The sequence below is a fragment of the Acomys russatus genome, chromosome 16, assembly GCF_903995435.1.
Source record: "Acomys russatus chromosome 16, mAcoRus1.1, whole genome shotgun sequence".
Lineage (NCBI taxonomy): Eukaryota > Metazoa > Chordata > Mammalia > Rodentia > Muridae > Acomys > Acomys russatus.
In genome coordinates, this window is record NC_067152.1 from 13,779,526 (window position 1) to 13,846,829 (window position 67,304).

General features: G+C 45.4%; 2 protein-coding genes across 2 annotated transcripts; both read right to left on the reverse strand.

Annotated features, from left to right (window-relative positions):
- Nucleotides 1-12,713: 12,713 nt before the first annotated feature.
- Gdpd1 (glycerophosphodiester phosphodiesterase domain containing 1) lies at nt 12,714-47,564 on the reverse strand. Its single transcript, XM_051158222.1, has 10 exons — nt 47,292-47,564; nt 39,832-39,874; nt 34,795-34,930; nt 31,162-31,207; nt 23,469-23,587; nt 22,697-22,786; nt 19,752-19,885; nt 16,602-16,661; nt 13,347-13,398; nt 12,714-12,973 (listed from the first exon to the last, which is right to left on the reverse strand). Exons 1-10 carry the CDS (start codon nt 47,431-47,433, stop codon nt 12,851-12,853), a joined length of 945 nt encoding a protein of 314 aa, XP_051014179.1. The 5' UTR covers nt 47,434-47,564; the 3' UTR covers nt 12,714-12,850.
- A 2,565-nt stretch (nt 47,565-50,129) lies between these two features.
- Nucleotides 50,130-58,773, reverse strand: Smg8 (SMG8 nonsense mediated mRNA decay factor). The gene is made up of 4 exons (XM_051158223.1): nt 56,984-58,773; nt 55,337-55,482; nt 52,042-52,914; nt 50,130-50,531 (listed from the first exon to the last, which is right to left on the reverse strand). The coding sequence occupies exons 1-4, from the start codon at nt 58,743-58,745 to the stop codon at nt 50,334-50,336; spliced, it is 2,979 nt and encodes a 992-aa protein (XP_051014180.1). The 5' UTR covers nt 58,746-58,773; the 3' UTR covers nt 50,130-50,333.
- Between the last annotated feature and the right edge of the window lie 8,531 nt (nt 58,774-67,304).

Below are 67,304 nucleotides of genomic sequence, written 5' to 3' on the forward strand. Positions count from 1 at the left end.
AAAAAAAAAAAAAAAACAAACAAACAAAAACAAAAAAAAACCCAAAAAAACAAAAATTATTTGTGTGTGTGTGTGTGTGATGGGCCGGCGGGGCGTGGTGGCTCATGCTGCAGCCTATGTGTGGAGGTCAGAGAACAGCTTCGTGGAGTCAGCTCTCTCTGGCCACCTTTCTGTGGGTTCCAGAGCTCAACATGAGCTGTCAGGTCATCTCAATGGTCCTCACATTTTTTTCAGTGTGTGGTGACTCTGGACCATTTTATTCTTGGTCTCTACTTTAGACCAGGCTGGCCTCGAACCCACATATTCCCTTGCTTCTACCTCCTGAGAGCTGGGGTTAAAGGCATGTGCCACCATGCCTGGTGGGCTTCCACTTGAATCTTTTTATTTCTCTCTCTCTCTCTGAAATAGGGTTTCTCTTGTAGTCCTGGCTGCCCTGCATTTGTTTTGTAGACCAGGCTGGCCTTGAACTCATAGAGATCCTCCTGCCTCTGCCTCCCAAATGCTGAGATAAAGGCATGCGCCAAACATACCCAGTGTTCCACTCAAAACCTTTTTTTTTTTTTTTTTCTTTTGAGACTGGGCTTCTCTGTGTAGCCCTGGCTGTCCTGGAACTTTCTTTGTAGACCAGGCTGGCCTTTAACTCACATTAATCTGCCTGCCTCTGCCTCCCCAAGTGCTGGGATTAAAGGTGTGCACCACCATGGCCCGGCTCTATGTGAAATTTGAAGGAGTTTCTATCATGTACTTGATATGAATTTAGTTGAGGGAAGAGAGAAATGGTAAATGGGATAAGACCAGATTCCTCAAAAGATCAGGATAATAAAAGTGTTGTGAATGTATATGTGAATGTGTGTGTGTGTGTAAGCATATGTGTGAGTGTGTGTAAGTGTGTATATGTGTCAGTGTAAGTGCGTGTGTGAGTGTGTGTGTGTGAATTTTTGTCTGACTACAAGACTGGTAGATCCCTAACAGAAGTTCTGATTGAAGGAAACTTTAAAAAATTAAGTTGGCAGCACTCGGGAGGCAGAGGCAGGCAGATAGCTGTGAGTTCAAGGCCAGCCTGGTCTACAAAGCAAGTCTAGGTCAGGCAAGGCTACACAGAGAAACCTTGTCTTGAAAAATGAAGCTGGGCTGGAGAGATGGCTCAGAAGTTAAGAGCCCAGGCTGTTCTTCCAGAGTTCCTGAGTTCAATTCCCAGCAACCACATGGTGGCTCACAACCATCTATAATGAGATCTGGTGCCCTCTTCTGGCCTGCAGGTGTATGTGCAGGCAGAGCACTGTATACATATTATAAATCTTTTTTAAAAAGTCAAATCTATAGTTTAATAACAATTTGTTACAAAAATTTTTTAGACAAAAATTTACTTATTTTCCAGCTTTCAAATGACTGAGTGGGCACAGGCTTCAGGGGTGTTTCTCCCACAGAAGGTAAGACCGTCCCTCAGTCCTTCCCACGTGCTTTGCTCCACACACCTCCCAATCTGTCTCCTTTGCACCGCCACACCCACAAACCACAGACAATAGTATTTCACATCCTCCCTGTGGTGTGTGCACCATGGCTTCCTACACCTTAGACCATGGCCCTTTGTAGTCTTCTGCTTTATGGGAGGTTGGCTATGACAAGCATAGACCTATCTGATATATAGTTTCTTGGCAGAGAAAAAAGAAAACAACTAAAAAGGAGAGATGAAGCCATGCGCAGTCTTTCTGGAAACCCCTGCCCTAAAGGCACCCAGATCACCCCTGTTTATATTTCTTTAAAGGAGCTGGTCAGGCTCTCTGCCAGATCAAAGGTGAAGACAATAGACATGTCCTCTGCAGATACATCAACGCCCACAATCTAGGAGCCTTGGGGTGGCAGATAAAGGTGATTGCTGCCAAACCAGATGACCTGAGTTGACCTCTGAACCCACAGTGGCAGAAGAGAACTGAATCCTAAACGCGGTTGCTTTGGCTGGTGTGGGGGTTAAAACTGTGGTCCCAACAGGACCTCGCAGCGATCAGGCTCTAAGCAAGCTCCAGGGGGCTATCTAGGTTCCTCTTATGGAGGCGGGAAAGTTAACCCCAAACGGGGCGGTCCGTTTTATGAGCCAGTGTCCCGAACTGAGTAAAAAGGCAGAAAGAGAGTAAGCACAAGAATTCCTCACCCTGGGCCCGGCGTGGTGGCGCATGCCTTTAATCCCAGCACTCGGGAGGCAGAGGCAGGGGGATCGCTGAGTTCGAGGCCAGCCTGGTCTACAAAGTGAGTCTAGGACAGCTAAAACTACACAGAGAAATCTTGTCTCGAAAAACCAAAAGCCAACCAATGAACCAACCAACCAAACAAAAAACATAAAAACAAATAAGGGCGCATGCCACCATGCCTGGCGTGTGTATTTCTCTATATAGCTCATGCTGGCCTTGAATTTGCAAGCTTCTTGCACCTGCCTCCCCTCTTAAACACTGGCACTACAAGCATGTGCTCCAGAGTTCTGCTAGGGAGGCAAAGGCGGGAGAATTCCTGGGACTTGCTGCCTTTCAGCATATCCTAGAAAGCATAAAGCTAAATCAATTTCGGGGGCAGGGGCTGCCTCCAAGGAGTGATGGAGAACTCCTTATCCCCTCTTCTGGCCTCTACATGCATGTACAGGCACACATATATGCACACACATGTTCATGAATGGATAAATAACGGTTGTGCCACCTCTCCAGACCCCACCTTGTTTTTTGAGCCATGATCTCGTCATTGGCCTGGAGCTCACCAATTAGACTAGACTGACTGGCCAGCTAGTCATAGGGACCCTCTTGTCTCAACCTCCCGGATACTGGATTTACAAGGGTGAACCAACATTGGTGGCTTTTTCACATGGGTTCCAGGGACTGAACCCAGAGCCTTGTGATTGTGTGCCAAATGCTCTTTTGAGCTATCTCCCGGGCCCCGTGCTGGCTTTTTGACAGAGGCTCTCACGTGGCCTAGTCTGACTTGGCATTAGCTGTACAACTAGAGCTCGCTTTGAATTCCTCATCTTCCTACCTCACTTCTTTCCCAGGATTGGGAAACCCTTGCATTACCAGAATTACAAGGCTTCACTACCGTGTGTGGTTTCTAAATGTTTATTTCAGAATCACATGGCCTAAAACGTGATGACTTATAGTCATGCACCCAACCAAAAGGAGAGTGAGGGCATGGGAAAATGTTTGTAGCACACCCTAGAACATTGTGTGTTTAATACTAAAAACTATAGTTTCATCACTGGTAAACTTTATTATTTTATTTAACACAGACTACGCCTATTTTATTTTATTTTATTTTTTTGAGACAGAATTGTACTATGTAATTCAGACTAACCTGGAACATTGCTATGTTGACCATGCTGGCCTCAAATTCACCATGTAACCCAGGACTGTCACCAAACTCGTAGCAATCCTCCTGCTTCAGACTTCCAGAGTGCCAGGATAACATGTATGGGGCACACTCCCTGCTCCTGCCCTTTTTTTGTTTGTTTTGGTTTGGATTTTTCGAGAGAGTTTCTCTGTGTAGCTCTGGCTAGTCTGGAACTCACTCTGTAGACCGGGCTTTCCTGGAATTCACACAGATCCAACTGCTTCTGTCTCTCAATTGCTGGGACGAAAAGTGTGCGCCACCATGCCTAGCAACTTCTGCCCTTCCTTCATACAGCATTTGCCTGTGTTTGAAAATCAAAAAAGGTTTTTCTGTCGCTCAGGAGGCCAGAAGACTAACTGGTTTTACCTGCTCAGGGATTCATCAAACCTGACACCCGCTTTGTTTGCTTTCTTCTCTTAGATTGTTTGGTAGTCCTGGAGACAGCGCTTGCTTCGACTCCCGTTCTACCACCAAACCACTCTATGCCCCGTGTTGGACTCCCAGCCTCTTACAAACATCAGGGATGGTAGAAAATGTCTGTAATCCTATTTCTTGGGAAACAGAGGCAGAGAGAACCAGGAGTTCAAGGCCAGGCTTGGCTTCACGTTCAAGAAAGACAGAAAGGGGTGGGGGAGGGAGAGAGGAGGGAGAGAAGAGGAAAGGAGAGGGGCAAGAAGGGAGTGGGCAGGAGGGGAGGAGAGGGGAGGGAAAGGAAAGAGCAAAAAAAATGTCCAGAGAAATTTCTTTTGGCCAACTTCCCAGATGAATTGGCCAGAGAACAGCATGAAATAAGGGCATAGGCAAATATAGAACAACTGCGGGTGTTCAACAGGAGGTCACTTACAAGGGTGTGGAGGGACCCCAGGAGCTCAGACTCGAGCAGCGCTCTCACACACAGGGCGGGAAAAGTTGCTCGTTATTAGAACCTAAGAGGACGGCTTCCAGGGACAGACACCTCCAAATAAGCTTGCCTTCCTGCCATGGGGCATTAGCCCCAAGTGAGCCAAAAAGGAGGCCTGAGAGAATAAAAATTAACTCTCTCTCTCTCTGATCTCAAGTATGGTTGCCTCTTTTGCAGGAGGCGTGAATGGTTTAGGGATGGGGATCATAGTCAACTGAGCAATTTCCTCAGTGCAGGAAGGCACAGACATCTTTGCTATCGTACCTTGCTCATGAAGGAAAAATAAGCCTCCTTCTAAAACAAAAAAAACCCTCAAAGTGATATGTCCCTCTCCCCCTACTTCCTGTGCGCCTCTCTATCCATCCTCCTGACTTCCTCCTACTCTCTGAGGTTTTTTTTTCCCCTATATTCACTTCCTGTCACCTGGTTGTTTGGTCCATCTCTTGACCTATGGTTGACTTTATTTAATCCTGTTTAGGATTAAAGGTGTGTGCCAGGGCTGAGCCATACCGCAACTAGAATCAGGTTTTTCCAGTAAGCAACACAATCTCAGGGTTCACACTGAGATTAAACATCCTGCAACAGTTGGCTATGAGAGCTTTCTTTTCTTTTTAATTTTTTGAGACAGGGTCTCTCTATGTTAGCCTTGGCTGTCCTAGAGTTGCTTTATGGACTAGCCTGGCATTGAATTCACAGCAATCCACCTGCCTCTGCCTCCCAAGTGCTGGGATTAAAGGCGTGCGCCACCACATCTGGCATGAGAGCTTTCTTTTCAACTTGCCTAGATCTTGTCAGTTGATTCAGTTTCAGCCTATACCCCATAAGTAGCCAATCTCCAGATTCCCTCACCTTTGACTTCTATGCCCCACTTTCAGAATGTATACCCCCACTTGGGTGTGTATATGAATCTATAAAGCCACTGTATTTGCAGCCATGGCCTAAAAGAGGTATTTAAAGTTAAATGAGGTCACATGGATGGAGTCCTAGTGTGACAGGACTGAAACTCTTTTTCTCTCTTCCGTAAGTGCACGTGTGCAGGCCAGAGGCAACCCACGCATGACCCTCACCCACCTTCTTTGAGACAGGGTCTTTTTTTCATTGCTGCTGTGTATTGCAGATTAGCAGTCCCTCAAGCTTCTGGCAATTCTCCTGCCTCAGCATCTTTCTCTCTCTGGTAGGGTGGCAGTGGATGGCAGATGCTCACACCATTGTGTCCAGGTTGCACGTGGGTGCTAGGGATCCAAACTCAGGTCAGCAGGCTTGCATAGCGGTTTTTTGTTTTGTTTTGTTTTTTTGTTTTTTGTTTTTTAGGGTATCGCTGAATAGTTGAATAGTCCTGGCTGGCCTAGAACTCACTGTGTAGATCAAGCTGGCCTCAAACTTGGGACTATCATTCTGCCTCCACATACCAAGCACTGAGATTACAGGCCTCCACCACCACGCTCTGAGAGCTGAGATCCTTGTGAGAAAGGGGCATCAGAGACCTCTCCCAGCTCCATTTGATCCCGCTACTTAATTCTCTTGTTTGTTTGTACGTCTGTTTATTGAGGCAGTGTCTCGCTGTGCACCCTTGGCTGGGCTGGAACTTAACATAGAGGCTTACAGGAATCCTCCTGCCTCTGCCTGTGCCTCCTTCATCACGCTGGGATAGAGGCTGCTCAGCAACAGAGTGTAATTCTGTGGAGACATTGATACCATGGTTCGGTCCCCAAAGCCCCCACCAAAGCCAACTGCATAGTCTTTCTCCCCTGACTCTGGATTGACCCCTTTCCTAGTCTTTTTTTTTTTTTTTTTTTTTTGGTTTTTCGAGACAGGGTTTCTCTGTGTAGCCTTGGCCATCCTGGACTCACTTTGTAGACCAAGCTGGCCTTGAACTCACAGCGATTGGCCTGCCTCTGCCTCCTGAGTGCTGGGATTAAAGGCGTGCGCCACCATGCCCGGCTTCCTTTCCTAGTCTTAAATCTCAAACTCTGGGACAAATGGCTGAGGTGCCTATTTAACATATCAGAGTGGACCTGGCTGCCAGGTTCTCCCAGCATCCCTCAGTCCTCCTGGCTGCATAGTCCACCCTGAGCTCTCCAGCCCTGAGAGCTAGGCTGCTCTTCCCTATAGAATCTAGCTATTTTGGCTACCTGACCCTTTATGTACCTCTGCCCTCTTTCTCCTCTCCCTCCCTCTCTCTCTTCACACGGCCCAGCTCAGTCTGGTCATGATCACTCTGGGCTCTCCCAGATGTGCCGGCCTCTCACTATGCTCTCCCTTTTATCTATAATAAACTCTCTCCTCCACCATACCCAGGAGCAGTCATGTCTTTCCTTTTTGTTTCGTTTTTTTCATTCACCTAGCCCATAAGCATCAAAAGCATGTTTTTCTCGAGACGGCTCACAGATGTATCCCAGTGGCCTGGTAAGGCAGGCTCTCACCACCAACACTTGAAGACACAATGAATGCCCAGGTGAACTGACACAACCCTGGCTGGGCTCTTTCTCACACACTCACAAGCCTCTGCTTTCAGAACACACCACACTGATGCCCTTTCAAATGCCCTGGTTCTGTTATTTCTTTGAATAAGTTGCCAAGTGTTAACCAGCACCACTGACAGCCACTCAACACACTTTTTCCCCCCTTTGTCACTTGCTATCAGTCTCATCAAGGAAAGACACAAAGGAACCAGTCACAGCCGCCTCCTGGAAACCAAATGCGACCATCCTTTCCCAGCCAACTTGGGGACCTGCTGATAACAGCCTTTGTTCACAGGTTGAGGACAGTGGTCCTCTCTACTTCTGCTTCTCCTACCCCAATTTCTTTGTCTCCTTTGAACAGATCTAAGACTCAAATCTCTGGCCCCTGCCAGCCCCTCCCTCTCTGCCCTTCCCCCACTCTTCCCTCAGAACCTACTTTTTTTTTTTCTGGTTTTTCGAGACAAGGTCTCTCTGTGTAGCCTTGGCTGTCCTGGACTCGCTTTGTAGACCAGACTGGCCTCGAACTCACAGCGATCCGCCTGCCTCTGCCTCCCGAGTGCTGGGATTACAGGCGTGCGCCACCACGCCCGGCTCCAGAACCTATTCTCTTAATTTCAGTGATCAACTCTTTTCTTTTGTTGCTATCAGTCGAGTATATTGATGCTTGTTTTCCTAAAACAATCTTGTTACATAACCCAGGCTGATCTCTGGAACTCATGAGCCCTGTCCTAGCTCCAAAGTGTTGAGATTACAGGCATATACTACGCCAAGCTGAACTGATTTTTAAAATTTGTTTCGCCTCTGAATTATACTATTTTCTTTTGATTTTTAAAGAGGAACTGGAATTTGTTGTTGTTATTTGAGACAAGTTTTTACCATGTTAAATTTGGCTAGCCTGGAACTTGATATGTAGACCAGGCTGGCCTTGAACTTAATTTGCCTGCCTCTGCCTCCCCAGTGCTGAGACTAAAGGTGTTTGTCACCATGTCTGGCTTGTGATTTCTTTTTCTTTTTTCTTTTTAATGTTTGGACACCAAAAAAAGGAAAAGAATTAACACTGCTCCTTGTAAGTAATGTTGTATTTGCATATATTAATTATACATAATAAATTTAATACAGTATAGTGTGTTTTGATCATATTCAGTTATCCTCTATTGTCCCTCTCCCACTCCTGGTAATTTCCTCCCAATTAGCTCCACCCCCTATTTGCATAAGTGCCTGCTTGCATATGTGTGTGTGTGTGTGTGTGTGTGTGTGTGTGTGTCCCAGTGAGATTTATTAGGCCTTGTTTACGAGAAGCGGCAGTCTTGCTGAGTGTGCTGGCATATGCCTTTAATCCCAGCACTTGGGAGGTAGAGGCAGGCAGATCTCTGTGAGTTCGAGGCCAGCCTGGTCTACAAAGCAAGTTTGAAAACAAAAGAGGAAGAGGCACCCTCCTAGTGGCTAAATCACTAGAGAAAATGTCCCCCATCAACCACTGGCTGGTATAAACCCTAAGGGAGTGCTGGGGCCCCCACGAGTCCCTCCCCTTGCGTGACTGGGCGCTGACGGGCCCAGGCTTGTGCAGGTAATCACAGTTTCTGTGAGTTCAAGAGTATAATAGCTGCCTGGGATGAGTCACTCGGAGTAAAGGTGCCTGCCTCTGGCCTGATAACCTGAGTTCAGTGCCTAGGACGGCCAATTCCTAGAGCGTGCCCTCTGACTTCCACATAGACACCAGGGCTCATACTTTAAGGGTGGCCACACATTGAAACAAAGAATTGAGGCGTCTTTGTTTTTTGAAAGAGTCATGTAGCTCTGGGTTGTCTGGGGGGCATTGCATAATCCAGACTGGCCTTGAGCCAATCTCAGAACTGTTTTGTAAGTACTGGAATTACAGGCATGTACTACCTCATAAGGCTGAGAACAAACCCGTCCAGGATTTGGCATTTCACTCCTATCTACGGCAGATTCCCTTTTTATTTATTCTTTCTTTGGTACACTCCTCTGGGGAAAACTCACATTGCAGTTCTAGGCAGGACCGTTCAGTGTGACTGAACTGCTTAGGGTACGTGCCTGTGTGCATGTATACGTGTGTGTGTGGGGTGCACATGTGTGCCACAGCATTTACGTGGAGGTCAGAGAACAACTTTGTAGAGTCAGGTCTCTCCTTCTACCTTAGTGTGGATTTGAGGGCTAGAACTCAAGTCACCAGGCTTTGCCCATAAAAATACCTCTTTCCTCAGTGATCATCATCATCTTGGGCTTCTGTTTGGGTTTTCTTGAGACAGGTCTCTCTATTATGTAGTTCTAGCTGTCCAAGACCTGCTATGTAGACCAAGCCGGCCTCCAGCTTACAGTGATCCACCTGCCTCTGCCCCTCAAGTGCTGGGATTAAAGGTGTGTGCTCTGTGACAGGCCACATTTTTATTTTTGTTTTTTAAGAGAAGTCTCTTGGCTGGGTGTGGTGGTGTACACCTTTAATCCTAGCACTTGGTCTACATAGTGAGTCCAGGACAGCCAGGGCTACATAGAGAAACCCTGTCTTGAAAAACAAAAACCAAGAAAAAAAAAAAAAAAAAAGGCTCTTGTACCTAAGACTGAATGATTTATCTCTGCCTCATACTGGGACTACAAACACGCCATGACGCCCGCCTGCCTTCCCAACGTGCGATTACAACAGGAGAGCACATTCAGCTGCTATCTGGTAATGAGTCAGCTCTTCTGTCATAGATAGTATGCGTGTGTGATGTCCATGCGTATCTACAGGTGCTCCTGTGGGTGGAGGTCAGAGGTTGGCATCCCGTCTCTTCCTCTATCACTCTCTGTTCTATATACTGAAGAGGTGACTCTTGTTTGAAGCCTATGAGCGCCCACTGCGGTTGCTTGTTCTGGAAAGCCCATCTCCGAGGTTGGGATTAAAGGAGGGCCACCATGCCCACCTGGCATGTACAAGGCCACTGGTCATCTCCACTGTGGTCTCTACCCTTGCAGAGCAAGCTTTTACTCACTGAGTCATCTCCTCAGCCCCAAGTCATCAGCTAGCCTAGCATGATTTAAAACAAGAAAATTGTCTTGTTTATTTTCTCTGTGTGTGTATATACCATGCACATGTCTGGTGGCCTGAAAGGCCAGGAGAGAGCGCTGGATCCTCTGGAACTGAAATTATGAATGGCTGTGAGGCAGGTCATATTGTAAAACTAGCACATGTTTTGTGTCAGTCAGTAGAAATTAACCAAAATGGTAACTGTGTTTTAAGAAATGATGTTCAAGCTGGGTGTGGCGGCGCAGGCCTTTAATCCCAGCACTCGGGAGGCAGAGGCAGGCGGATCGCTGTGAGTTCGAGGCCAGCCTGGTCTACAAAGTGAGTCCAGGACGGCCAAGGCTACACAGAGAAACCCTGTCTCGAAAAACCAAACCAAAACCAAATACACATAATAAAGATCAGCTGCTGGACATGGTAGCCTAGGACTGTAACTCTTGTAATCTCAACAATGGGAAGGCTGAGGGAGGAAGACTAAAAGTTCAAAACCTAACCAAGCTGTAGAGTGAGTTCAGGGCAGCCTGAGTAATTTAGTTGCAAAAAGAAAATAAAAACAAAATGAAGAGGGGGTTAGAAATACAACGGTAGCCAAGTCCAGGACAGTCAAGGTTATACGGAGAGACCCTGTCTCAAAAAACCAAAAAAAAAAAGGCCCTGGGTCCAGTGTTCAGTATGGGGTATGTATGGATCAGCCTAGCCTGGAGGTGCAGGCCTGTAGTTGTCACTCAAGAGGCCGAGGCAAGGCCTGTGAGGTGGCTTGGCCAGTACACAGGACATCCTGAATTTGATCCCTGGAACCTGCTTAAAGGTGGAAGGACAAAACCAACTCGACAAAGTTGTCCTTTGACCAGCATGTGTGCTCATACACGTAAATCATGCAAACACACACACACACACACACACACACACACACACACACACACACACGGGGGGGGGGGGGGGGGGGGGGGGGCCGGGTACTCGGGAGGCAGGTGGATCTCTGTGAGTTCGAGGCCAGCCAGCCAGGATTACAAAGTGAGTCCAGCCTGGGCTACAAAAATGAGACATTAAAGATAAAATAAATAAGACTAAAATGATCTCTAAGAACTAGAATTAAAGCCGGGGGCAGGTGACACAAACCTTTATTTTCAGCACTTGAGAGGTAGAAGATAGGCAGATCTCTAAGTCTGAGGCCAGCCTCATCTACAGAGTGAGTTCCAGGACAGCCAGGGCGACACAGAGAAACCCTGTCCTGAAAATAAAAAGAACTAAAATAAAAATTTATAATACAAAAGCTCCTCTGCTCTAGAAGATTGGCTTACACAAGTCGTTTGTCCAAATACCAAGAAGTAACTTCCTTATTATAATTCTGTTTTCCTTTCTTTTTTCTTTTTATTTTTTTATTTTTTTTATTTTTTTGGTTTTTCAAGACAGGGTTTCTCTGTGTAGCGTTGACCATCCTGGACTCACTTTGTAGACCAGGCTGGCCTCGAACTCACAGCGATCCGCCTGCCCCTGCCTCCCAAGTGCTGGGATTAAGGCGTGCGCCACCATGCTCGGCTTGTTTGTTTTTTGAGACAGGGTTTCCCTGTGTAATAACCCTGGCTGTCCTGGAACTCTCTTTGTAGACCAGGCTGGCCTCAACCACCCAGAGATCTGCCTGCCACTGTCTTTTTGGGATTAAAGGCGTGTACCACCACCTCAGCCAGCTTTCCTCTATTTTCTTCATGCTAGTGAGAAATCTCAATTTTACTCACTTATTGATTAATTACCTCATTGATTGAACAAACTGTATGAAACACACTGGAATTACAAGCCTAAAAGAAAATCAAGGCCCTCTTTTTGTTCTTGGAAAACTTTATTACAGTTTAGACAACAAAGCAACAGACGGGACAGACGGCAGAGTAAGGCTGCCCTTCATAGCAGAGCCCACATGAGCGCCGGGATTGAGGCAAGAGGCGTTTGTTAGTCTGTGTTCTACGTATGTCCCAATCTGAGACCATGAAAATCAATCAAAAAGGATAGAGACAGATTTGCATGAAGTCACATCGGAAGGTAGAGGAAGTGGTGTGTAATGCTGGGTAAGTCTGTCCCGATTTGACCCTCAGAGGAGTGAATTCCTCAGGACCAGGAGCAGGCGGCTAGCGCTAAAGACGCCCGCAGCCGTGCTGCACTCCCACCAGCTCCGTCATTACGGGAGTAGCATGTCACTTCCAATCCAGATAAACCTTCACACAGCCTAGTCAAGCCTTAAAGAACTGTGCATTTCTTCAGAGGAAAATATAAGAACACGACTAATTGGATCTTGCCTTATTTTACAATTATAAAGTCTATTTTTAAAGATATTTAAAAAAAAAAAAAATAGACATGATAGCATTGTCACACACCTGAAAAAAGACTCCAGACAGAATGTCCCCATTAACAAGCACAACCCAGAAGTCTGCCTCGGCCCACAGATTTCGTTTCTGAGTAACTAACAAACTTATTTACTTGAATTTGCCTTCTGTCAACAGCGTAGGCCCCGCCAGGTAACTATAAACATCTATTTTCAGGCTCTTCTTCCACTGTATCGTCCCGTTAACTAAAATGCACCTAGAAACAACCAGACAACTCAAAAGGCTGTGATGGCCTACAATAATTTTCTTCTTCTTTTATTTAAAAAAAAAAAAAAAAAATGAAAGACAGGGTTTCACTATGTAGCCCAAGCTGGCCTCCAATTCATGACTCTCTGGCCTCGGGCTGTATCTTAGGCTCGCGTCAGCATGCGCAGCTCGGCCATCTTCTTTTACTATGGTGGGCCTTGTTTCAATTTGGCCTCCAGTCTTTGATTTTAGATTTACAATACGGCATCATGTACAGACGTCTTGATCAATGATCTCACAGCCAGTTATCTTTCTAAACAAGTCGCCAGTGTAAAATATCAATATTGTTGGAAATAAATATATAGTATACAGAAGTTTTTACATTCCCATACAGACTTAGAAATGAGGTAATAAAAACTGGACTAGTTAAACCTTTTACCATTCTGGAACTCTCAAGGAAACCATGGCGACGCACCTTTCTTCCGATCTTTTCATGTCGTGTCTCCTGTGAATGATTTGGAGTACTTTTTTTTTTTTTTTATGCTGAAAAATTATTTAGGAAGTCCTTAAGCTTTGTCGGGTAGTCCGTCATCACTCCAGTGGCTCCCAAGTCAAAAGCCCTTTTGTACTCGTGTTCTTCATTTAAAACCCAAACGTATACCTGGAAGTGGAGGTGTAAGAAGTGCAAACGTCAAACAGAAAATGCCTTTACATCTGCCCACCCTGACTGCAGCGCACTGACAAAGAACCTCGGGAAGGCCTTGGTTTCTCATTACACATGCACGTCCCGCCCTCTCATTACACACGCATGGCCCGCCCCTCTCATTACACATGCACGGCCCGCCCCTCTGACTTCAGCTGCCCTCATTTACATAAAAATCCAGCTAATGATCTGTGCAAGGAAGAGCATACAGTCAGTCCTCATTATAATTGTAGCATCAAAGTCGCAGCTCAGACAGAGTTAACCCCTGTGCTGTGGCCTGTATTAAATGGTGAGCGGGGCTGCGTCAAAATGCATCAGTGCCCAGACTTACTTGGATGCCCCGGGCGGTGAGGTGGTCAAACAAAGCTTTCCGCATTAGTAAGCTAGAGGGACAGAAGACGGTAGATTCAGGCACATCTTCACTGGGACTAGAATTAACTTTTAGTCGTCTTCTCTGTCAGTTACAGAGTTTAGAGGTCACTAATTTAATACCAGTGCTTCAGCAATCCCTGTCAAGCCATATGACTGTAATAAATTAATTACCTTTCCTTCTTTGTTTCTTTTTTTTTTTTAAACAGTCTCACTACGTAGCCCTAGCTGACCTATCTTGTCTCTGAGCAGCAGACACCTGCTTTTCCAGGGGTGAAAGGCCACCGCACCCAGCTGGACGAGTCTTCCTAACGTCTGGCTGCTGGCCATCCAGAGCCTGCTCTCAGACTGCCACTGAATGCTCACAAGACCATTCTCCCGCAGCAGCACCTCAGTCAAGCGGAGGCTTCTCACTTTGCCTGCAGGAGCCAGAATGAGAGTAAGAACGAGCTAGAAGCCCTTGTTCCTGCTCCCAACTCTCCAAATCAAATAAGGCAGGAAATGCAGGCGAAGCTCTGTGCCATCTTAGCTCGTGTACATGTGGGTTTGTATGTCTTTTTTTGTTTGTTTCGAGACAGGGTCTCTCAGTGTAGCCTTTGCTATCCTAGACTCACTGTGTAGGCCAGGCTGGCTTCGAACTCACAGTGATTCACCTGCCTCTGCCTCCTGAGGTTTTGTATGTCTGTATGTAATATTCTGTATCTATGAAAAATCATTTTCCAGTTCTAAACACTTGTATTTACTTCAGCAAGATGGAAACTAGTAAGACTGGAAAATTACATTTTTTTTTTCTGAGACAGGGTCTCTCTGTGTTAGCCTTGGCTGTCCTGGACTTGCTTTGTAGACCAGGCTGGCCTCGAACTCACAGTGATCCGCCTGCCTCTGCCTCCCAAGTGCTGGGATTAAAGGTGTGCACTACCATGACCGGTGAAAATTACAAACTAAAAAATTTTTTTTACTTTAAATTATGTCTATATGTGCGTTGTCTGTGTAGACAGGTATGTGAACACTTGAGTGCAGGTGCACAGAGAGACCAGAAGAGGGTGTCAGAACCCTTGCAGCTGTAGTTACAGGCAGCTTTCAACTGCGTGACATCAAACTCTGTGCCCTCCCAACAGCCCCTACAGATTAAGCTATCCATTCATATGTATTACAGTGATTATATAAGACAATCTAGCAATCATGAACTTTTGGGGTGGGGGTGGGGGGTTCAAAACAGGGTTTCTCTTGTAGTCCTGGCTGTTCTGGACTTGCTTTGTAGACCAGGCTGGCCTCGAACTCACAGAGATCCACTTGCCTCTGCCTCCCCAAGTGCTGGTATCAAAGGCGAACGCCACCACACCCATGGCAACCATGAACTTTAACACCAATTAAAATGTATTCTTGCAAACTAGAAATTAAACCAAGATTAAAATGCAAAAAAAGAATGGACCCCTGTGACATACAGAAAAGAGAAAACTAATTTTCTAAGACTCTTTGAAAGAGACACTAAATAACAAGAGGCTGCCTTTTAGAGTAGTAACATATTTAAGCATTTAGGGCTCCACTTGAAAACAAAAATGCGACACACTTTGTTGTTTTGATCTAAAATGAAACCCAACATTTGCAGAAGGTTTCGGCGTAAATATTTCAGAGAGATGTGCCAGCAGGCAACACCCACTTCTGTGCACCCTGTATTGACAGGGTGTCCACACAGTTCTTTTGAGCATGTTGAGCTGTGGGTCTGTGGAAACAGCAAGGAAGCAGAGGGAAGGGTTAGTTTTTACGCCCTTGCTAGTAACCAGCTACACAGCCCTGAGTCCATCAGATAAGTGACTGGGTAGACGCATGAACATGGTTTACTCAGGAAAGTAGAAGAGGTTCTTTCTCTAGGTTCCCACTAAGGTTTTGTGACTAGTAGGGCCGGCTCAGGTAGGTTACTGGGATCCAGCTGTGCAGTAGGCACATAAGTCCTGGCTACAAATGACATGTGGATGGACTGCATGTTCCAAGTGTAGCATCCAATAAATATAGCTCCAGGGCTAATGAGTTGGCTTAGGAGGTAAAAGGGCTTGCACAAGCCTGCCATAAGTTCCATCCCCTGGCATCCTACTGTGAGAAAAGAGGAGCAACGCCTCAAAGTAGTGCTCTGACTTCCACACTTCACAGCACTAGACACACACTCCCCACTGCACACAAAATAGATTTATTTAAAAAAAAAATTAAAAAAAAAAAAAAAAGCCAGGCATGGAAGGACTAGAGAAATGGCTCAGTGGTTAAGAGTACTGGCCGTTCCGTGAAAGGACCCAGGTTCAATTCCCAGCATCCACCTGGCAGCTCACAACTGTTTGTAACTCCAGTTCCAGGGGAACATGCAGGCAGGCAAAACACTAATGCACATAAAAAAAATAAATGAACTGGGGAGTCCTGGGGGTAGGGAGGGGGAAACTGTAGTCATGATGTAATATATGAGAGAATAAATTAAAAATCAATAGGGCAAGCTGGGCGCACGTCTTTAACCCCAGACCTCAGGGAGGCAGAGGCAGGCGGATCACTGTGAGTTCGAGGCCAGCCTGGTCTACAAAGTGAGTCCAGGACAGCCAAGGATATATAAAGAAACTCAGTCTTGAAAAACAAAAATAAATTAAATAAATAAATACCCTGTCTCGGAATAAACACATATACACACACACACACACGCACAAACACACAAACGCGCGCACACACACACACACACACACACACACACACACACACACACCACACTCTTTGGGAGAGGTAGAAATGGCTTGGTAGTTAAGAGCACTTGCTACTTTTTTTTTCTTTCTTTTTTTGTTTGTTTGTTTGCTTTTTGGAGACAGGGTTTCTCTGTGTAGCCTTGGCTGTCCTGAACTCTGTCTGTGGACCAGGCTGGCGTTGAACTCACAGCGAGTTCTGTAGTCCAGGCTGGCCACAATCTCACAGAGATCTGTGCTAAGATTAAAGGCGTGTGCCACCACGCCCAGCTGAGCATTTGCTACTTTTGCAATCACCCACATCAGGCGGCTGTGACTCCATCAGGTACAAGGGATCCAATGCTCTCTCCTGGCCTCCTCAGGCACAAAGTATGCATGTAGTACACAGACATACATGCAGACATGCACGTCCACACACATTCTCTCTCTCTCTCTCTCTTTTTTCTCATAAAAAAAACTAATCTTAAAATATATAGAGATCGCCACAGTAGTAAAGTACTTACGTATCAGAAAGCCAGATGAGAAACTTGTGACCTTTGGACATAGTGTGTGGTTCTTTTAACCTAGAGAAGTCAAAGGCTGAAGTATGAATTAGGAACACAGGGCTGTATCAGTGTGACAAACAAGGTAAATCCAACTGAAAACAGAGCCTATACATAGGGTGGGAGGCAGAGGCAGGAGGATCTCTGTGAGTTTCAGTCAGTCTGGTCCTCATAGTGAGTTCCACAATAGTGAGAGCTACATAGTGGGACCCTGTCTCTAAATAAATAAATGTATAAGTAAACAAATTAATTAATTTAAAAAGAACAGGAATTTGGTTCTGTCTCTACTGGGCATAAGCTAGCTTTTACTAAAGCCATACAAAGCTAAATAAAACTAAGGAAAAATTAATTTCCCAGAGACCTGGTGTCCTAGGCTTATCATATCATGCTTGCACAGTAGACCTTTTACCAACCGAGCGAGCTGTCTCTTAGCCCTCGTAATCACTCTTTAGAGGTAAGACCAATGCCACAGTGTCTGTGCTTGCTATGTTTGTATTTCAATAGATTCACTTCTCTAAAGAGTGCACAGAGCTATCTAGAGGACATGGTACTCTATTCTAGACAAGAGAAAGCTAAACGCTTCAGTAATAAATGGTTAGAATCATTTAATACAGCAAATGAAAACAGTTTCTTTTTGTAGACAAATGTTTTCTGAGGAAGGTGGGATGGCACATGCCTGAAATCCCAACACTCTAGAGGCCAGGTAATAGGACTGCCCTAAGTGTGAAGTCAAATGGCCACACTAGTGAGGTGTGTGTATGAGTGAGTGTGTGTGTGTGTGTGTGTGTGTGTGTGTGTGTGTGTGTGTGTGTGTGTATACAAAAAGGTATTTCAGTTGTTCTTTCTTTTTTCTTTTTCTTCGAGACAGGGTTTCTCTGTGTAGCCTTGGCTGTCCTGCACTCACTTTGTAGACCAGGCTGGCCTTGAACTCACAGAGATCCGGACTCACAGAGATCTGCCTGCCTCTGCCTCCCAAGTGCTGGGATTAAAGGTGTGGACCACCACCCAGCTCAGTTGTTTCTTTTTCTATGAAATGTCCATGAAGACTTTTAACAAATACAACTGAGAACTGATAAAAAAAATAAAAAGATCACCAAGAAACTCAAACAGTGAAAGTGACCAAGAGCAGGAGCTAAGCACAGGAATCTGAGCATGGGCCACCCAGACAGCTCAGGGGCTTGCTGCCACCTCTGATGACCTGAGTTGGGTCTCCTGGGTCCACATGGCAGGAGAGAACTGACTGCTGCGTGTGTGCGGTGGCACACAAGGGGACACTCATGTATACACACAATAAATAAATGTAAGAAAAACTTGGTTGGAGGGGGTGATGGGGTTGAGGGGTGGCTCAGACAGAACAGTGCTTATCCGAGCCTGATCCCCAGACCCATGCTGAATGAAACTGGGCAGCCTGATGTGCAGGGTGATGGCGGAGACCAGCAGATCCCTGGGGCACGCTCGCCACCCAGCCTAGCCTAATTGGTGAGCCCAGGGTCCCAGCTGAGAAAAGATCCTGTCTCAAAAAATAAGGTGGGGGGCTGGAGAGATGGTTCAGTGGTTGAGAGCACTGGCTGCTCTTCCAGAGGTCCTGAGTTTAATTCCCAGCAACCACATGGTGGCTCACAGCCATCTATAGTAAGTAAATAAAAAAAAAATTTGCTGTAAATAAATATCTTAAAAAACAAACAAACAAACAAAAAAACCTAACAAGGTGGATAGCTCAGGAGGAACAATACCAGAGCTTACTTAGCCTCTGGCCCCGCCCACACATATACAAAGACGATACGATGTAATTAAGAAGTTTATGATATCAGGATTTTTTTTTTTCCGGGTTTTTCGAGGCAAGGTTTCTCTGTGTAGCCTTGGCTACCTTAGACTCCTTTTGTAGACCAGGCTGGCCCCAAACTCACAGCAATCCACCTGCCTCTGCTTCCTGAGTGCTGAGATTAAAGGCATGCGCCACCAACTACGCGGCAAAAAAAGAATCATTAATTATTAAAAAGAATTGTTTTCCTTAAACATGTTATACATGTGTACACTTTGATTGTAGCAAACCCCCACTGCTCTTTTTATCCCACTCCCTCTGAGCCATTTTTTTCTTTCCAATAGGACCCGTCATGTTCATGCCCCCTCTGTCTTTAAACTCAGTTTAGTTAGGGTCCTTACAGGAGCATGGGTGGTTGTGAGGTTACTGACTAGAACAGCAGCAAGGTAGCAGAGGCTTCACCAACTAGGAAAGCTTGCCCTCTCCCTGAGGCTGTCAACCCTCAGCTAGGGGCAGGAAAGTCTATTGTTTCCACTGATATTTGCTTTACTCTGCTTTTCTGTAGTTATAATAAACTATCTGGGAGGCAGTCGTGGTGGGGCATACCTTTAATCCCAGCACTCGGAAGGCAGAGGTAGGTGGGACCTCTGTGAGTTCCAGGCCAGCCTGGTCTACAAAGTAAGTCTAGGACAGCCAAAGCTGTACACAGAGAAACCCTGTTTCAAAAAACCAAAAAACCAACCAAAAAAAAAAAAAAAAAAAAAGACTGAGGCTGGGTTCTGTTGTTTTGTTTTGTTTTTGCTTTTCAAGGTAGGATTTTTCTGTGTAGCCCTGGCTGTCCTGGACTTACTTTGTAGACCAGGCTGGCCTCAAACTCACATTGATCCACCTGCCTCTGCCGCCCGAGTGCCAGGATTAAAGGCATGTGCCACCGAGCCCAGCCAAGGCTGGGTTCTCTACCAAAAAAAAAAAAAAAAAAAAAAGGTCTCAGTTCTAGAAGCACAAAAGCACAGCATTGGTATCTGGTTCGCTTCCTGCACGGGCTTCATGGTGGCAGGCAAACAGTGGGCAGCTGAGAAGGAGGCACTTGGATGCAAGAGGGAGCAGAAGAAAACCATGGGCAAAAACTCATTCACCTCGCTGAGTCACCAGATCACCTCGGCGAGGAAGCCCAGCCTGGAGTTTAGGCTAGCCACAGGCAAGGCCGGGCAGGAGCTGGGGGTGGCCACGGCTGGCATGTGAGAGGCCTGCAGTCCGTCCCCAGCACCAAACAGTTAACCCAGGGCGGCAGGGGTGGCCGGTCACAAGCCATTCTGTAGTGGGCAATGGCAGAGAGCATAGGGACTTACTTCAGGATGATAGAAGGCATTGGGATTTCAAAGAACTGTTCTCGAATGGGCACGAAGGGCAGGAGGCCGGTGAAGAAAAAGCCGAGGATGAGGAGGACGCGCTGCAGGCTGAAGAGTATAGGGATAGCTGAGTTCTGAAACACAAACAGCGCCAAATGTTACTCTAAGAAGCAGGATCGTTTAATACACCTCAGATTATGCTTCCCAGACTATAAATTGACAAGCGTCCCCCGAATATGAATATTCATTACAATAACAGCTCAGAATTCTAGCCCCTGACCTTCTGATCCTCCTGTCTCAGCCTTCAGAGTAGTTGGGATTATAGGCTTGGACCTCAAGCCTGGTTTGTTTCTTTTTGTTGTTACTGGTATTGGTTTTTGTTTTCTTTTGTTTTTGCTTTTTGAGACAGGGCTTCTCTGTGTAGCCTTGGCTGTCCTGGACTCACTTTGTAGACTCAGAGATCTGTCTGCCTCTGCCTCCTGGAGTGCTGGGATTAAAGCTGTATGCCATTGCACCAAAGTAAGCCTGGTTTCTTAGAGTATTTTTTTGGTTTTTTGTTTGTTTTTTGATACATGGTCTCTCTTATGTACACCAGGCTGGTCTTGAACTCATATCCGCCTGGATCTGTCTCTTGAGCACTGGAATTAAGGGCATATGTTACCACAGCCAGCATGACTTTGAATTTATTTTTGTGTATGTGCATGCTGTGCATGTGGGGTGTTCACACCACGGTGCTCAAGTGGCAATCAGAGGACAACTTTGGGGAGTCAGTTTCCTCCTTTCACCTTTGTATGGGTCCTGAAATAAGTGACTAAAATGAAATTGCTGGTTCATATGGTAACTGTGTTTAGTTTTATTTAAAATAACCCCTCTTCAAGTGCTGAAGAAAGTGGTTGTGCATTCCCAGCAGCCCAGGGCCGATCCGGCGCCCTGGCATTTGTATTGTTGTTATCTTTAGGAAAGTTGTGTGATGGTGTAAAAATGCCAGCAGCTTAAGAGGCCTCTCTGGTGTGTTCTCTCCCTGTGGTAACATCTGAAAATAGCGTTAGACAATGGTCAGCCGAGGGAAAACCATTCCAGTTCCAAGTTCTTAAGACCCGAAGCTGCACAGCCAGCTGCATGCTCTGTGGTTTCCTTTTGTTCACAAGCTGCCTTGGCCCCTCACAGCAAACAGTGCGTAAACAGCGCTTACTGGGTTTAGTGGGGCCTCAGCTGTAGTCTGAGTCATGGCATGGGGGACCCTAACTGTTTTTGCTTTTTTTCTGCTGAGAAGGAAGGGACGGTCTTAAAAAGAGTTCTTTGTATCTGAAAACTTGTGTCACGATATTTTTTCCTTACACTTTGATATCATTTGTGTCCTAAAAAAGGACATTGGGTTGAGGATGCAAGTTGGTTGGTGAGGAGTTACGAACTAGCAATTTGTCAGCCTATGTTGAATCCCCAGTACCACAAGAGTAAATGAATGAATTGTACACATAAAAAGGAATCTTCAATTCTTAAGATTTTTTTTGAACTTATGAGCTTATGAAAGTTGCTGGAGGAAACGTAGAAAAACATTTCAAAAATAAAGCAAAGTTTTACAGACATATTCCCAACAATTAGAGAAACTTCAAGGGCTGAATGTCCTACTATTCGCACCGTGCGACGCTCATCACTTTCGCTTGTGTGTGGCGGGGGAGAGCAAAGACAACTTGAAAAAGGAAATGGCTTGTTTGGAAATTACGCACAGATTTAATGTGCCAATAAAATAGACATTACAACACAGAGATTACCTTCATCTGTAATGCATACAACCAATCAACCATCTTACCTGTACTCCAACTGACCGACCCTAACATAAGGGACTGACTCCTGAGAGGCTTTAAAGCTCCCAAGGCTTGAGAAGAAACCAAGCGATTCCCCCCCCCTCCCGTCTGCCCTCCGCTTTGCAGAGGGTCTTTTTCTCTGCTGTGTATGTTTCCTTGTCCCCGCCCCCCCCCCCCAATAAACACTTTCCTTCAACTGGTCATTCCGCCCCCGTGCTTGGGATTCTTCTGCTGCTACATGAGGCACTTCAGATTTTGCCTGTCTTTTAATTCTTTAACTGTGGGAGGAAGTGGACCCAATCAAAACGCCCAGACGATATCACAACAGACATAAGCTGCTAGATGCAGCCCCTCGTCTCCATTCGCAACCGCTGGGCAGTTTCTTCCATTCGTACACGAGCTTTGAAATGACTTTCCTGGGCAGAGGTCTAAGGCGGCTCCTCTCAGGAGAAGCCAGCTTTACCTGTGCGCAGATAAGGGAAGCACTCCCTCCTGTCTCCAGAAAGAAACCATAAAGTCTCATTTGGCAAAAAGGTGTGACTGGCCTGGTTCCATTTGGACACTTCAAAGCAACCTCTGTTTGTTTTTGGTTTTTTTTCGAGACAAGGTTTCTCTGTGTAGCCTTGGCTGTCCTAGGCTCACTTTGTAGGCCAGGCTGGCCTCGAACTCACAGAGATCCGCCTGCCTCTGCCTCCCGAGTGCTGGGATTAAAGGCGTGCGCCATCACACCCCGGTCTGTCCCTTTTATCTTTAAGCTTAGTTTGGACTCTTGTTTTTAGACTGTTTTAGAATGCATGGAAAATATTTCGTGAATTAAAACCTAGTTCTTGTTTCTCGGCTACCTAGCCCTCTTTTAAGTCTGCGGCTCCCTTCTGACTCTGGAAGTGGAGGGCTCACTCCCGCAGAGGAGACCGGGAGCCTAGGCTCCCTCTGCCTCAGAATGTGTTTCCTTTCTCTTTCACCAGGGGAACAATCGGCCCGATGCCCCGTCACTGCATGAAGGCGCGCCCACGCCCTCCTCCTTCCGATTTTTCCGGTCCTCCACGCAGAGCGGTTCATCCGCGGGACTGCTGAACCGGAGAGGCGGGCGGGAAGAGTCAGCACTCAGAGCCGGCATTCTGTGTCGCTTCGGAAGCTTACCTCTTTGTAACACTTGTCTACAATTTCAGAGCTGGCATTGCCCCACACGGTCAGGTGCTCTCGCTTATACTGTTTCACCAGTTCCGAGACCTGCGAGGGAAAATCCAAGGCTTTATGCATGGGCCTGTATATAAACCCACCTGAACCGTTTTGCTTTAAAAATGGGTTACAAGAAGTTACCTGGCAAAAGATAGTATACAATTGTGGGGAAACCGGTAATCAAACTGAGATTATAAGATACAAAATTGTTTACATTTACCAGTCTGAGACAGATTTACTAGATAGAATATGGCTACTTAGTAAGGTGACATACATCAACCAAAATGAAACAACCTAAAGCTGGTCAATTAGGGGCTGGAGAGATGGTTTAGCCGTTAAGAGCACCGTCTGCTCTTCAAGAGGTCCTGAGTTCAATTCCCAGCAACCACATGGTGGCTCACAGCCATCTATCATGAGATCTGGTTCCCTCTTCTGGTGTGCAGGTGTACATGCAAACAGAACACGGTATATGTAATAAATAAATAAATCTTTAAAAACAAAACACAATTATAGAAATGTCCAGCTGAACGGAGCCTATGAGAGCTTACGTTTTTATCCATGACTAGGCTAGGCTGACTCACTCTGAGAACAGGCCCCAGGACTGTGACCTTCACAGGCATTACTTTAAACTAGTTTCCTTGATCGCTATCAGTCTCTTACGCTCCAACCTTTAGTTTTTGAAACCAAGCAAGGCTGATGCCCAGACTATCACATTTGCTCGCACACTGCGTACCTTCTTAATCAGCACATTGTTGTTGACTTTGATGTCGATGTTAATGGGAGTGTCAGGAAAAGCCTCAAACACTTCCTGCAGCAATGGGATTCGGTTATCTTTTCCCTCAGTCTTGCATGCTGAGAAAGCAAAAAATTTAAAAGGTGACTTCCATTCTAAAAGGGTGACTCTTACTTTGTTAATGGTTGGAACTACAGGGTCAGGTTAGGACAATGACAAGATGAGGCAAAGGGTAAAGGAAAGAGAAATCACGTGACATGCAGCAACACGGACAAGCCACCACCAGCACCTGACGGCTTCCTTTTTCCCTGTGCATATTCGACACAGTTACAGTACAATGTGCCTACAGTTTTTACCCTGATATTTTCAGATACACAAGAATATTTTCATGTAGCTGGGTGTGGTGGCGCACGCCCGTAATCCCAGCACTCAGGGAGGCAGAGGCAGGCAGATCTCTTTGAGTTTGAGGCCAGCCTGGTCTATAGAGAGTACAGGACAGCCAAGGCTACACAGAGAAACCCTGTTACAGGGGAAAAACAAAAACAAAAAACCCAAGCAAGCAACAAATTTCATCGGGCTGGAGAGATGGCTCAGAGGTTAAGGGCACTGACTGCTCCTCCGGGGGTCCTGAGTTCAATTCCCAGCAACCACATGGTGGCTCACAACCATCTATAATGTGATATGATGCCCTCTTCTGGCCGCAGGTGTACGTGCATCCAGAGCACTGTATACATAATAATAAATAAATAAATCTTTTTTAAAAAAAAAAATCATGTTATACATTTATAATTATGATTTCAATTTTTTTATTTGTTAATTTATTTATTTTTGAGACAGAGTTTCTCCGTGTAGCCCTGGCTATCCTAGAACTCACTCTGTAGACCAGGCTGACCTTGAACTCAAGAGATCCGCTTGCCTCTGTGATTTCAATGTGTAAAGTTTTCAAGATAACTAGAGTCGCATGAAGACTGTGATAACCAATACGCAGATCTATGCACTGTCTGTCCAGCTGTCCCAGTGGTAATGCACTGCAAAAGCATACACGTATCACACTCTAATACTGACATCCAGACAACTCATTATTTTCTCACTGGCTTATTTCTTGACTTTTTGTTCGTGTTTTGTTTTGTGTTTTTTTTTTTTTTTTGGTTTTTCGAGACAGGGTTTCTCTGTGTAGCCTTGGCCATCCTGGACTCACTTTGTAGACCAGGCTGGCCTCAAACTCACAGCGATCCACCTGCCTCTGCCTCCCGAGTGCTGGGATTAAAGGCGTGCGCCACCACGCCCAGCTTTGTTTTGTGTTTTGAGACAGGGTTGCTTTGTGTAGACTTGGTTGTCCTAGACTCACTTTGTAGACTAGGCTGGCCTAAAATTCACAGAGATCTGCCTGTCTCTGCCTCCTGGAGTGCTGGGATTACAGGTGTGTGCCACCACGCCCAGCTATTTCTTGCCTTTTGTTTTTATGCTGCCTGGGATAAACCCAGGGCCTCACTCACATGTTATAGGCTGCACTCCACCACTGAGCTACATGCACCCACTGATGTTTTAAATGGTCTTGGTTTTTGAGACAGTATCTCCTGTAGCACACCATCACCTTGAACTCACTACACAGAGAGAGTTCACCTTAAATGACTGATTCTCCTGCCCCACCTCCCAAATGTTGGGACTACACACATGTGACCTCACTCAGCCTGCCTCTGCCTCCCGAGTGCTGGGATTAGAGGTGTGCGTCACCACTGCCCGGCCTCATATATGAGGATTTTTAAATGTTGAGTAGCTACACAATAATTTAATTAATTTATTTGATATAAGGTCTCATTCTGTATAGTCCTGGCTGTCTGGGAACTCTCTTTGTAGGCCAAGCTGGCCTCAAACTCAATAAATCTGCCTGCTTCTGGATCCTTATTGCTGGGATTAAAGGTATGTATCACTATCCCCAGCTATTTATTTTAATTAACCATTCGTTAGTTGAGACTGCTTTGCTATGAGATTATCATTTAAGTGTTCAGAGATTTGAGAATAATTTTCAGGTAAAACAATTACACTATCCCAGCACTCGGGAGGCAGAGGCAGCCAGACTGCTGTGAGTTCGAGGCCAGCCTGATCTACAGAGTGAGTCCAGGACAGCCAAGGAAAGGATACACAGAGAAACCCTGTCTCGGAAAACTAAAAACCAAACAAAAACAAAAATAAATATTTGTAAAAGATGTATTCATTTTATTTTAAGTGTATGAGTGTTTGGCCTGCATGTCTGTATGTGCACCAAGTGTGTGGCTGGCTGGTGCCCACAGAGGCTCGATGAGGTTGTGTGATGCCCTAACGGGAGTTATGGACGGTTGCTAGTCACCATGTGGTGCCTGGGAACTGAACCCAGGTCCTCTTAAAGAGCAGCAAGTACTTTTAATCACTGAGCCATCTTTTCAGCCCTAATCTGTTAAGTTATTATCATCAATATTGTTATTCAGAGAAAGGAGTGATAAAAATTATGTATAAGGCTGGTTGTGCTAATGTACACCTTTAAATACTCAGGAGGCAGAGACAGGCAGATCTCGGTGGTTGGAGACCAGCCTGGCCTGCACAGTGAGTTCCAGGGCAGCCAGTACTATGTAGAGAGACCCTGTCTCAGACAGACAGACAGGCAAAAGGTAACAAAAGATAGAGCTGGGTGTATAAAGGTGCTGCTGTCAAGCCTGATGCCCTGAGCTATTTCCTAGGACACACATGGGGAAGCAAAGGACTGACTCCCACATGATCTCCACACACAGAGACATGACTACCTATCTGTAGCCCCACTATATATAAACTTTAAAAAAAAAATTTAAGTCCTTGAGAACAAAGCTAATAGATAAAACACAAATCCAAGAGATCAAGTAGAAAGAAAACAATTGTTGCATGAATATCTGGGGCCAGCCATGAATGAAGGTATATAAGCCCTGGGCTTTTCAGTCATGCAGTTAAACTCATCAGTTAAATTCATTTTGTATTTAGTGTCTTAGAAAAATCTTGAGATGTGCAAGGCAGTGGTGGTGCATGCCTAATCTCAGCACTAAGAGACAGAAGCAGGCAGAGCTCTGAGTTCGAGGCTAGTCTGGTCTACAAACCGAGTTTCTGGACTACACAGAGAAACTGTCTCAAAGCAACAACAACAAAAACAACAACAACAAACAAAAACAAAAAAACACAACAATCATGGGAATGGGTATCTAGTACTTACAACTGAGTTTAAATTTATCACAGACTATAAAAATCAATACAAAAAAACAAAAAACAAAAAAAAACAAAAAAAAAAACCAGGCTGGAGAGATGGCTCAGAGGTTAAGAGCACTGCCTACTCTTCCAGAGGTCCTGAGTTCAATTCCTAGCAAGCACATGGTGGCTCGCAACCATCTATAATGTTATCTGATGCCCTCTTCTGCAGATAAAGCACTCATATACAATAAATAAAATAAATAAACCTTATAAAAACCTACATTTAAAAATTGAAAGCTTGGCCTAGAGAGATGGTTAGAAGAATTTGTTGCTCTTTCAGAGGACATAAGTTCGGTTCCCAGCACCCATTTCCAGGCGTCTAATGCCTTCATCTGGCCTCTAAAAGTACCAGGCACATATACACATGCAGAGAAAACATTCTCACACGTAAAATAAATAGCTATAAATATCATTCTTTAATGTGGAAAACTTCGGCTAAGAATACAGATAAGCTGGTAGTGTTTGCCCAGCACTAGGCTGTGGGTTAGAACCCCAGCACTACCTAAACAGGTCAAGGTGGTGTATGCCTGTGATCCCATCACTTGGGAGATGGAGGCAAGATGACCAAGAAACTCAAAGCCATCCTTGGCTACATAGCAAGTTCAAGGCTAGCCTGGGCTACATGAGACCTTGATTTGAGAAAAAGAAAAATAAATAAAAGAAAAACCTTTTCTGTTTTTGAGACAGTTTCTTTATGTAGTCCTGGCTGCCCTAGAATTCATTACATAGACCAAGCTGGTCTTCAGATCCACCTCCACCTGCCTAAGGATTGTTGTGGCTTATGGCTGGTAGGAGAGGGACTGGAGAAGCAGAAAAAGGCTTAGGCAGAGGAGGAACCTGCAGCTTTGTGTCTACGGACCTTTGCCTGTCTAGCTGTAGCCAGTCCCCACCGCTTGCGTGGTATTCATGCATCCCAACACCGAGGGCATCCTCTCTGCCCTCAGTCTGCAGCGGGTGGGTCCCTTTTGTGCTTCCTCCTCTTCAAGTACCCTCCCCCTTCGTCCCCAGCACTCTTGGGGTTTACCTCTTCCCAATGTTTTTTTATTTCTTTGGGGCACACCCCAAAGTAGCTTTGTAATTAAAAACAAACAGGGTTTCTTTGTGCAGTATTAGTTGTCCTGGAATCACTTTGTAGACCAGGTTGGCTTCGAACTCACATTGATCTGCCTGCCTCTGCCTCCCAAGTGCTGGGATTGTAAAGGTGCGTGCCACCATGCCAAGCTGAGCCATCTCTTCAAAAAAAAAAAAATTTTTTTTTTAAAAGTTCAATTTCTCTGTTGTGCTAGACTTACCTCAAACTCAACAAACACATGTGGCTCTTGGCTGTCTCATATCAGGACACAGAAATACAGAATGCTCCCATCACTGCAGAAGGTTCTAGCTGGACAGCGATAGTCTAGTTAAGTAAAATAACTGTTGTCTTCTAAGTATGGAAAACTGACATTCAAATGACTTGCCATGAGCCAATAGCTATCCATAGCCAAGTAAGATGACAAGGGACACAGAAAAAGGTCAAACAGACACAACTAACTTTAGACAAACAAATTATATAGAGCTGCCATCACATACATTCCAGCATCCGGAGGTTGAGGCAGGAGAATCTCAGTAAAGCAACCTGGGCTATCTATGCAGAGACAAGGAGCCAGCAAGATGGCTCAGCAGGGTCTACGAACCTTGGCTCGTTGGAACTTGCTATGTAGATCAGGGACAGAGACCTACCTCCCTCTGCCTGGCCCAAACATTGAGTAGTCTAAAATCAATGAGTCAACGACAATATAACTAAAAGGGACTTTTTTTTTTTTTTTGGCTTCACTTTTGTTTTTATCCTTGAACTTGGTGGCCTAGAGCCTAGGAGACAGAGGCAAGTGGATCTGAGTTTGAAGCTAATTTAGCCTACACAGTAAGACTTTGTCTCAGAAAGCTTTAAAAAAAATCTTTAGTTGTCTGAAATCTGAGCACCTGTCAGCAGGCAGGCAAGCGCTGCTGAGTTTGAGCGCTGGCCAGGTAAGGTGGAAACAGTGTCAAGTTCTAGCTCAGTCATTTGCTCGATATATGACTTTCATCACGTTAATCTCCTCTGTGACTTCAGTTCCCTTCTCTGTAAGGGAAGATGGGCTAGCTGGCTTCAGAGGGCTCTCCATATTCATAAGTTTAAGATTTTACGAGGAGACATAAAAAGTGGGGGGGGGGGGTTGTTTTGTTTGAAACAGAATCTCACGTAACTCAGGCTGGCCAAGAATAAGCCTGACTTTGTAGTCTTCCTGGCTGGGTCACAGAGATCTGCCCGCTTCTGCCTCCCAGAGTGCTGGAATTACAAGCATGCACCACCAGACCTGGCTTCCTTTTTCTTTTCCTTTGAGGTTGTTTTCTAGCCAGGGCAGAGCCTGTCCCTCACATCTTCCTGCTGAGACCACTGTGTTGCAGATGTAGCTAAAAACTTCACATCTTAACCTTCATAAATCCAATCTATCTAAAACTGATAGAGGCTCAGAAAGTTTAACATAAATTACAAGAGTGAAAAGAACATTTCCACAAACCAACATAGATTAAAGGTACTTAGGTGAAGACAAATCAAACATATGCCAGATTGAAATATACCTTACAAAAGCCGGGCGTGGTGGCGCACACCTTTAATCCCAGCACTCGGGAGGTAGAGGCAGGCGGATCTCTGTGAGTTTGAGGCCAGCATGGTCTACAAAGCAAGTCTAGGACAGCCAAGGCTACACAGAGAAACCCTATCTCAAAAAAAAAAAAAAAAGGAAAAGAAAAGAAAAAGAAAATGCCTTGGGGCCTGTGAGATGGCTCAGAAGGCAAGAGATGCCTGCCACCAAGCCTGACAACCCGAGTTCAATACTACGCAATGAAAGACAGAATCGACTCTCCTAGGTTATTTTTTATCTCCACGTGTGCACTGTGACAAGCTTGTATATAAACACATACACAACAACAACTAAAAACAACCAACCAGTCAACAGGATTACTGACATCTATAGATGGCAGAAATATTTTCAAATCATATAATTGACAAGCGGTTAATACAGTATAAAGGGACTCGGGTGACTGACAGCCTGTAGATGGCAGAAAGTACCGTATCTTTCAGACCATAAGGCTCACTTTTTTCCCTCAAAAAGTGGTGTGTGTGTGGAGGGGGGGGGGGGATTAGGGTGTGCCTTATGGGCTGATTGCTGTTTCAGTTTTACTGCTCTAAAAACTGGGTGCGTCTTATGGTCAGGTGTGTCTTATGTTATCTTCAAATTACATAACTGACAAACACAGTATCTCCAGATTATATAACTGACAAAGTTAATTTCACAGTAAAAGGTACTCAGAAGCTGGGCCAGGCAGAGCACAGAGGAAACGAAGCTCTTCGGTTTGAGGCCAGCTTTGGCTACATGGTGAATCCCAGGTTAGCCTGGGCTACAAAGCAAGGCTGTGTCGGTGGGCTGGTGAGGTGGCTCAGTGGGTAAAGGCCATTACCACGAGGTCTGATGACCTGAGTTTGAACCCCAGAACCCACAAGGTGCAAGGAGAGCTGCAAACAACTTCTTCAACTATCCTGTCAGGTCTACAAGCTCAGCATGGCCCAGGTAGATGACCGTGTACACTCACACTCTCTCTCTCTCTCTCTCTCTCTCTCTCTCTCTCTCTCTCTCTCTCACACACACACACACACAAATATAAATAAATAAATGCTACTTAAAAAACTTAAATAGAGCCAGGTGTGATGGCACACACCTGTAATCCCAGCACTTGGGAGGCAGAGGCCAGCAGATTGATGCAAATTCGAGGCTAGCCTGTTCTACAAAGGGAGTCCAGGACAGCCAAGGCTACACAGAGAAACCCTGTCTTGAAAAACCAACAAGAAAAAGAAAAACAAAAATGGATCAGCTGGTGACAGAATCAAATATTCCAGAACCAGAAAGGATCTACGAGAGGCTGGCTCTGTCTGGGTGTCTGTCCTTCATTCTGTTTATAATGGGCAACTACTACTAGGCAATGCTATAAAACTTGAGGCTTTAGAAGTACAAAAAAGAAAAAGAAAAGACAGAAAGAAGCACAAAGCCATCAGGCATGGTGGCTTGTTTCTACAACTCCTACCACACTGAAGGCTGAGGCAGGAGGACTACTGTGAGCTTGAGGCCAGCCTAGGATATACACTGAATTCAAGGCCAGCTGGGACATAGACTGAGACAATCTCAAAACACATACCCTTGCTCCCCCACAAACCCATATAATTATTATGGTATTAGGCTTCAATTAGTTATCAACTGAATTTAAATCTTTGGGCCAAATAGTCTTAGATTTAGCTAGTCATCAAGGTTTTAGATTTGTAGGTCAGAGGTCAGGTTAGAGGGCAATACTATTAGCAAAAAATTACTCTTATTCTCGACATAAATTAATATACTTTCATGTCAGTGTTTAAATCATAAAAAAGAAATGTTACCTCTCTGAAATGGGACATCCAGTTTGCAAAGGTAAGGTGGGAGCTCCTTTAAAAGATATGATTAAAAAAAAAAAAAAAGGTTAGCTCTCAAAATCAAAAAGCGCTTTAGTGTCTCACATTATGACATAAAAATTGTTTTCTTTAAAAAAGAGAAACTCACAGAATACATTTAAACCTAGCATCCTTTAGCATTTCCAGAGGCAAATTCATGATATAATTACTTATACACCACCCACAAGAAACCTGTACTATTTAAATTTATATACATTTTAAAAGGTTTTGCCTCTTTAGTTTTACTTTATTTTTTTTTTCTGGTTTTTCGAGACAGAGTTTCTCCTTGTAGCCTTGGCTGTCTTGGACTCACTCTGTAGACCAGACTGGCCTCAAACTCACAGCGATCCACCTGCCTCTGCCTCCCGAGTGCTGGGATTACAGGCGTGCGCCACCATGCCCGGCTTGTTTTAATTATCTTTAATTATGTGTAGGTAGGTAGGTAGGGGTGTGTGTGTGTGTGTGTGTGTGTGTGTGTGTGTGTGTGTGTGTGTGTGTGTGTGTGTGTGTGTGTGTGTGTGTGTGTGTGTGTGTGTGTGTGTGTGTGTGTGTGTGTGTGTGTGTGGTGTGTGTTGGTGTGTGTGTGTGTGTGTGTGGTGTGTGTGTGTGTGTGTGTGTGTGTGTGTGTGTGTGTGTGTGTGTGCGCGCGCGCTTATGTGTGAGCACAGATGGGGTTGAGATGTCAGACGCCCCAGAACTGGCTAACATTGAAGTTGGGAACTGAACTCAGACCCTCTGCAAGAACAGTCGTACATGCTGAGCCATTTCTCCAGGCCCTAAATTTGTATTCTTATTGTTTTGTTTTGTTTGTTTTTGAGATAGGGTTTCTCTGTATTGCCCTGGCTGTCCTATAATTCACTCTGTAGACCAGGCTGGCCTCAAACTCAGAGACCTGCCTGCCTCTGCCTCCTGAGTGCTAGGATTAAAGATGTGCACCACCAGGACAAGTACTGGCAAAATGTTTGAGTGCTGTAATTATAGGAATATGCCATCACCTCCATTATATTAAAGTACTTGAAACACAATATACACAAAATCTCTGTTGAGTATAAAACTGTATAAAACCAACACATTGTAGCATATTGTTAGTTTTCTTCAGGTAACAAAAGTGGACACTTTCTTTCTTCCTTTTTTTTTTTTTTTTTTTTTTTTTTCAAGACAGGGTTTCTCTGTGTAATCTTGGGTCTTGGACTCTCTTTGTAGACCAGGCTGGCCTCAAACTCATGAGGATCCACCTGCTCCTGCCTCCCAAGTGCTGGGATTACAGGTGTGCACCACATGCCTGGCTTTTATCTGTCAGGATTTACTACTATGTACATATATAGATTGTATGGTTTACATTTTTTTTTCCTGGATGGGGAGAAATTATTTATTTTCCTGGTGGGTGAAGCCAGGTCGGGGTTTGTTTAGGAGGCCATAGGTCCCCTTAGGGACGCCCATCCCAACCGCTCCTCCCTCCGCCCTGCTCCATCCAAGAGGTGTGGGACCCGTTTGGAGCTAAGGCCGCGGTGCCCCGCAGGCGAAGGCTGAGGGTTAACGCCAATCCTCGCCTCTCAGGAAGCCAGGTGGCCACTCTCGTGAGGTCGCAGGCTCGCCTGCCAGCTCTCCAAGCACAGGAAGCCCAGGACGGGGGGGGGGGGGGGGGGGGGGGGGGGGGGGGGGGGGCGTAGCTTACGCATAGGTTTCCCCACGGAGGGCGGGGCTTGCGCAGAAGCGCGCAGATGGGAGGGGCTGTTCCCCATGATTTACATTTTTAAAAATTACATCTATTTAGCATGTGTGTGAGAGTACGAATGTACCACAGGACATTCAGAGGACACAATGCAGGAGTCAGTTCTTTCCTTCCACCAAACAGATCCCAGGGACACAACTTAAGACTGCCAGGCTTGGCCTCAAATGCCTTTATCCACTGAGCTATCTTGTTAGCCCAGATTTTTTTTCCCTCTATGACCAGCTTATAAAATTGTGGATGTGCATGTGTGTGCGTGTGTAGGCATGGGCACCATGTGTGCCACAGTGGACATGGAGGTGAGAACGTCTGGGAATCAAGTTTTTCCTTGTTTAAAGTAGGTATTTCTGTTGCCCCGTGTACTCCAAGCTAGCTGGCCCCCAAGTTTCCTTTTTCCTTTCTCCACTTCTCATCTTGTGGATAGGATCATCCCCCCCCCCCCCTTTCCTTTCGTCTGGTTTCTTTATTTATTAAATGTATTTGTTTACTTTTATTTTATGTGCATTGGTGGTTTGCCTGCATATATGTCTGTGTGAGGGTGCCAGATCCCCTGGAACCAGAGTTACAGCCAGTTTTGGGCTGCATGTGGGTGCTGGGAATTGAACTCGGGTTCTCTAGAAGATCAGCCAGTGCTAAACTCCTGAGCCATCTCTCCAGCCCCTCGTCTGGCTTCTTAACCTGGACCAGGGAGCTCAAACTGAGGGTGTCAGCCTCTCCTGGCGATCACTTCCATCTGCTAAGCCATCTTGCTGGCTCCTGGATATATTTAAATGATGTTTTCCTACACTGGAAGGCTGAAGCTAATTCCTACATTAAACATGATTCAAATAGGCGGTTTGAATTGTAATGTGATTTCATACTTGATGATGTTGGGGCTGGGGATGGCACACGGCTGGTAAAGTAACTGCCTAGTAGGCATACGGTCCTGGGCTCCGTCTTCAGCACCTGTGTAAACTGGCACAGTGGTTGTACCCACAATCCCAGCACTTGGGAAGTGAAAGCAGGGTTATCAGGAAGTTCAAGATGATCCTCAGTTACATAGGGAGCCAGCCTGGGATATGTGGGATTCCGTCTAAACAAAAGGATAATGCAGGTCCCCACAGACACATTTGAATTATATATATTCTTCATTGCATGCCAAGGCAACTTAACATTTTTTCCTTTTCCATTTGTTTTTTTAAAAGGATTTATTTATTACATATACAGTGTTCTGTCTACATGTATGCCTGCACACCAGAAGACAGCACCAGATCTCATCATAAATGGTCCTGAGCCACCATGTGGGTGCTGGGAACCGAACTCAGGACCTCTGGAAGAGCGGTCAGTGCTCTTAACCACTGAGCCATCTCTCCAGTCCCCCTTTTCCATTTATTTTTATCACTGTTATTCTTTAAGGGCTTTGCTCACTTTTCTTTTTTCTATTTTGTTAAGTATTTTGCCTGCAGCATGTATGCTGTGCACCACTTGCGTGCCTGGTACCGACAGAGGCCAGAAGAGTGCACTGGAGCCCCTGGAACTGGAGTTACAGACAGTTGTGAGCCACCATGTGGGTGCTGGGAACCGAACTCAGGACCTCTGGAAGAGCAGGCAGCCCTTTCAACCACAGAGCCATCAATCTGCTCCCTGTTTGTTTGTTTGTGACAGAAGCCCAGACCTGAAGACTGGCTCAGACTGGCATCAAGCCTTTGGCGGTCCCTCCGCTTCCCAGGTGCTGGCGTTTTTATCTGCGAGCCACTACACCAGCGTAGTCCTCTTCGTTTTCAAAAGTTATTTGTGGAGGTGACACCTGGCTCTTTCTTGCCTTAAAAACATTACCCTCGAGCATAACAACATATTGGTTTATTTTTACTTACACAGTATTTGAGATCAGAGACGTTTACGTTGATCCCGGTTGCCCTCTTCAGATTTGCGTCATGTGACACGACAACCTGCTCATCTTTTGTGATATGGCAGTCCAGTTCTAACATATCGGTTCCAATGTTAACTGCGCTGAGGACGTGAGAGAGAGGAAAGACCGGCACTTTGAAACCCAGTAAGCATCTACCTTACATGTATCACACATGCAAATTCTCGTTTTAAAATCCAAGGCGCCCAACAACACTCAAACATCTCAACCACATTTGTCTTTTCATCAATGTGATGCTGTGATCTTATAATAAGTTATTAAAATGCTGTGACTTGTGATAAGTGAACCATGTTGTCTCTTCCATAAGCAGCGATGGGTAATTCTCACATTTCAATACAGTGGGGAAAATATTTGACCAGAAATGAAGAGATTTGGGTGGCAGTTCCTAATACCTTAGTATAACTTAGAGCAATCTGACTTTCCTTTTGTGGTCTGTATTTCAATACCTATAAAATGAAGGTGTCAAAAACTAAGATAAAGATGGCTGCATTTAACATCTTGATTGGACATACTATTAAGGGGGTCTTGTGGTATATGCTGTAATCCCAGCACCTGGGAGGAGGAGGAGGCAGAAAGAGTACAGAATGAAAATTAAAACATAAAACTTCAACAATGGATTCCAAAGAAAAGGTGACCTAGGAAGGGAAGGGAATAACCAGGTGAGCCGGTGCATTGTCTGTAATCCCAGCACTCAGGAGTTATAGCAGGAAAAGAGGTTCAAGGTCATCCTCGGCTACACACAGGGTGAAGCTCAAGGCCAGCTTAGGATACATAGCATCCTATCTAAAAGCAAAAGAAAACAAAAATAAAGCCAGAAAATGAAGCCAGGCGTGGTTGGCGCACGCCTTTAATCCCAGCACTCAGGAGGCAGAGGCAGGTGGATCGCTGTGAGTTCGAGGCCAGCCTGGTCTACAAAGTGAGTCCAGGATGGCCAAGTCTACACAGAGAAACCCTGTCTCAAAAAACCAAAAAAAAAAAAAAAAAAAAAGAAAGGAAGAAAATGAATGGATGAATGAATGGGTGAATTTGGAATATAATACATGAACAAAAGAAGTTTGTCAGAGACATAGAAATGATAACAATGAAAATAAGTAAAACTCTGGGAGATGAAAGCCATCACTGAGCTCAAGAGTGAAACAGAGAGCTTCAGAGCCGCATCAAAGAGAAGCTCTTAGCCTCTGCAGAGGGTAGGGCATTTCACTACTGAGGATTTACAAATGGCTGCTAAGTGTATAAACAGATGCAAACTCACTAAGCAAAGGCTGGATACAGTAGCTCACACCTGAGCTCACCTGAGAAGCTGAGGCAGGAGTGCCTCTAGTTTTGAGTCCAACCTAGGATATATAGTGAGTTCTAGAGCAGCCTGGGGACACTATGAGGCCTACTGAGGCATGCTCACATGGGGTACAGCTCAGTAAACAGACTGTGCTTGGGTTGAGTGACACACAGCACACCCAACTCTTCTAGCTCCTTTGCCTGAAAATACTACACACACACACACACACACACACACACACACACACACACACACACAGACCTGGATAACACACCTAGCATCCTCCAGTGCCTATCCACATTGGGCTCCATGTATGTGACCTTTGAATAAGTTTCTCTTCCCCTCAGTGACCGTAAAACTTGAGAAAGTTTCTACTCAAATGTGCTCCTGACAGTGCACAACAAGGAAACACTGACCTTGACTTCACAGAGATGCTCCTGCCTCTGCTTCCTAAGTGGACTGCTGAGATTAATGGTGTGTGCTACCATGTCTAACTAATGCGTCTGATTTTAATCATATGCACACCCAATTATGCATAGGTGATAGAGGATTCTCCCTAAAAACTCACTTGAGAACCCAGTGTTTCCTTATTGTGCACTCAAAACAGAGTCAGGCAGAATCTCCCGTGTGTGTGTGTGTGTGTGTGTGTGTGGTGTGTGTGTGTGTGTGTGTGTGTGTAAACAAAAATTTATCATGAGATGGTGGGTATGGTGGCAGATTCCCTGTACATCTTGGGAGGCTGAGAAGGTGTAGAGTTCAAGGCTAGCCTGGGCTACTGAATGGAATCCAGTTTCAAAAAAGAAGAAAGCGGGCCTGGAGAGATGGCTCAGAGGTTAAGAGCACAGACTGCTCTTCCAGAGGTCCTGAGTTCAATTCCCAGCAACCACATGGTGGCTCACAACTATCTACAATGTGATCTGATGCCCTCTTCTGTCCTGCAGTTGTACATGCAGGCAGAGCACTGTGTACATAACAAATAAATACATGAAGAAGAAGAAGAAGAAGAAGAAGAAGAAAGAAGAAAGAAGAAGAAGAAGAAGAAAGAAGAAGAAGAAGAAGAAGAAGAAGAAGAAGAAGAAGAAGAAGAAGAAGAAGAAGAAGAAGAAAGCAACTGGGCATGGTGGTGCAGGCCTTTAATCCCAGCCCTTGGGAGGAAGAGTCGGGTGGCTCTCTGAGTTTGAGCTAGTCTGGTCTACAGAGAGAATTCCAGGAGAGGCTGGGGTGCACAGAGAAACCTGGTATCCAAAAACCAAATAAATAAGTAAATAAATGAGTGAGTGAGTGAGTTAGGCAGCCACATGATGAAAGGATAGAATTGACTTCTGCAATCTTCACACAGGAGATACACATACACACACACTTAAAAACTGTGAGCTGGAGAGATGGCTCAGCGGTTAAGAGCGCAACCTACTCTTCCAGACATCATGAGTTCAATTCCCAGCAACCACATGGTGGCTCATAACCATCTATAATGTAATCTGATACCCTCTTCTGCAGATAAAGCACTCATATACAATAAATAAAAAAATAAAATAAAATTTAAAAACAAAACAAAACAAAGCCATGAGAGCTAGGGCATTGACTTAATTATTTTGACTATATGCTAAATCAGCCTTCCAGGTATTGCTAATATAACTTTCTTCCTCCTCCTACCATTCACTTAAGTATTTCAGGGACTACATTGTCCTCTGAGTCTTCACCTGTGTGGCCTAGTTTAATAACCTGCTTTATTAGCTTTAGGAATCAGGTTTTGCAAGGTGTGGTACTACATGCCTGTAACCATAGCACTGGGGAGGTGGAGGTAGGACAATCAGTGTAGAGCTATTCTTGGACACATATTCCATTCAAGGGCAGCCTGGTCTATGAGAACGAGTTCGCAAACCAACCCAGCAGGTGTTATACACCCAAGGGCTTCATCAGCTCAGCATGTGCACACACGCAAAGGCTTCGTCAGCTCCACATGTGCATGTGCACGCACGCAGTACACGTCTTTAGCTTTAGGTTCCACGCTCACTACAAATGAATGCCGTCCCTTTACCAGCCTTTTGCTAACATACTGCTTTGCTCTTGGGGCGTGCTGCTCCAAATCTATTCCAGTGACCAACTAGTGAGACTGAGGAGCGTCAGAGCCTAAGCGAGGGATGTCAGAGAATGGGAGACAGAAAGACAAAAACCCTGCTCTGCCTTACTCAGCCTACAGGAGATGGGATTTGTGAATGGATTTTCTGAGCCACATGGAAGGATGCTTCATGAATTATGGTGTGGGTGTGTGTGGGGGGCAGGCTCTATTTTATTTATTTATTTATTTATTTTTGGTTTTCTGAGACAGGGTTTCTCTGTGTAACAGCCCTGGCGGTCCCGGGACTTGCTCTGTAGACCAGGCTGGCCTCGAACTCAGAGATCCGCCTGCCTTTGCCTCTGAGTGCTGGGATTAAAGGTGTGCGCCACCACGCCCAGCTGTGCAGGCTTTATTTTAAATATTTGTTGAGACGCCATTTCTATTCCTTAGGGTTAGGGCAAAGATCCCCCTCTGGATTTAGGAGCTGTGCACAGAGCAAAAGAGGCAGTACTTGGCTGAAGCTGACCACTGGACCGGGGAAATGGAGTTCAGGCAGAGAGAGGCAAAACGCTGGCAAACTTATTGGAACGGTTGGATACAGAGGAGTTCCATTTATTTGGCTACACTCCTGGCTGCGATGCTGTCACTCAAGGTCCTGGTCCCCCAAGCTCGGGCAGCAGGGTCCCAGTCTGAGGATCAGGTTCTTCTTGAAGTCACTCTTGTCAGTCTCACCATATAACTCTGGCTGTCTGAGAGTCACAGAACTACCCGCCTCTGCCTCCCCAGTGCTGGGAAGAAAGGCGTGAGCCACCTCTCTCAGAAGAAAAATAATCTTTAAGATATCATCGAATGGTGAAAAGCAGAAACTTAGACCAAATTCTGCTGGGATGTGGGACTACCTCAGCATGGAGTGCACACTTAGCACACAGGAAACCCTGGCTTCAACCTCCAGCATTACATATAAGATGTTTCCAAATTGCCTAGGAGTGGAAGACTACCTGGTCAACAGAGAGATATGCCCACTCGACCTTAAAATTGGCTTAAAATCATATTCATTTTTTTTTCTGACTAAATATGAATGGGTAATGTTTTCCTTTCATGGACCTTGCTTCATATCCTGTTTGGTTATTCAAGAGAGGAAAACAGGCTGGTGGTGATCATCGGCTCTGAGACAAAGAACAAGGGCGCCAACCAGTGCCCTCCCGTAGCTTCCACTGCTACCACAAAGCCTTGAAAAGGCATCTGCATGAAACATGAATCCCTTAAAGATAGAAACAATTTAACTCATCTTATTAAAAGATAACAACTGTATACAAGACGATTGCAGGTTCCCGCGCTCAGTGACACACAACCCTACTCATGACCAGCAGCCAAAGTAGCTCTTTCTGCGCTGGACCCATTAGCATCACTCACAGTCTGTCCCTTGTCACGGACGTCAGCTTCCACATCTGGAAGCTGAGTCTTTCTGGACTGCTCTGCAATTATTGAGAAGCCAAGCACGCTTTGTAAAACTTCAAACTATTAAAAAGGCACTTTATAGAAACCACCCTCGCAGGTGAGCGGCACATACACACGCTGTCCCTCCGGAGTCCCCGCCGCTCACTCCACTGCTGGGCTGTGAATGAGGAGGGGCCTTCCTGCGTACTTACTGCTGGAAGGCAGCCATTGTGTTCTCCAGGTTTTCTCCAGCACCTGTGAAAACACGGGGTTTATGTTTCACTTACTTGTCATTTTGAACATTTTATTTCTCTAGGAATTAGGATGAAATCCTCCTCCCCTCCCCTTTTTTAAAAGTGAGATGTGTGTGTGTGATGGGTGAGGTGGGTAGAATCCTTTTTTTTTTTTCCCCTCAGGGTTTTCTTTTTTTAAATCAACAAATTATGTATTTGACTTAAGGGATTTGAGATGATGGTTCCTTCACTGTCCATGGCAGTCACTGATACTCTTCTAGAGCACTTCCTTTTTTAAAAAAAAGATTTATTTATTATGTATACAGTATTGTGCCTGCATGAGTGCCTGCCCACCAGAAGAGAGCCCCAGATCTCATTATAGATGGTTGTGAGCCACCACGTGGTTGCTGGGAATTGAACTCAGGACCTCTTGAGGAGGAGCCAGTGCTCTTAACCTCTGAGCCATCTCCCCAGCCCCGTTTTTGTTTTTTGAGACAGGGTTTCTCTGTGTAGCCCTAGCTGTCCTCGAACTCACAGAGATCCACCTGCCTCTGCCTCCCGAGTGATGGGAGTTAAAGGCGTGTGCCACCACCACTTGGCCTAGAGCTTGTTTTTGAGGCTGGAGCTATAGCTGTTAGTGGAGTCCCTAATTTGTACAAAGTCCTAGACTTGAGCCCCAAGACTTTGTGGTTCTGTAAACCAGGCATGAAAGCCCAAGTCTATAATCCCAGCACTTGCAAGGTAAAGGCAGAAAGCCCAGGAGTTTGGAGGCCAGCCTAGGATGACAGTCTTTAAAAAAAAAAAAAGAGAGAGGGAGAGAGAACCCACTTTAAAAAAAAAAAAAATAAATAACTGCTGCTTAATTCATCTGTCCTTTCAGTCCACAATTCTTTTATCTGAACTTCTTTTATCTCCATCTGAATTATGGGCATACTTATAACAACTTCAAAGCTCCCCTTTTGAGATCTTTGATGTGTAATTTTTAAAGCAGTTTATTTCAGGATCTGTTTTAGGATAAATGGTTTTCAATTGCTGGCATGCTAGCAATGCCTATTAGGTTGACAATATGAGAAACTATCAAGACCACACAGGATCGAGACGCAGGTTGAGAGGCACTGCGTCTATCAGAGCCATGTACGCAGCCACTGCATGATAGTCATCACAGCGACTGCACGGAGGTCAGACTCTATATATCCAGAGGTCACAAGAACCTTAAAAAGCACCATCTCCTCAAGGTCAAGCACCTACCACAGGACAGCTCCTGAGAGCTTACAGTGCACAGTGCCCTTGAAAAACCCAGCAAGAGGCGGGGCAGCAGCGGTGCACACCTTTAATCCCGGCACTTGGGAGGCAGAGGCAGGCGGATCTCTGTGAGTCCGAGCCCAGCCTGGTCTACAAAGCGAGCCCAGGACAGCCAGGGCTACACAGAGAAACCCTGTCTAAAAAAATAAAAAATAAAAAATAAAAAAAGATAGACTCTTATTATACATTCCTGGATGGCCTCTAATTCACAGATATCTTCCTGCCCCTACCTTCCAGGTGTTAAAATTCTGTAATCCCAGTACTCAGGGAGGCAGAGGCAGGCAGATCTTTGTGAGTCGGAGGCCAGCCTGGTCTACAAAGTGAGTCCAGGACAGCCAGGGCTACACAGAGAAACCCTGTCTCCAAAAACAAAAGGTTAAAAGCATATTAACTGATTAAATTACTGAATAGGTGGTGAAGAGGCCTGAAGATGTGGGTCAGGGGTAGAGAGCTTGCCTGGTATGCAGGAGGCCCTGTGCAGACAGGACACCTAGCCCTTCTCATATTCCACTAAAGTCTTTACAGCCACCCTGTGAGGGAGTTAAGTTTCTCTAAGGATGTTAGTGATGGGGGGGGGGGGGGAGTTGGGGGGGGGGGGGGTGGTTTGTGACTGTTATCCCAGCTTCATTAAGCCAAAGGGGAACAAACTGTGAGTTTGAGGCCAGCCCAGACTACTTACACAGTGAGATACCATCTCCAACACAAAACAACAAACCACCACCCAAAACAAAACATTAGCTAAGAGCCACATAAACAGCATATCTGAGCCCGGCTTTCCAACACGGACTATGCTGCAGATTTTTATGTTGCGATGCTGCTATTCAGATAGCCTTGGCTCAGTTCTATAAGGAAACGACTTCCCTATTCTTCTGTTTGCTGTAGAGCTAGGAGGCAAATTGCAGAAGGGCTCTACCTGAAGAGTACTGAGACTCATCTGGTGGAGCCTGCAGGATGTAGCTGTGGGACTAATTAAGAAACACAGTGTTCCTCTCCAAGGAATTATTTAGGGGTAAGGCCTTCCCTCATGAACTTGCTAGAATTCACTTTCTCTCAGATAATTATCATGTGACTCACAGGAACAGCCTAATTAAATTTTTTTTCCTGTTTCTCTTAAAAACTAACTACAGTTTACAGATCTACAATTAAACAATTGTACATACAAACAAAATAATCCTTTCTGTGTTTTCGAAGACAGGGTCTGGTGCATTCCAGGCTAGCCCCAACCTCACTATGTAACTGAGGATGACTTTGAACTTCTGATCCTCCTGTCTCCGAGCTTCCGTGCTGGAATTACAGCATGTGCCATCGTTATCTGGCTTATATGTGTAGGAGGAAGGAACTCGGGGCTTCATGCATGTTAGGCAAGCGTCATTTCCTCAGCTCCTCAAAAATTTTACTACAGATTATTTATTTCACGCAGGTGGGACGGGAGTACACACGCCATGGTGTGTGCACGTGCAGGTCAGGTCAAAAGCAACGTGAGGAGGAAAAGGTTTCTTTCAGCTTACACCTCTACCTCAGAGTCCATTACTGAAGGAGGCCAGGATAGGAACTCAAGCAGGGCAGGAACCTGGAGGCAGGAACTGAGGCAAAGCCATGAGGGAACACTGCTTACCGCCTGGCTCCTCACAGCTTGCCTCAGCCTGGTTTCTTATACCCTCTAGGACCACTTGCCCACGGGTGGCACCACCCACAATGGACTGCGCCCGCCCATATCAGTCATTAGTCAAGAAAATGCCCTACAGACTTGCCTACAGACAATCTGGTGGTGGGGCACACCTTTAATCCCAGAACTTGAGAGGCTGAGCCAGGCAGATCTCTATAAGTTCGAGGCCAGCCTGGTCTACAGAGTGAGTCCAGGACAGCCAGGGCTACACAGAGAAACCCTGTCTCAAAAAAAACAAAACAAAACAAACAAGCAAACAAACAAAAATCCCTCTTCTCAGCTATATGCCTAGCTTTGTGTCAGTGTGACAAAAAAACAAGCTCTCATCTGTTATGAGAGTCCCAAGCAAGCCGGACGTAGTGGCGCACGCCTTTAATCCCAGCACTAGGGAGGCAGAGGCAGGCGGATCTCTGTGAGTTTGAGGCCAGCCTGGTCTACAAAGCTAGTCCAGGACAGCCAAGGCTACACAGAGAAACCCTGTCTCCAAAAACCAAAAAAAAAAAAAAAAAAAAAAAAAAGAGAGTCCCAAGGATCAAATTCAGACTATCAGGCTTGGCAGTTAACATCTTTACCGACTGAGCCATCTAGCCAGCCCTAGTACTGGTTTATTGAGACAGAGTCTTATGTATGATACCACAAAGCAACTTCCAACTCATCATGCAGTCAAGGATGACCTTGAATTGCTCATATTCCTGCCTACACCTCTCTTGTGTGTGTGTTTTGTTCGTCTGTTTGTTTTTTTAGCCATTTCACTATATAGACCAGGTTGGATTCAATCTTCCTATCTCAGTCTCCACAGTTCTGGGACTACCACACTGTTAATTTTATTTACTGTTTCACTGTATACTTTTATTGTATGTGTATGTGTGGGAGTTTATATGTGGAGGAAAATCCTGGTGTCATTTTTTTTTTTAAGATTTATTTATTATTTATACAGCATTATGTATGCCTCATGTGTGTCTGCACACCAGAAGAGGGCACCAGATCACATTATAGATGGTTATGAGCCACCATGTGGTTGCTGGGAATTGAACCTTTGGAAGACCAGCCAGTGCTCCTAACCTCTGAGCGAGCCATCTCTCCAGCCCCTTGGTGTCGTTTTTAAATTTCTAACACTTTTTAAAAAAATATTTATTTATTTGTATATAGTGCTCTGTTCACTTGTATGTCTTCATGACAGAAGAGGGCATCAGACAGAAGAGGGCATCAGATCCTATTATAGATGGTTGTGAGCCACCATGTGGTGCTGGGAATTGAACTCAGGACCTTTAGAAGGGCAGCCAGTGCCCTTAACCGCTGAGCCATCTCTCCAGCCCTAAAGTGCTAACACTTTTATTTTATTATTGTTGTTGTTTTCTTTGGAGACAGAATTATCTCACTGGCCTTAAACTCACCATACAGACTATGCTAGCTGGCCAGAGCCCCAGAGACCAGTCTGGCTCCATCGCTCCGGGTCTACATGTGCATGCCACTGGACCCAGCGTCAGTCACACAGGTCTGGGAACCAAGCTCAGGCCCTTACCAACTTGCCAGCAGCACCATATGTTTTCATTTTAATTAATTCCCCTCCCCCCCCTTTACGTACTGCTTCCTAGCTACTTTGGATCAGTGAATCTTTGATAGAATTAGAAAAGGAAACATTGCACTCAGCATATCCTTATATGGAAGACCTTTTTAAACATTTACTTATGTTACGCATGTGCACACACATGCATGGAAGTCCAGGTTGTGGGAGTCAGATCTCCTCTCCCACCACGTGGCGTCTCTCAGATTGTACGCAGCTATCTGCCTCTGCTCATCTCCCAGGCCGTGATCTAGATTTAAGTGCTACGAAGGAAAGCAATATTGGTCCAGCTCCTTCTATAATCTTTCAGATGTTCTGTATACGAATCAATGCTGATGTTTCCTGCAGTTGTCATCTGGCCACCATTATACTCTCATTAACATCCGCATTTATACGATGACATTCAATGTGCTAGAGTGCTGTTTATAAGATCAATGAAAAGCCGGGCGTGGTGGCGCACGCCTTTAATGCCAGCACTCGGGAGGCAGAGGCAGGCGGATCGCTGTGAGTTTGAGGCCAGCCTGGTCTACAAAGTGAGTCCAGGATGGCCAAGGCTACACAGAGAAACCCTGTCTCAAAAAAAAAAAAAAAAAAAAAAAAATCTATGAAAAAAATATAACAACATGCTTCAGCCATAAAACAATCATCTTCAAAAGGAAGGTTGGTGATGACAAATACCTGTGATGCCAGCACTCAGGAAGCATGAGGCTGGAGTATCTCAAATCAAGGCTAAGGCTATTCCGCTCAAGGCCAGCCTGAGCTACACAGGAAGGCCATTTAGAAAACAACAACAAAGATGGCAAGGGCTGGACTGGATAGGTCCAGACAGTAGGTAAGTCATTTGCTTCAGATTCCTAGAATCCATGCACAAGCCATAAGTTGTGGGAAAGACTGTAAGCTTTGTCACAGGTGAAAGCACTCTTGGCGTGCTTTACCCTTGGACACACCATGGATACTTTGAGATAGACTGGGTGGAGCCATCCTGGGCCTGGAATTCAGGAATCAGACCTGGGGACTCCACCTGGACTATTGTTTTTCTAATCAACCCTCAATGGGATAAGGAGACCGCCCTTTGCACGTGACACAGACAGGCGGAGAGGAGAGAGCAGCAGCAGGTTGAGACCGGGCTTGAGCGCGTGTGGATCAGCGAACAGGCCGGGCGAGCACGCAGGCCAGAGACACCTAGGGACCCGTCCCGTGGAACGGATACCAGAAGGTTCACTGTTTTTCTTTTAACCTTTTTTCCCTCTTGTGTAAGCTAGTTGGGTTGTATAATAAAGTTTAATTGTTAAGAAACAGTGACTACAATAAGTAGTAGAACCAGCAGCTGGTGTGTAACCCCAGTGCCCCTGGTGGAAGATAGGAGGCCAGACAGGAGAATCCCCATCCCCCAAGTCAAGCTTACTGCTGAATTCAGCCCCGAACAACAAAAGGCCTCATTTCAAACTAGGGGACCAATCTCTGATAATGTCCTTTGACCTCCACACATAGCATGCCAACACACCATCTACCTAGGCATAGACACGTTAAAAAAAAAAAAGCCCACCACCAGCAGCTAGGAGTAGTAGTGCCTGCCTTTAATCCCAGCACCTGAGAGGCAGAGGCAGGTGAATCTCTGAGTTTGAGGCCAGCCTGGTCTACAGAGTGAGTTCCAGAACACTCAGGGCTACAGAGGAGAAAAAAAAAAAAATCTCAGAAAAACAAACGGTGGGAAATTGTTTACTAGGTGTTTAACTGATGAAACCGTGGGAGAATAATGTGCTTCTATGACTTATTTGTCACAATATAAGTCATGGTCCCACCATAGTGCCCCACACCTTTACTCCCAGCACTGGGAAGCCAGAAGCAGAATTCCAGACTAGGCTGGTCTACATAGCGACAGGTCTACAGGGCAGACAGCATTCCATAGCAAAAAACCCCATCTTTGACAAATCTAAAAAGAAAAGCCATTATGGTACTACATCAAATTTTAGACTGTAGAATTTACCATTGAAACTGTAAAATTGCAAGCAACTTAAACTTGGTGTCATATTCACCTCAAAGAAAAGTTTAAGGTGTCCGAAACAATTTCGTATTTTATACATTATGACTGGGATTTAACAGTAACTAAGAGGCAAAGGTGTGGCCTGTTGTAGGAAATATACTTTTGCAAGAGAAAAAAATTATCTTAAAAAAAAAATAATGATCATACGGGAAACCATGTTTTAGTCTCTTAGATACCCACGAGCCATTGCTTAGGTAAACGATGCTGTTAAAATTAAAAAACAAAACAAAAAACACCAGGTACTGTAGAGGTTTGGAGTACTCCGAACCAGAACACTCCAAGTTCCCTGTCCCACTTCAGTCCCAGCTCTGTGACCTTGGAAAACGTCCCTGGTTTGGAGACATTCCTCTCCAGAGCTCAATTACAAATGCGTGGAGGGTGGGCCAGGTCACCAGGCATCACAGACTCCTCAGCTCGCTTCAGGTACTCGCAGATCCTCAGCGTTGCCTGAGCCTAAGCTCTTCCCCTACGGACTCAGCCACCAGCTTATTCCAAGCAGTCTGTTCCTGGTTCCCCCTGCGGGTGTCTCCAGGATCCGCACTGGCTTTGTGCCTGGCAGTCAAGAAGGGACCTTCCGACCACCCTCCCATCGGCTGAGAAACGCCCCACCTTTCTTCTCACCGTGCGCTTCCCCTCCTCACAGAAGCTCTGCCATCCTTGCTTCCCAGAGACGCCCACCAGGACTGGAACATGAGACCCCTTTCCTTCCCTCCCCTCGGGACCACTCATCTAAGGAAGCCCTCCAGTCCCAGGAGTCCACTCTTCCTCAGTCCCTCCGGTACCCTCCCCCTCCACGCTCTATCTCCAGCTTGGAAGCCTCCCCCCCCCCCCCCCCGACATCGGATTCTGGGGAGCCCTCTCACCTCCGCGGTGAGAGATGTGCCTACAGCGGAATCGCTGTTTCTTTTTCTGGTGCAGCAACGTCGGATATTTAAGCAACAACAACGAGGTGACCAGATACCCTCCCAGGGTAGAGAGGAGGCAAAAAGCCGCGGTGGACGACATCCTCGGTCACCACCTTCTGGGCCTCTGAACCCCACTGCGCTGCGGAGACAGCAACGGCTGCGGCGCCGGCGGCTGCTCGAGGTCTGCTCGCCCCCAGCCGGCGCCCTCGGCGCAGCGCACTTGTTCGTGCGAGCTCTACACGCAGGCGCAGCCCGACCCCAGCGCCGGAGCAACAAAGGGGCTCCGATACGCAGGCGCGCTGCGTCAGGGAGCATTTGGCGTTCATCCATCCCGCTGTGGTCCCACGCGCAGGTGCTTCTAAGAAGAAAGACCCTGAGGCTAGAGGTTGGAAACTGCCAGTGTTTTTTGTTTGGTTGGTTTTGCTTCGGCAGGAGAGGCTCTCAAGCCAGGATAGCTTTCAGGAAAATCTGACGTAATTGGGAAATGTACATCAAAGGTGGATTGATTCCAAGGCAGGACCAAGTCCCTTCCATGGGAGATCCAAAGAATGTTTCCGATGTCTCGAATTCCTTACGTACTGAGGAAATGCTGTTAACTTAACAGCTAGTGTAAGAAACTTAGGGCTGGAAGGCGTAGCCCAGTTGGTAGAACGTACCGGACTCAAGCTCCAGCACAAAATAAATATAAATAAGGAAAGTGGCAACTAAATCGTTTCCTACAAAGACTGGCTACTACATTTTCCTTTTTTTTTTTTTTTTTTTTTTCCTTTTTCACTGTACACATTACAAACTACGAAAACACTAGGAACCACGTTTTAAGAGGGCAGGGTGTTGGTCTTGTGCGATAGGGTTTTAGCCCAATCTGGGCTTGAGTTTACTACATAGCAGATAGAGCCTTGAACTCCTGATTTTCCTACCCCAGCCTCCTGAGTTCTGGGATCCTAAGTATGTCCAGCTGAGGATTGTAGTTCATGCAAAGGAACTAACCACAAGGGCTGTGGTTGTGGCTCAGTGGTAAAGCACTTTCCTAACATGTTCAAGGCTTGGGGTTTTGGGGGTTTTGTTTATTGAGATGGTCTTACGGTGTAGACCATGCTAGCCTCAAATTCACAGAGATCTGTTTCTCTGCCTTCCAAGTTTTGGGCTTTCTCGCTCTTTTTGCGGGGGGGGGGGGGCTTTTCGAGACAGGGTTTCTATGTGTCACTCTGGCTTTCCTAGACTCACTTTGTAGATCAGGCTGGCCTCGAACTCAGAGATCCATCCGCTTGCCTCTGCCTATCAAGTGCCGGGATTAAAGGCATGCACCACCATGCTTTTCTTCTTCTTTTTTTTTTTTGAGGAGGGGCGGGGGGGCCGTTTTGAGACAGGGTCTCTCTGTGTTAGCTTAGGCTCACTTTGTAGACCAGGCTGGCCTCGAACTCACAGAGATCCGGCTGCCTCTGCCTCCCGAGAGCTGGGATTAAAGGCATGCACCACCACCTGCCTCTGCCTTCCAAAAACAAATCCCTTAAAGCCAGGGGTTTGATTCCCAGTACAAAACAATCAGCTACAACAAACTGACTCCCAGTATTTAGCTCAGGCTGGCTTCAAGCTCCTAGTGTCAAGGACTCTTCTCGGTCCATCCTCCTGATTGGCTGGAAGTGCAGGGAGGGGCCGCTGCACCTGATCTGTTTATTTTTATGCTTTTGTGTGTATGTGGGTGCACACGTAAAGGCAGAGGACAGCCCACATACACACAAAATAAAAGCATAAACATAAACAGTACACCACAACCACCCAGCACCTCATGGTAGCTCACAACTCTTAACTCCTATTCCAGGGGACCCAACACCCTCAGACATGCAGGCCAAACACCAATATACATAGAATAATTTAAAAAACAATAATAGGGGCTGGGGAGATGGCTGAGAGGTTAAGAGCACTGTCTGCTCTTGCAAAGGTCCTGAGTTCAATTCCCAGCAACCACATGGTGGCTCACAGCCATCTCTTATGACATCTGGTGCCCTCTTTTGGCATGCAGGTGTTTGTTACATGCAGGCTGAACACTGTATATATAATAAATCAAAACATTTCTACTCCTTGGGCATGGTGGTACACACCTTTAATCCCAGTACTTGGGAGGCAGAGGCAGGTGGATCTCTGAATTCAAGGCCAGCCTGATCTACAAAGTGAGTCCAGGACAGCCAAGGCTACACAAAGAAACCTGTCTCAAAAAACAAATAATAATAATATTTTTCTACTCAGAATAATAAAGCACTAGATTTTTGCCATTAAGTCAGTCCTTGAGGCAGTAGATAATCTAGGTCACCTTGTTCTTGTGTTCTGTTTTGTTGAGTCTTCTATTTCAGACTGGTTTCCAGCTAGCTAATATCATCAAGGGTGGTTTTGAACTTCTAGTCTTCCTATCTCAGCCTCCTGAATGCTAGGATTACAAGCAAGTGCTACTACATTCAGTCCATTTTTCTACTCGAGGCAGGTTTTGCTTTGTAGTTAATACAGGTTCACCTTAAACTCAAGAGTACAGGGTTACTTTGCTTGGAAGACAATTCAAAAAGCACCATCTTGCCAGGTTCTGGTGGTGCACACCTTTGATCCCAGCACTCAGGAAGCAGAGGCACGTAGATCTCTGAGTTCTAAGCCAGCCTGGTCTACAAAGTGAATTCCAGGACAACCAGGGCTATATAGACAAACTGTTATCAGAGAGAGAGAACACTTCATTATGATAAAAATGTCTTATTATCAACAATGAAATAGAAATAAGAAAAGACAGATACCAAGTATACATTTTACATCCTCTTTTATAGAACAACAAACTTTTATTGATTTTAAAATAAATATCAATAGAAATAATGGAACAATTATTGTCCAAATGCTGAATACTTGTAACCAAAACACATTTTGGTTTTGGGAAAACACAGTATATACACGCACAAAAAAATCATGTACATCAAAAAACAAGACAAACAGTAGCTCCAGGCTGGGTCCCAGCGGCTGGGAAGCTCACTGTGTCACTGCTTTAAGCACTCCTCGAAGCAGCTTGTAGCTCATGAGCTGCACATTCTCCTTAGGAGGGAAACAAGCCCCTCTCTCAGTCACATACGCATAAGGAAATCTCAAGACCCAAAGGCCATCAGGCGGGAGAGTGATTTCTTGTTTTTCTGGGTAAAATACCGGACATGGTGGTGGGCCTGGTTGAACCTGAAAAACACAGGTAACAATTACTTTTTGACTTCTCAATAAGAGACACCTGAAAGATAAGTGTCTAAACAGACAATGATTCAAAGACCACCGAAGACTCAGCAGTTACACCGGACAGGAGTCAGCAGCTGCCCATACTTTCCTGGTCCTCACCTTGCCCATGAGGTGTCTTTTCCCCTCAGCTCTTTTTTCCATTTCTGTTGACCAGATTCTGGGTTTTGTTTTGATACTGGAGCTCTCTCTCTCTCTCTCGGTAGCCCTGGCTGTCCTGGAACTCACTCTGTACACCAGGCCGACCTCAAACTCAGAGATCTGCCTGCCTCTACCTCTGGAGTGCTGGGATTAAAGGCCTCTATCATCACTCCTAGCTTTTTGCTTTTTGTCTTTGACTGCACATCTAAATCATCAGGTGTTTGGAAAACTAGAGTTAAATTAAATTCTAATGGTTGTCATAGTTGTCAATAAAGATCTTGGATTTAAAAATAAGTTAGGTACTGGGGATGTAGTTTAGTGGGGAGAAGGCTGGCCTAGCATACCAGTGTGCACATAAACACCAAACAAATAAGTAGACAGATAGATAATCCTAAACAAAATATTTAAGAAGATATGCGGCTGGCCGGGCGTGGTGGCGCACGCCTTTAATCCCAGCACTCGGGAGGCAGAGGCGGGCGGATCGCTGTGAGTTCGAGGCCAGCCTGGTCTACAAAGTGAGTCCAGGATGGCCAAGGCTACACAGAGAAACCCTGTCTCGAAAAACCAAAAAAAAAAAAAAGAAGATATGCGGCTGGAAGGCAATTCAGTGGTAGAGCACATCTGGTGGCAGAACTCTGTGAGTTCTTGTTTTTAAAAATGTAGAGATATGGGCCAGGCGTGGTGGCGCACACCTTTAATCCCAGCACTTGGGAGGCAAAGGCAGGCATTTCGCTGTGAGTTCGAGGCCAGCCTGGTCTACAAAGGGAGCCCAGGACAGTCAAGCCTACACAGAGAAATCCTGTCTCGAAAAACCAAAATAAATAATATAATATAAAATAAAAGCAAGGGCAGGGAGCGCAGCTCAGTTGGTACAGTGCTTGCTTAGCAAACATGAAACCTGGGTTCAATCTCGAACGCTGCCTAACCTAGCTATGGGTTGTAACCCTGCTATCCTAGCATCCGAGGACGTAGACACAGGAGGGTCCAAGTTCAAGCTTATCTTTACCTTCACAGTGACTTCCAGGCTGGCCTGGACCACATGAGACTGTCTCAAACAAACAAAAATCAAATAAGCATCATGGGCTAGGGATACAGCTCAGCCAGTAAAGAAGTGGGGCACACACCTATAATCCCAGCCCGTGGGATGTAGAGACAAGATGATCTGAAACTACACACCCAGTTACAAGTCAGCACGGGCTACATGATCTGCCCCATAAGGACTACCACCAAAAGAAAACACACAAAAAATGGTTTTGTGTGTGTGTGTGTGTGTGTGTGTGTGTGTGTGTGTGTCGAGGGGAAGGGCTGCACCTCTTACCTGAGGCATGAGGACGATCTGCAAAGGAGCATCAGGAACCACAACAAAAAGCCTCATAAGTTGAGCGTAATGTGGTTTTAGTCCTCGGCCCTGAGAGGAGGACAGGATGTAGAGGGGCATGTCGCTGTTGAGGGCCTTTAGCGCGGACTCCTTTGGTCCACTTCCCATCACTTTCATTACTTTGTCAGGCCCCGAGCACATGAATCTCCGACCTCGAGAGTCTTCATACTCAAAGCCAACAAAAGCTCGAGCTATGTCATCCCGCCGCCTTCCTCTTCCCATGACAACTGCGCTTCTTTTCCCAGGAATAGCTTTATTTGGAGCAGGCCAAGAGTTTGTGTCTAAGTCTCCTTCATCTTCGGCTCTGGTCCTGATGACAATGTCCCAAGGCATGAGATAGTTTGTTCCTGGAACGAAGCCCTGTTGGTCCAAACCTGTATGAAAGTTGTAAGACTTGGCTGGGCCTAATTTAACCAAAGACCAACTGGAGAATTTGGGCAAGAGACCTTTTGGGCAATTTGAATGTAGCATCCCTGGGAGGTATTCAACTGTGGATGCCTGCCGATCAACCAAGTTTGGTCTCTTCTCAGCTTTTACTTCTCCTTGACCGTGGACTTCTGGGTTGTCTCCTCCTGCCTGTGGATCAGCTGGGTAGGTGCCTAGGCTGTCTGTGGACTGGCCCAGACTCAAAGCTAAGCTCAGGCTTGTGCTCTCCCCTTGAGTTTGAGGCTCCTTCTCTTTCAGTTTCTCAGCGTCCGAGTCTGGTGGGGCAGGAGAGGGTTCATTTTTGGCAGGAGCAGGATCTGGAGTACTTGGCTCAAATACGGGGAAATTGATATGATCCAACTTTCCACAACATTTTTCTTCCAGAAGCTATAAAGATAAAAAAGAAGTGAAAACTTTTTATTTTAAATACCTGTGCTCCTTTGCATGCTCATTTAAGAAAACAAGTGAACATTAATGAGCAGAGGGTGGGCGCTTCATGCCTGTAACACAGGATTTGGGCCGGCAGGCTGAGTGCTGCAGAACTAGTTCACAGCTAACCTGGGCCACAGAACAAGTCCCTGTGCTAGTCTGTCCCCAAACAAGTAAAGCAACACACACTTCCCTCTAACTAGCAGGGCTGCCAGTCAATACACGAGCAAAGAACATGAAGGGTTTTCCCCTTCGAGGTGGATATGTGAATTCAGTTTTTCGGGGTATTGAAGTAGCAAAAACTATTTTTGTATTCCAAAATAATCTAGTATAAGCTATTCCTTTGAGGCAGTGAGTGACTTAAGGCAAGGCTCTCTTTTTAATCCCAGTGACCATCAGTGTGATAAGAATTAGACACAAAGAACCATTGAAACACATTTGCTGCACTGACCCACTTAGAAAAAGTGACTTAGGCTGGGCGTGGTGGCGCACGCCTTTAATCCCAGCACTTGGGAGGCAGAGGCAGGTGGATCTTTGTGAGTTCGAGGCCAGCTTGGTCTACAAGTGAGTCCAGGACAGCCAAGGCTACACAGAGAAACCCTGTCTTCGAAAAACCAAAAATTAATTAATTAAAAAAAATATCAATGGAAAACTAGAGTGATGGCTCAGCGAGTAAGAGCACTTGTTGCTTTTTCAGAGGACACAGGTTTGATTGCCAGTACGCACATTGTGGCTCACAATAATAACTCCAGGCCCAAGGGATCCTATACCTTCTGATTTTAGTGGGTGTTAGCAATCAGGCATTCCCACTGGCCTGCCCTCAGGTACCTAGAGGTGGCTTATGTTATCACCCTCTTCTACCAGGTGTGGTGGTCAAAGGGCCCCCAACCCACCACGCAACGTCTCTCTTGTCTCTCTCGTCCCTTACCTGTCTTGTTCTCTCTGTCTGCCTCTCTCTTGGTCTCATGTCCCCGTTCTGAGACATCCTTTTAATCTCTTCTCCCCCAATAAATTTCTGAGGCATAGGCCTGCCGTAAATACACCCACTCCTCCACGCTTTATCCTAAGTGGGCATCTGGTACACACACAGTACCATCCAGGCAAAACACTCAGACAAGTAACTCCAGTTCACATGGGTCCAGCACCCCCTTTTGGCCTCCACAGGCATGTACATGGTAACGTTCACATACATACAACTTAGATAAAAACATCATTGATGAGCTATTTTAGTAACACATACAATTGTGATAATGAATACGTTTGAGCCAGACAATAAAGGCCTCCTTTCAAGGCACTCATTGTGGCTCATGCCTTTAATCTCAGTGCTTGGAAGGCAGAAGCAGGCAGCTCTCTGTGAATTCTGAGGCCTGCCTGATCTACATAGTAAGCTCCAGGACAGCCAGGACTACACAGAAACCCTGCTACACACACAAAAAGAAAGAATAAATGTTTTAAAAGAGAGATCTTTCCAAATAAGTAAGTAAAAACAACAACAAAGCAAAACAATACAAAAGGACCTAGGGCTGGAGAGATGGCTGAGCAGTTAAGAACACTGTTCTTCCAGAGGTCCACAGTTCAATTCCCAGCAACCGCATGGTGGCTCACAACCATCTATAATGTGATCTAATGCCTTCTTCTGGCATGCAGGCAGAGCACTATATACATACGAAATAAAAACAAACAAACAAAGGACCTAATAGGGCTGGAGAGATGGCTCAGCAGTTAAGAGCACTGACTGCTCTTCTAGAGGCCCCAGGCTCAATTCCTAGTACCCAAAGGGCAGCTCAAAACTGTCTGTAACGCTAAGATCTGATACCTCAAACAGACATACTTGCAGGCAAAACACCAATGAACAGAAAATAAATATATTTAATTGGGTTTTTTAGGTTTGTTTTTTTTGTTTTGTTTTGTTTTTGGTTTTTGGTTTTTGGAGACAGGGTCTCTCTGTGTAGCCTTGGCTGTCCTAGACTCACTTTGTAGACCAGGCTGGCCTCGAACTCACAGTGATCCGCCTGCTCTCTGGAGGCAGAGGAAGGTGGATCTCTGTGAGTTCGAGGACAGCCAGGACTACAAGAGAAACCCTGTCTTGAAAATCAAAACAAACAAACAAAAAGTGCATGTGAAGAATTTGCCCTTGCTGGGTGTGGTGGAGCATGGGAGGCAGAGGCAGGCAGATCCTGTGAGTTCCAGGCTAGCCTGGTCTTCAGAGTAGGACAACCAGGACTACACAGAGAAACCCTGTCTTGAAAAGTCAAAAAAGAATTTGCCTTTATTTTTATATCACTGCAGTTGCATTGGCTTTTCTAGGTACCCCATTTCTGAATGTGTATTTTTACTTGGATAATCCCCAGTAACAGAGAAGAAGAGCTTCGGAGTCTACCTGGTAAAAGTCATAGTTAGCGGCCTTGATATCGAAGGGGTCGTCTCGAGGTGCCTGCTTCCTTCCACAGTTGCAGGCTCCAGTGGAGCGGGCTCGACTGTTGTGGTAGAGCACAGGTGGGTTCCTATCCGCCTCTGGTTTTTCTCCTGAAAGATGTATCCGTCATCATTAATCTCACAAAGACAATGTAGAGCCAAGTTTAGTTTGTGTTCTACAACAACCAACTCCCCAAACTCTCCAGATAGTTCTCTGGCAACTAAGAAACACATACACCGCCGGGCGTGGTGGCACATGAGTTTAATCCCAGCAGAGGCAGGCGGATCTCTGTGAGTTCGAAGCCAGCCTGGTCTATAAAGTGAGTCCAGGACATCCAAGGCTACACAGAGAAACCCTGTCTCGAAAAACCAAAACAAACAAACAAAAAAGAAACACATACACACACAAACAAAAATCTTGATTAAAGACTTTTCCTTTTTTGGGCCGGGCGTGGTGGTGCACGCCTTTAATCCCAGCACTCGGGAGGCAGAGGCAGGCGGATCGCTGTGAGTTCGAGGCCAGCCTGGTCTACAAAGCGAGTCCAGGACAGCCAAGGCTACACAGAGAAACCCTGTCTCGAAAACTAAAAAAAAAAAAAAAAAAAAAAAAAAAAAAAAAAAAGACTTTTCCTTTTTCAGCATGGTGTGATGCATGCCTTTAATCCCAGCACACTCAAGAGGATGGGATCTCTGAGTTGAGGCCAGCTTGGCCTACAAAGTGAGTTCCAGGACAGCCAGGGATACACAGAGAAACCATTTCGAAACAAACAAAAAAAATGTTTTCCCTTTTTTCAGCACTGAGGGCCCAACTTGGGGCCTCATTCATATATGCAATGTGAGTGCTCTGCCCCCTAGTTACACCCTCTGTCTTACTCTTTTTTCCTTCTGTATCATTTTATGGTGACCTTTCATCTCATTATATTCCTATTAATTCAACAAATACTCTAAGATAAAAGGTAAGCACACACTTTCTGAAACTTCATGATACTTAACTATCATCTATCAGTTCACTAGAGTTCATTGTTTAAATAAAAAAAATATTAGTCATGGGTGATATTTTCCTTTTAGAGACAGAAGAAAAAATTTAAGGCTGGAGTTGGCAAGATGGCTCATATGGTACCTGTGTTCCTACAAGTTGTCCTGACTTCCACATGAAAAACACGGCAGTCACATATCTATCTATACACAAACACACTATATCTCTCACATACATATGCATGCATGTATATATTATAATTACACATATATATGTACACATATAATTTAATTTTTAAAATAACCCACTCCATAGGCAGGAGGATCTCTGATTTTGAGGCCACCTTGGTCTGCAGAGTGAGTTCCAGGTCAGCCAGGACTAAATAGAGACCTTGTCCAAACCAAAAACAAACAAACAAAAATCCAATAAAACAACAACAAAAACACCCCACAAACAGACAGACAAAAGGCTGAGCAGTGGTGGAGCATGCCTGTAAATCCCAGCAGTCAGGGAGGCAGAGGCAGGAAGTTCTCTTGTGAATTCAAGGCCAGCCTGGTCTACACAAAGGAGTCCAGGACAGCCAAGGCTACAGAGAAACCCCGTCTTGACAAACCAAAAAGGAAATGTTGCAGCTACCTGATTTAGGTAAGGAGTGAAATTTGTGTACACAGTGCTGGTCAGTCAAACTCCTCTCTTCACAGAGCTGATGGCCATTGCTCCAAAATTTGTAGCAGTCCTCATGCAGTTGCATGGCGTATTTGTGGAAGGCTGGCCCTCTGGCGTGTTGACTGTATACTCGAAGAGCCTGAGCAAGCTGATTCTTATGGACTGTCATGGTGTAATTATGAGGCAGGTTTGACTGGTAGGCACTATGAGCCATGGGTAAAGCTTTTTGGCACCGGTTTTCTGAGAATTTGGTGTCTATATCCAAAAACCCTTCTAAGACTTTAATACTGCTTAAAATCTTAGACGTTAGCTCCCCGGTGGGTGAGCCCAAATCCTCCTCCTGCCCATCAATGGCCACCTCATACAGCTTTGCAGCTGCCGAGATCCACTTCTGATAGGTGGGAAGTTCAAAATGGGAAGGCTGTGGGTTTCTGCCCACACTGTCATCAAAGCCTTTCTTGCTTAGGACCAGCTCCACATGCTGCCATAGGAATTCTCGAAGAGTGAAGTCCACTAGCTGGCCTGAAGAGCTACAAGTGCTGCTATCAACGTGGAAGGAGAGCTGCTGCCGGCTGTGCTGTCTCATCACTTGGTATCGCCTAGGTCCAGAGAGGGGTGCAGGTACCAACAAAGATTCATGGTCCTTCATAGTACAGTGATTCCTAAGTTGGTCCAGCAACATGCCGACTGGGTCCTCTTCCTGGCTTCCTGGGACTATGTACACAAAAGCTTGGTTGGCAGGTACTGTAAAGAGGCAGTTGATACTCTGATTAGTTAAGACTCGACTCTTGCGGAAGATTCTATAGATCTGATCCTCCAGGGCATGCTGTAGCCTTCTTTTAGGAGAATGCTTCTTGGGCTTATCTGGATGAGCTGTATCTTGGCTGCGAGGAGGTTCCACTTTAAGGGCCCCGTTGAGTTGAAAGAGGAAAAGGAGTCGAGGTGGGCAAGGTCGGCAGTTTAACTTCCAGTCTTTGCCAACTGGACAATCCTTAATGGCTGTTTTGAGGAGGGGTAGCACTTTTTGCCGCAGACCATCCAGGGCTCTAAATACTCGATCATAGGTGATGTCAAAGGAACAGGTAGGATGGACCAGGAGCAAGATATGACAGACAGAGAAGAGGTAAAGGAGACTGAGACATTGCAACTTCTCCTGATGCTTCCAAAATTCGTGTGTTTCTGCATGAGGTAAAGAGAGGCCTCCACCAGCTTCACCACTCTGGAGAGCCCGACAAGCACGCAGAAGCTGTGAATTGTCACAGATGGAAGTAAGAATAAGATACAGAACTTTGCTTTCCTGATTGTAATAGGCCTGCAGAAGACTAAAGTCCTGGGGCACTGGCTCCGCTCGGTTACCTTCCGCCGCCGTAGCCACACCTCCGCGAAGTGAATCCCCAGCGGCAGCCCCCGGGTCCCCAGCTCCTCCAGCCTCTCCGGCAGGGACAGGTTCGGTCTTGATTCTAGGCCCTGGATCCCCAGGACCCTGATGGTGAAAGAGAGGGAAAACCTGTCGGTCGCACACTGTGTTCACCAGAGAGAACTTCTCCGAGTTTAGGCGCAGAGCCGTCTTGCCGAAGATTCCCACTACGCAGATCTCATCTTCCCTCCACGGAGGCTCGGGCGCGGCAGCCACGTTCCCCTCACCTTCAGCTGGGGTTCCTCCGGGACTCTCAGAGCCCGGCCAGGCCGACGCTCCCATAAGAAGCTCTCGCAAGCTCACCGGCCCCGCCATGGCGGAGAAAGAGCTTCCTCCAACGTCCTTCCGGTCCCTCACTAATACCAGCCCACCCCGTCCTGCTGAGAAATCCCTCCTCCCTGCTTTTCTCTTTCTTTGGTTCCGAGAGTGTGTGTGGGGGTGGGGGGCGGTGTGCCCCGTCCCGTCCCCACCCCCACCCTGCCCCACCTCCGCGCGCCTTTTCTAGTGTTCTGTCAAGGTCTTACTTAGTCTTATTTGCTCAATTCAAGACTACAGGGGTTGAGCCGGGCGTGATGGCGCACACCTTTAATCCCAGCACTCGGGAGGCAGAGGCAGATGGATGGCTGTGAGTTCGAGGCCAGCCTGGTCTACAAACGGGGTCCAGAACAGTCAAGGCTACACGATTATAGGGGCCGAGATGCCAAAAACTAGATTGTATGCAGTTTTAATTTTAAAGAATACGTCTAAAACCCACAAAAGTCCCAACTGATTCTTCTAAAAGGTCATCATGTGTGGTTGCTTTCTCACCTTCTTTGGAGGCTGAGACAGGAGGATTTCTTTTTCTTTGTTTGTTTGTTTTTTGGTTCCCTCTTTTAAAAAAAAAAACAACAACTATGAAAGAATCAGGAAAACCACATGTAAGAATTACCTTCATTCACAGTGATTGTCCCGTCCATTTATATTTGGCAATCTTTGGAGAAAGAACTCTCCTATCCATTTTATCTTGGTAAGTTCAGGATTTTGTATCTAACTAGATTTTCTATTCTAACTTGCATTACCAACCTAAAACATTTTTAGACTTAAGAACAGTTTTCTAAATCCTAAATAACCTAAGCCAGATTGTGAGACTATAACTATCTAGTCTTCAACCCCATCAGAGATTTGAGAAAAAAATAATGTTATGTGAGTATATAGGAAGTGCAGGCAAACAGCTTCTAAAATAGAATTAACAAGCTGCCTGGACAGCTACCCAAAATCCTCTATAATGTTGAAACATCAGTCTGATTCTGTATATATTAATTAATCCATTTTACACATAATTCTATGACTACTTTAAAACCAAAAGTATTGTAAGAAATGAAAAGTGTGGGTGGTGCACAGCTATAATCCCAGTGTTGCAGGATATTTAATCTCATTGTGATCTCTGAGATTGTGACCTGTAAAAACCAACTTTGCTGTGGCTGAGACCAAACATACCTTTAATCCAAGAGCTTTCTGTATACAGGATTTAATAAAGTTAACCTTAGGTCAGGAGGCTGAGCAAGAAACCAGCTGACAGGGATTAAAGAATTAGGGGGACGTTGAGTCAAGGGGTATTTAAGACAGAGTGTGAAAGCAGAAGGGGCTTTTAGCTTTAGCTCTTTAGGTCTTGAGCTCCTCAGTTCTGTTTTTGTTTTGCTTTGATTTTGTTTTTTGAGACAAGGTTCTCTGTCCTGGCTGTCCTGGACTCGCATTGTAGATCAAGCTGGCCTCGAACTCACAGGGATCCACCTGCCTCTGCCTCCCAAGTGCTGGGATTAAAGGTGTACACCCGCCGGCGCACATCCCAGCCCTTGGGAGATGAAGGTAGGCCAATCAGGAAGAACAGAAGTTTCAGGCTACTTGGGCCTGCAGTGGGTGAGGAAAGGAGAGGGAGAGATAAAGAACCCATTAAAATGCAGTCAGTGGTGGGGCACTTGCCTAGCATTCACAGACCTGAGCTGGGTGCCCAGCAACACACACTAGTTGTTTACATTTCCACTCTGATTCAGTTTTTCTACAATTTTGTTTCTTTTTTTTTTTTTTTTTTTTTTTTTGAGGCAGGGTTTCTCTGTGTGGCCCTGGATGTCCTGGAACTCACTCTGTAGACCAGGCCTGGCCTCCAACTCAGAGATCCATCTGCCTCTGCCTCCTGAAATTTTTCTATAATGCTTTTATTGTTGTTTATTTGTTTTTAAAAAACATTTATTTATTATTTATACAGTGTTCTGCCTGTATGTTAGCTGTTGCGCCAGTAGAGGGCACCAGATCACATTATAGATGGTTGTGAGCCACCATGTGGTTGCTGGGAATTGAACTCAGGACCTTTGGAAGAGCAGACAGGGCTCTTAACCACTGAGCCATCTCTCCAACCCTGTTTGTTTGTTTTGAGACATTTCTCTTAAAGCCCAGTCTGGAACTGAGCTTGAGATATAGTCCAGGATGACCTTGAACTGCTGATCGTTCCTCCTCCATTTCCCAAGTGTTAGGGTTACAGCACTAGCTACTGCTATACCCTGCTTATATACTGATGTTGAGTATAGAACCCAGGGCTTCCTGTATACTTCCTGTATACTAGGCAAGTAGCTCTCTACTTCCACCTGACACTCCTATTTCTTCAAGATTTATTTTTGTGTGTGCGCACGCCTGCGTGTGCATGTATGTGCGCACACAGGTGTACACGTGCTGCTCCTGACTGTGGGTACTGTTCCTTAGTACAGATGTTCTTGGACGCCAGAGGCAACACAGGCCAGGAAGGCTGCAAGACAGGAGCTCTTTTTCTCACCAGGCGATGGTGGCGCGTGCCTTTAGTCCCAGCACTTGGGAGGCAAAAGCAGGTGGGTCACTGTGAGTTCGAGGCCAGCCTGGTCTACAGAGTGATTCCAGGACAGCCAAGAAAAAAAGGGGGGGGCTTCTTTTCTCAGCAAAAGCAGTATGTGATCTCAATCACTGATCCATCCCCAACCCTTCTCCCCCTATTTTGGAGCTAGTACCTAACTCTGTAGTCAAGTCTGGTCTTAATCTCAAGACAGTCCTCCTGCCTTGCCATCCATAGGGGGTGACAATATGCTTGCCTGTCTTCCTTCCTTCCTTCTTTCTGTCCCTCTTTCTCTTTTTCTTAATTGAGACAGGATCTTGGCTTGTTACCAGGCTAACAGGGAACTGCTGGACTCAAGAATCCTCCTGCCTAGCCATAGGGTGATGACGCACACCTTTAATCCCAGCACTCTGGGAGGCAGGGAACAGCGGATTTCTGAGAGTTCCAGGCCAGCCTGGTCTACAAATCAAGTTAAGGACAGCAAAGGGTGCATAGAGAAACCCTGACTTGAAAAACCAAAAAATAAATAATAAAAATATGATATATGTGTGTGTATATATATTTATACACACACATACATATGTATACATGTGTGTGAGTGCTTTTTCTTCACACAACCAGAAGAGGGGATCAAATCACTTTACAGATGATTGTGAGCTACCATATGGTTGCTGGTAATTGAAATCAGGACCTCTGGAAGAGTAGGCTGCTGAGCCATCTCTCCAGCCCCTTCATAATTGTTCTTTTTTTTTTTTTTTTTTTTTTTTTTTTTTTTTGAGACAGGGTTTCTCTGTGTAGATTTGACTGTCCTGGATTTGCTTTGTAGACCAGGCTGGTCTTGAACTCACAGCGATCTGTCTGCCTCTGCCTCCCAAGTGGTGGAATTAAAAGTGTGCGCCACCACGCCTGGCTTCATTTTTTATAATATTAAACTACATAGAATAAGAACATTTGCCAGGTCCAGGAAAGCCAAGGCTACCCAGAGAAACCATGTCTCGAAAAAATAGAACACACGAAAAGTCTTTCATTGGACTAAAAAGGGGAGATGTTGGAGGAGAACATTGTACACTGTGCACAGATGGTGATTTCAGTGCCCTGAGATACGCTTACCACCGTGCCACAGGCATTGTCATGTATGTAACCATGTGATATAAGGAATGCTCCCCAAGTATCCCTGATAATTAATAATTAGTTAATAAATTGCTGAAAGCCTGGTTGGGCAGAAAAAGGTAGGCAAAGGGAAGAAGGTTCTGGGGTTTGGAGTCTCAAGAGGACAGAGACAAAGAAGAGACAGGAAGTCGCCATGGGGTAACCAGGAGCATATGGCCAAGAGCAGCTTGCTCTAAGAACTGGCCTGATAGAGCAGAAGCAGCCTAATTGGAACATGTGCAAGTATTTGGGATTTTGGATGGGAAGCAAACAAGTTACCTTAGAGGGTTGATATCTGCCCAGCTCTAGTACTTTAAGGCTTATTATAAATCTAACAAGTTTCTGTGTCTTTTGTTTGGAAGAATAGCTGGTTTATGAATAGATGCTGCCATAATAATTTCTTTCTTTCTTTCTTTTTTTTTGGTTTTTCCAGACAGGGTTTCTCTGTGTAGTCTTGGCTGTCCTGGACTCACTTTGTAGACCAGGCTGGCCTTGAACTCACAGTGATCCACCTGCCTCTGCCTCCCGGAATGCTGGGATTAAAGGCGTGCACCACCAAGCCCGGCCATAATAATTTCTTGTATTAATTAATATATATAAAGGGCCCCCACTGAGTGGAATGGGACGTCTGCCTAGTGCCCTTTGCCCTAGATTCCTGCTGCCCTCTGTCTTTAGATTCTCCCTAATTGCAGGAAAGGGCAAATGGCCTTCGGCAGGCAATAAAAAAAGAGAGCCCTATTGCTTTGAGCTATGTAAACATCCCACTATCTCAAAACTATCCTTCCCAGGAACATGCCCTTTAAAGGAAGAGGCCTGTCACTTGAAAGAGCGACTGAATGCTTACTTAATCCTCTTAACCTCCCTGAATACTTGGTTGTGGCTTTTTGTTTCAAAAGAAACTTATTTTGTCCTCTCCTGGCTATAGCAGCTCAGGAGCCTGTTGCAGCCCTAGCTTGCTAGAAGTCATCTCCCATGTGGTAAATAAAGTCACTTTTTGGTATACCTAGACTTCAGTGGTTCTTTCCTTTTTATTTTCTCATCCCTCAGACGAAAAATATACAAAATAATTAATTCCTTTTACAATTAGGTCACTTATATTGATGGAACTCTTACTTAGAAAGTCAAATAACAGCAATAAAACAATGTAAACACAGTGTGCATGGTGCTGTAACTAAGTTTTTGTTAAGAGTTCTTTGGGGATGGAGGCGTATCCCTGCGCTAGAGCACTTGTTAAGAAGCCCTGGGTTGCATCTCTAGCACCATGAAACAAAACAAAACAAGAAGATGATGAAGCCGGGTAGTGGTGGCGCACACCTGTGATCCCAGCACTCAAGAGGCAGAGGCAGGCAGATCTCTGAGTTCGAGGCCAGTCCAGTCTACAACGTGAGTCCAGGACAGCCAAGTCTACACAGAGAAACCTTGTTTCAAAAAACAAAACAAACCAACAACAACAACAAAATAACCAAAAACAACAACAGCAACAAAAGAGAAGTAAATGAAAAGCCCACAGCAGAAAAATACAGACTTGAATGATGGCATGGATATTTTGTTTTACATAATGCTGGGACTGAACCCTGTGCACCCAGTGTTCTATAGTATCCTACATTATATGAGAGTTCATTTAGTTCTTCTCAACCAACCCGTGTGTGTGTGTGTGTGTGTGTGTGTGTGTGTGTGTGTGTGTGTGTTTTGCCGGAGGGTGGGGGGATATTTCTAGACAGGGTTTCTTTGCATAGCCTTGGCTGTCCTGGAACTCACTCTGTAGACTAGGCTGGCTTTTAACTCACAGAGGTTCACCTGTCTCTGCTACCTCCATGCTCTTTTCTAAAAACAATAACAACAATAACAACTTTTATTTCTTTCTTTATTACCATTATTTGTGTGTACAGGACGTATGTAGAGAAGCATGTCACAGTGAGCATGTAGAGGTCTGAGGACAACATGGAATTGATTCCCTCCGCCCACCTGGAATTACACTCAGGTCCACCAGGCTGGTTAAGCCGTCACATTTATCTTCTTGGCCATCTCACCAGCCCCCCCACACCCCCTCTCCCACCCTCATGCCCTGTGTCCTTTATGAGTTATATGTCTAGGTTTGTTTGTTTTTCCTAAGCTCAAAATGTGGTGTGGTGGTACACGCCTTTCATGTCAGCACTCCAGAGGCAGAAGCAGGCGAATAAGGAGTTCCAAACCATCCAAGGCTACATAGTGAGACCTTGTCTGAAAACCAAAAAAACAACTCGGGAGGCATATAAAAAGCAGTAATTTAATAAAATCAGACAATTTCAGAGCACTCAAATGGTTAGAATTTTTAAAAAACATAAAAAACATATAAATTCTATAATCAAAATTAGTAAACAAATTAAAGCAGGGTACATTTTAATACTGATACAACAATAGCAGCTTTGTAAATGCTTTACCTGTAAACCTTCCATTTTTTGGAGGCAGATTCTTACCAAATTGCCCAGGATGGCTGCTGACCTTGAACTTACAGTCCTTCCACCTAAGTTTTCCAAATAGCTGGAACAACCAGCAGAAGGTGCTATGCCCAGCCTAGGTTTTTGGGTTTTTTTTCTGTTTTTTATTTTGTTTTTGTTGTTTGAGACAAGGTTTCTTTGTGTAGCCTTGGCTATCCTGGACTCCCTTTGTAGACTAGGCTGGCCTTGAACTCACAGAGATCTGCCTGCCTCTACATCCTGAGTGCTGGGATTAAAGGCGTGCGCTTAATTTTCTTTTGTTTTAAATGAGCCTTTTGTGCCATAAGAATGATTATGTTACATTGGTACAGTATATAGTGGATTATTACTCCTGTGAACAGTGTAAGTGCCCCACAAAACACTACGCTATTGCAAACCCTTACTTTACTTTCAGTGGCCACTTCCCTTATTTTTACATAATATCAAACTAGGTAGCATGTGTTCAAAAAAGTTCTGCTGGATTTGGTGGTGCATGCTGTAATCCTAACATGTAATAAGTGGAGGAACAAGGACCAGAAGTTCAAGGTCATCCATGGTTAAATAGTTCTGGGACACAATGGGTTACATGAAAACCCATCTCAGCAAACCACAAATGAAGAACCATCTAGCTGTATCTCTTGTGTATTATAAACATACATGTGGATTTCATAAACAAGACTGCATCTCAGATGCTAAACAGCGTCACCAGGACTGGAATTTGGCATCTCAAAGTGACATTACTCAGTGGAAATGCGGGGCTTTGACCTGGAGATACAACTCAGTGGTAAAGTTCCTTAACTACTACGTGCAATAACAGCATCTGAGGTGATCCTGGAGCTCATGGTATGGCTCAGGGCTAGAAGCACTTGCTTAGCATGCTCAAAGCCCTGAGACCCCTCTTCACCTGGGGGGTGGGGGGGGGGGGGAATAGCTACCTTTGCACCTTGAGCCACACTCACTTTAAGGAGAATTACTCATTTATTCTCCTTAGGACATGTGCGATAGGATCCTGGTTGAAGCTACATAGTATTCACTGCCAAGAAGATGTGGGTAGTAAACTATGGGATGCCAGAAATAAACTGCAAATCTTCAGGGATGTACAAATAAGGCAGCTAAGTAAAATGTAAGGTTCTTAGTTAAATGTGAATTCCAGATAAGTAATAAGACATATACATATATATGATTACCTATGAGTTACTTTCCTTGTTGCTGTGATGAAATACCTGAGAAAAGCAAATTAAGGATGAAGGGTCCATTTTGGATTATAGTTCTAGTTCTACCATATATTCCATTGTGGAGGGAGTGGATCAAAAGAGGAGGAGCTTGAAGGAGCTGGTCACATTGCATCCACAGCTTAGGGGATAGTGCTACCCACTGAGGGCAGGCGGTCATCCATCTCAATTAACCTAATCAAGATATCCCTGAGAAAGCCCATCTCCCAGGTGATTATAGATAATATGAAGTAGACAAATTGAGAATAATGAGAGAAAGAGAGAGAGAGAGAGAGAGAGAGAGAGAGAAGAGAGAGAGATTGAGTTATTTTTACTAGTTTAGCTCTATACGGCCTTCAGTTCTATCAGTAACACTCAAATATTTGTTGTTTAGTAAAACCAGGCCTCATGACAAAACTGCCATGGGCCACAAAGAGGCCTTTGCGAGGCATTCTGGAAAACAGAAGGTTTGTGCTGAAATCATGAAAAACTTATTTGACTGCCTGAAAATGGACAGCAGATATAAAAAGTAAGGAATGAAGGCTGAAGATATAGCTTCAGGGTGCATGTACTTAGAATATGTGAGGTGCTGAGTTTATCTAGAAAGAAGGGAGGAGGAGGAGGAGGAGGAGGAGGAGGAGGAGGAGGAGGAGAAGAAGAAGAAGAAGAAGAAGAAGAAGAAGAAGAAGAAGAAGAAGAAGAAGAAGAAGCAAGGTGTCTCAGTAAGCCAGATAAAATCACCCACCTAAATTGCTAAAATGGTACATTCTAACCAGATGTGGTGGCACACACCTACAACCCCAGCAGTGGGAGGGTGAGAGCTGAGGATTGTCAGGAGCACTGGGCCACCCTGGCCAAGAATATGAAGATTCTGTTTCAAAAAAACACAGGGCACTTGTGAATTTTTCACATTACAATGAGGTTCCCCCCCATCTAAATTATTTATTTTGAGACAGGGTCTCATTGTCTAGTTCTGGCTGGCCTAGAACTCACTATGTAGATTAGACTGGCCTCAAACTTCCAGAGAAGTGTGGGCTTCTGCCTTCTAAGTGCTGGGATTGAATGCATGTGTCACCATGCCCAGCCAGAGGGTTTTATTTTATGGATCAAGATTGTAGCAATGAATAAATTAGCCTGTGATGAATAGGAATTAGGCTATGGGCTATGTTTGTTCTTTCTTCTCTTCTCTTCTCTTCTCTCTCTCTCTTTTTTTTTTTTTTTT

What these genes read in the sequence shown, in the direction of transcription:
- Gdpd1 (XM_051158222.1), bottom strand. Translation starts at nt 47,433, where the DNA reads ATGTCGTCCACCGCGGCTTTTTGCCTCCTCTCTACCCTGGGAGGGTAT. An exon ending in ACAATGTGCTGATTAAGAAG is followed by an intron (nt 22,787 to 23,468) that starts GTACGCAGTGTG and finishes TTTCCCTCGCAG; the next exon opens with GTCTCGGAACTGGTGAAACA. An exon ending in TAGACAAGTGTTACAAAGAG is followed by an intron (nt 19,886 to 22,696) that starts GTAAGCTTCCGA and finishes TTTGTGTTTCAG; the next exon opens with AACTCAGCTATCCCTATACT.
- Smg8 (XM_051158223.1), bottom strand. Translation starts at nt 58,745, where the DNA reads ATGGCGGGGCCGGTGAGCTTGCGAGAGCTTCTTATGGGAGCGTCGGCC. An exon ending in TCACTCCTTACCTAAATCAG is followed by an intron (nt 55,483 to 56,983) that starts GTAGCTGCAACA and finishes TACATCTTTCAG; the next exon opens with GAGAAAAACCAGAGGCGGAT. An exon ending in AGATCGTCCTCATGCCTCAG is followed by an intron (nt 50,532 to 52,041) that starts GTAAGAGGTGCA and finishes TGTGTTTTTCAG; the next exon opens with GTTCAACCAGGCCCACCACC.